General features: G+C 41.9%; 3 protein-coding genes and 1 pseudogene across 4 annotated transcripts; 2 read left to right on the forward strand and 2 right to left on the reverse strand.

Annotated features, from left to right (window-relative positions):
- Positions 1-5,467: 5,467 nt before the first annotated feature.
- LOC311100539 (5-hydroxytryptamine receptor 7-like) lies at positions 5,468-7,229 on the reverse strand (the record flags this gene model as incomplete). Its single annotated transcript, XM_084141450.1, has 2 exons — positions 5,468-6,239; positions 6,748-7,229. The coding sequence occupies 2 exons, from the start codon at positions 7,227-7,229 to the stop codon at positions 5,468-5,470; spliced, it is 1,254 nt and encodes a 417-aa protein (XP_083997576.1).
- Positions 7,230-9,536: 2,307 nt separating this feature from the next.
- Positions 9,537-19,106, forward strand: LOC311100728 (pantothenate kinase 3-like). The gene is made up of 7 exons (XM_084141689.1): positions 9,537-10,100; positions 12,707-13,059; positions 13,378-13,637; positions 14,160-14,336; positions 14,452-14,575; positions 16,846-16,971; positions 17,163-19,106. Exons 1-7 carry the CDS (start codon positions 9,803-9,805, stop codon positions 17,220-17,222), a joined length of 1,398 nt encoding a protein of 465 aa, XP_083997815.1. The 5' UTR covers positions 9,537-9,802; the 3' UTR covers positions 17,223-19,106.
- Positions 19,107-24,678: 5,572 nt separating this feature from the next.
- On the forward strand, positions 24,679-47,594 carry LOC311100540 (monocarboxylate transporter 12-B-like; the record flags this gene model as incomplete). Its single annotated transcript, XM_084141451.1, has 7 exons — positions 24,679-24,725; positions 27,910-28,132; positions 34,296-34,399; positions 44,359-44,502; positions 44,670-45,258; positions 46,290-46,549; positions 47,392-47,594. Exons 2-7 carry the CDS (start codon positions 28,005-28,007, stop codon positions 47,592-47,594), a joined length of 1,428 nt encoding a protein of 475 aa, XP_083997577.1. The 5' UTR covers positions 24,679-24,725; positions 27,910-28,004.
- A 3,981-nt stretch (positions 47,595-51,575) lies between these two features.
- On the reverse strand, positions 51,576-53,380 carry LOC311100541 (interferon-induced protein with tetratricopeptide repeats 5-like; annotated as a pseudogene). Its single transcript has 3 exons — positions 53,373-53,380; positions 53,179-53,272; positions 51,576-52,849 (listed from the first exon to the last, which is right to left on the reverse strand). The product of its transcript is annotated as an interferon-induced protein with tetratricopeptide repeats 5-like (transcript).
- Between the last annotated feature and the right edge of the window lie 11,227 nt (positions 53,381-64,607).

Raw genomic sequence — 64,607 nt, forward strand, 5'->3', positions numbered from 1 at the left:
TCACTCACTGGTCTATGATTCACACCTCAAAACAAATACCACTTTAAAGAACCAGCCAAGCCAATTGCTTTAGAAGCAGTGATCCATCTGGCAGCTGAGTCCCCTGAATTCACCCCCCCCCCAATCTTAGACTCATTATACATCCAGTGGTCAAAAACAAAAATACCTCACCAGGTGAATCCAGGTGAAAGCTATGATCCCTTATTGATGTCACCCACTTCATTTCACTTCATTCAGTGTCGATGAAGGGGAGGAGACAGGTTAAAGAAGGATTTTTAAGCCTTGAGACAACTTAGACATGGATTGTGTGTGTGCGTCATTCAGAGGGTGAATGGGCAAGACAAAAGGTTTAAGTGCCTTTGAACAGGGTATGGTAGGTAGTAGGTGCCAAGCACACCGGTTTGAGTGTGTCAAGAACTGCAATGCTGCTGGGTTTTTCACGCTCATCAGTTTCCTGTGTGTATCAAGAATGGTCCACCACCCAAAGGACATCCAGCCAACTTGACACAACTGTGGGAAGCATTGGAGTCAACATGGGCCAGCATCCCTGTGGAAGGCTTTAGACACATTCTACTGTAGTCCATGCCCCGACGAATTGAGGCTGTTTTGAGGTCAAAAGGGAGTGCAACTTAATATTAGGAAGGTGTTCCAAATGTTTTGTACACTCAGTGTACCATCCCATTGAATTCTGTGACACAACCCTGCCAGGGAAAGTGCCCACGTCTTACTGTTACAGTCAGCACGACCACCGCTTGTTTGATTTACTGGCTGCCATCTGTTGTTTGCAGATGTTTTGCAGTGGCTTGCAAAAGTATTCACCCCCTTGGCATTTTTCCTATTTTGTTGCCTTACAACCTGGAATTAAAATGGATTTTTTGGGGGTTTGTATCATTTGATTTACACAACATGCCTACCACTTTGAAGATGCTAAATATTTTTTCTTGTGAAACAAACAAGAAATAAGACAAAAAAACTGAAAACTTGAGCATGCATAACTACATTACATTACATTTACGTCATTTAGCAGACGCTATTCACCCCCCCAAAGTCAATACTTTGTAGAGCCACCGTTTGCAGCAATTACAGCTGCAAGTCTTGGGGTATGTCTCTATAAACTTAGCACATCTAGCCACTGGGATTTTTTCCCATTCTTCAAGGCAAAACTGCTCCAGCTCCTTCAAGTTGGATGGGTTCTGCTGGTGTACAGCAATCTTTAAGTCATACCACAGATTCTCAATTGGATTGAGGTCTGGGCTTAAACCACTTGAGTGTTGCTGCTGGAAGGTGAACCTCCGTCCCAGTCTCAAATCTCTGGAAGACTGAAACAGGTTTCCCTCAAGAATTTCCCTGTATTTAGCGCCATCCATCATTCCTTCAATTCTGAACAGTTTCCCAGTCCCTGCCGATGGAAAAACATCCCCACAGCATGATGCTGCCACCACCATGCTTCACAATGGGGATGGTGTTCTCGGGGTGATGAGAAGTGTTGGGTTTGCGCCAGACATAACGTTTTCCTTGATGGCCAAAAAGCTCAATTTTAGTCTCATCTGACCAGAGTACCTTCTTCCATATGTTTGGGGAGTCTCCCACATGCCTTTTGGCGAACACCAAACATGTTTGCTTATTTTTTTCTTTAAGCAATGGCTTTTTTTCTGGCCACTCTTCCGTAAAGCCCAGCTCTGTGGAGTGTACGGCTTAAAGTGGTCCTATGGACAGATACTCCAATCTCCGCTGTGGAGCTTTGCAGCTCCTTCAGGGTTATCTTTGGTCTCTTTGTTGCCTCTCTGATTAATACCCTCCTTGCCTGGTCCGTGAGTTTTGGTGGGCGGCCCTGTCTTGGCAGGTTTGTTGTGGTGCCATATTCTTTCGATTTTTTAATAATGGATTTAATGGTGCTCCATGGGATGTTCAAAGTTTCTGATATTTTTTTATAACCCAAACTTGATCTGTACTTCTCCACAACTTTGTCCCTGACCTGTTTGGAGAGCTCCTTGGTCTTCATGGTGCCGCTTGCTTGGTGGTGCCCCTTGCTTAGTGGTGTTGCAGACTCTGGGGTCTTTCAGAACAGGTGTATATATACTGAGATCATGTGACAGATCATGTGACTTCTGAAGGTAATTGGCTGCACCAGATCTTATTTAGGGGCTTCATAGCAAAGGGGGTGAATACATATGCACGCACCACTTTTCCGTTATTTATTTTTTAGAATTTTTTGAAACAAGTTATTTTTTCATTTCACTTCACCAGTTTGGACTATTTTATGTATGTCCATTACATGAAATCCAAATAAAAATCAATTTATATTACATGTTGTAATGCAACAAAATAGGAAAAACGCCAAGGGGATGAATACTTTTGCAAGGCACTGTGCATACTGTGCAACGTGTTCCTTCTTGTTATCACACAAGTCCAAAAAAGCTGATATAAATGAACAAATGAACAAACGTGCATGGTAAATTTAACCAAATGTCCATATCACCAGCTGTCATACTATTCAGATATAAATAGGTTACTAACATAATTGTATTGCATGACTTTCTGATATTGGTCAACATTCTATACATAATAATGACAATTTCACATGGTTTCGAAGATTGTTCCTTGAACACACCATAAAAGGAATAATTTCCCTGTTACTCAATACCCATAACTGGAACCATGACTCAGCATCTGTGACGGATGTTGTTTAACTCTGACATTATTATATAATTTTTTTGCAACCAAGTACATTACTCACACAAACATTATGTATAAAGAATGATTTTCAATTTCAAGTACCAAATACATTGTCATATATAAAACAAAAAAACATGACAGCATCATTTTGTCCTGTCACGGTCAAAGACTATTATTTACTGTGTCATCAAATACAATAGTGTGCTATGTTATCTACAAATGTTATCTGCATTTCAGTTAGGGCCGGGACGATACTAGTATCACAATACTCATTAGTATCATGGCAAGGTAACAAAACACAAACCGGATTAAACTTTTTTAGGAAAACAGCCCTAATGTTGGAAACAAACATCATTATGTTGTCATCCAGAGTCACATTTATTTATTTTCCAAGCTATAGCACACAATATTTTACATAGAGCAGGTTTTTAAAGGACCGAAGAGTTTGATCTGCTTCGTGTTTTCTTTTTTGAATGAGGGACCATTGTGTTCTGAGGGACCATTGTGTTCTGATGCATTGTTCGAGTCTGTCCCTACACAGGCCCGTGTTGATTTTTCAGTGTAACATTTCTACTGTTGATTCAGGAGTTAAAGCTGCAATATGTAACTTGATGGGCGACCCGAACAAATATTTTTATGCTTCCCGTTTCAAGTTTATTTTTTGCGGTTTTTTTGCCACCCGCTATTGCTATGCTTCCCGTTCTTAAGTTTAGTTTTTTGGTTATTGAAAATACATTTCACAGCGGTTTAGATGGTACAATGATTCTCTACAATATACTTGCTTGTTTTGTCACATAAACCGAAATAAGGCGATTTATAATTTTAGCAACCAGGAAAAGGTGGAGCGATTTCTGCATCCTTTAAATTCCCTCTGTTAGAGTGAAATTAACACTCATTGGTGTAATAGAACCCCAGTGTTGGTGTTAATAACCAGAGTTATTGTTTTACACTGTGGAGAGTAAAACAGTCCCATCAAAACCACACCCATCATTATCATATTTCCCAGCATGCTATGCAGGTAGATTTTTTTTAGGATTGTTTTTAATATCTGTGTTCTTGATTGAATCATATTTTTTTATTTTATTTGTATTATTTTTTTTGTACTTTTTACCCCTTTTTTTCTCCCCAATTTCGTGATATCCAATTGGTAGTTACAGTCTTGTCACATCGCTGCAACTCTCGTACGGACTCGGGAGAGGCGAAGGTCGAGAGCCATGCGTCCTCCAAAACACGACCCTGCCAAGCTGCACTACTTATTGAAACACTGCTCGCTTAACCAGGAAGCCAGCCGCACCAATGTGTCGGAGGAAACACCATACAACTGGCGACCGTGTCAGCGGGTATGCGCCCGGCCCGTCACAGGAGCCGCTAGAGCGCGATGGGACAAGGACATCCCGGCCGACCAAACCCTCCCCTAACCCGGACGACGCTGGGCCAATTGTGCGTCGCCTCATAGGTCACCCGGTCGCAGCCGGCTGCGATACAGCCCGGGATCGAACCCGGAGCACTTCGATGCAGTGCCTTAGACCGCTGCACCACTCGGGGGGCCCCTGATTGATTAATCTTATGCTACACAAAGCCTTAAGTAACCATCTGTCTTATGTAACCACACCAAACGTAGCATATCATACTAAATGGAGTGTCACGGATTTACATACAGAATTATACGAAATGCTCTGAGACCAGGTTGCTAACCCTGGTAGTCATTCTGAATGCAGGTTGAGGGTAAATAGAAATTCCAACTGTTGGATATCTTAACTCTGTCTGGATTAAAAAAGGAATTACACATCACTTTGCCAGTCAGCATAATATGATTTGCAGGCCTGATGTGGCCTGTAATTTGTAAACCAGGATTTGTTAGGGTAAAACTAGGCCATCAAAGTAAAGCCTTATGATATATGTAAAGTATTGTCATAAAGTTACATTTTTTATGATAACATTCACCTAGATAGTCATTTGGTGAAAGCCACAGGCCTTTAAAAGGAAAGAATTCAACAACCACATCTTTGTCACTAACAAATACAGTCATGGGTGGTAACTCTACAATTCAATCAGAAAGAAAAGGCACCATGGGAAATATGCAAATTAGGCTTTACACCAAATAGTGTTAAAACAACACCCCAATTCACTTACTGTAACAGTGGCAAGTGTAATGCAGTGTTAATGTTTTACACTATGAAGTGTTACATTAACACTCAAAATGTAACACTATACTTAGAGTACTTTTTACACTCTGTAGAATGGGACTATATGTTATCTGAGGTAGTGTTAAAATTAACTCTTTAAGTGAAATTAATACTGCAAAATGTACTGTGTATAACTTGACAAGATGTGGATATAATGTTATTGTGTGTGCCAGGTGTGAACAATAATGTAAGTTATTCTATACACATTCATATAGCCTTCTCTACTCATGAACTGAATAGGATTCCTCAGTCTAGAGTAGTGTTTGTCAACCCCCGGTCTGTGGACCTGTGGACCATAGATTGTTATCTGCTCCAATTTAGTCATATGTCAAGCCCAAGGTTTCATCTAAACCAGGGGTGTCAAACTCATTTTGCCCCATTTTGCCCCTTGTTTTTGTAATTTTGATGCTCCCTGACTGTTTAGCTTTCGTTTTGATGATTGTTAACAAGATGGACTGAGTGAAGAGACTGTAAAAATGTAGGTCCATTATCATTACATTGAGGAAATTTTTTTACTCAAACCACCCACAGACCGCGGCCGTACGTTTGACACCCCTGATCTAAACCATAGGTTGCCAGTCCCTGTGTAACAGTGTTAGAGAAGTTTAAGAAACACTGTTCTGGATCTCCAGATCTGGTCTCTCAGCCAGTTTGAGGGCCTCGTGCATGCTGGCGGCGGAGAGTTTGCGGTTAATGTTCCTGTACCTGCAGAGCAAGATGTTACGGTAGGTGGTCCTCAGGTCCCTGTTGAAGAAGGCGTAGATGAATGGGTTTATGAGGGAGTTGGCGTAGCCCAGCCAGAGGAGAAACCTCTCCACCCAGAGGGGAACGCAGCTACACTCTACCCCACAGATGAAGGGCCTGGCCGTGGACAGCAGGAAGAATGGCAGCCAGCAGACAGAGAAGGCCCCCACCACGATGCCCAGCGTGGCAGCCGCCTTCTGCTCCCGCTTGAAGATGGAGATGTTTTTCCTGTCGTTCTTCAGTAGATGAGAGAAACGGGCGCACTCCTCCACCTCCTTCTGGAGCTTCAGGGCCGGAGCCACGCTGTCAACACTGTTACGCTCGTCCTCCGCCTTGGGGAAGCCTTGGATGGTGTGCTTGGCGGCACTCACCTTGGCCGCTCGGTAGATGCGGTAGTACATAATCAACATTACCGACATGGGGATGTAGAACGCAACAGCGGTGGAGTAGATGGTGTAGCCCACGTTTTGGGTGATGAGACACACCTTGTCATCGTTGACGTTCTGGGCCCAGCCAAACAATGGGGGAAGGGTGATGGAAGCAGACAGCAGCCACACGGAGATAACTATTTTGCCCATGCATCTCCCACTCTGTCGTACAGGGTAGGTCAAGGGTTTAGTTATGCCTAGGTACCTGTGACAGCAAAGAGATTAGTTTAAAATATTGTGAAGTCGCTGATGGAAGTAATGTGATTGACATAAAGCACCCACAGGATCGTATAGATCAAGGGGTGTCCAACTGTCTTCCTGGAGAGCTGCTGTGCAGGCTTTTGCTACAGCCCTGCTCTAATGCACCTGATTCTGCTAATCAAGATCCTGATGAGCAGCTCATTAGAAGCAGGTGTGTTAGAGCAGGATTAGAGTAAAAACCTGCACAGTAACTCTCGAGGAGGAGGGTTGGCCACCCCTGGTATAGGGTTGATAGGGTTGGGTATAGATATGATAATACATTCTTAATTATTCATCAATGGTATAATAAAACAATTTAAGCAAGTCTGTACTTTGGTGTTAATTGCTGTTGACATATATTTTTTTATAAATTAGACTAACCTGCATAGATAATGGTTTTGGGAAAAAACAAGAACATTTGCAATAATTTAAAGATTTGTTGGTTTATCATTAGGGACTGCATCTTGACTCACCTGTCTATGCTTATTACACACAGGGTCATGATCGAAGCAGTGCAACACATCACGTCCATGGCAATGAAAATGTTGCAGAACACCTGTCCGAAGATCCACTGCCCCCCGATGAGGTCCGTGATGCTGACAAAGGGCATCACCGCCACTGCTATGGACAGGTCCGCCACGGCTAGGGAGACAATTAGATAATTGGAGGGCTGCTTCAGCTTCTTCACAAAGCACACGGATATCACCACAAGTAAGTTCCCGCAAATAGTGAACAAAGTGAGCACAGTGAGAACTCCTCCGATAAGCACCTTCTCCACATTCCCGTGGATAAGAATCTGCTCCCCGCAACTGGTGTCATTTTCCGTGGGGCTCAGAGTTGGCAAAATTGCGATGGTTGTTTGGTGCGCTCTCAGAAGACGCAGATCCATCCCCGCTGTAGTCATGCTGGTCCTGGCAAATTCCTTCATCAGGTCTTTGGTCAAAGATGATCTCATAAGATTAATTTCATTCGAAGCATTCTTCTAATGCCCATTAATCCGTTATTAATAATGCATTGGGTATCCATCAAATCACAATAATAATTTCCTCCCAACTAAATTGATACCTTTGTCTTTTCCACAACTTCCCCAAATTACCAGTCCCGGTAGTCCAGTTATCCATCCACCGGCGCCAAGGTAGCAGGTAAATGGGATAGAGTAGATTAATAGGATTAACAGACTCCGGTTAACAAGCTTGGTTTGTAATACATTGTAAAATGTAATGCGATTCATTGGTGACCATCACGCGAGTGGCTACCGCAGCAAATAACTCACTGAGAGAAAATGTTGTATTGGTGAGAGGGGAATATACCGGGATGACGTCAGAAGAACCCGCACAGATGTAGCATAGCCTGGTTGGACATTATTCTGTCAAAATAAAGTATATTCATAGGTCTAGCACAGAACTTCATGCTTTATTTGTGTTTTATAACGGAGCAACACATTTTTAGCATTAATTTACCATTTATAGCTTGTGTGTGTGTGTTTGTGTGTGAGAGTGAGAGTGAGAGTGAGAGAGAGAGAGAGAGAGAGAGAGAGAGAGAGAGAGAGAGAGAGAGAGAGAGAGAGAGAGAGAGAGAGAGAGAGAGAGAGAGAGAGAGAGAGAGAGAGAGAGAGAGAGAGAGAGAGAGAGAGAGAGAGAGAGAGAGAGAGAGAGAGAGAGAGAGAGAGAGAGAGAGAGAGAGAGAGAGAGAGAGAGAGAGAGAGAGAGAGAGAGAGAGAGTACAGAAGCAGGATTGATGCACTTTGAAACATATCCTTTGGCGCCATCCTGTGGCTTTATTCTAGATATATGTAACAATATCCACATTTTTTCACATAGACTAATATAGGGCCTAGCCTATTTAGGATTAATCTATTTGAATGGCAAGGGACAACTTGGGTAGGCTAAATCTATAAATGTAGGCCTAATCAAATGTAGGCTAGCTATTTTTTCTATTTATATTTTTGAAAAATATACTGGACACACATTTTGTTCTAGCAATACTGGATTCTTATTAGGCCTACTTGTAGGTGTAATGTAGGTGTAATGAGGCTTGTTACATTGTTCCTAAGTAGACCTAATGTGTAACAATGTAAAATAATTAGCCCAATTATTGATAGGCTACACTACAAGAATAATTACACAGTAATACGCTGTTCATTTAGCCTAGTCAGTTCATCAAATCAAATTGTATTGGCTGGGTACACAAATTTGCAGATGTTATCGCAGGTGCAGCGAAATGCTTGCGTTTCTAGCTCCAACAGTGCAGTACGCCTAATACCTAGCAATAATAATTTAAAAAAGCAATACACACATAATCCCGAAAAATTAAGAAAGATCAGAACGAGCAATGTCAGAGACCGTGTGTAACAATATAACAGTAACTGATTTGGGCAAGGGAGATAGCAATAAGAGTCGTTTAGAAATGTAATAATTTCTCCCCAGGGGAAATTGGGTGGGATGTACGAAACCAACCTGGTCTCAGAGCATTTCGTATTATTCTGTACATAAATCCGAGACACTCCATTTTGTATGATATGTTACGTTTCATATGGTATGCATTAATTTGTGGATGTCCATCACCTATTTCGTACGATATGAATTACAATTCTTATTATATGTTATGAATTTGCAAATCGTACAATATCTTACGAATTTGCGAAACTTATAATACATTACAAATTTGCAAAATGTATGATATTTTACAAATGTGCATAACATATGATATGTTACAAATTCTAGCTAGGTGGCTAACGTTAGCTAGGCTAGGGGTTAGGGTTAATGTGAAGTTTAAGAGTTAGGTTAAAGGGTGGGGTTAGTGTTAGCTAAAAGGGTTAAGGTTAAGGTTAGGTGAAGGGTTAAGGTTAGGGTTAGGGGAAGAGTTAGCTAACATGCTAAGTAGTTTGCAAAGTAGCTAAAAAGTAGTACTAGTTGAAAAGTTGCTAATTAGGTAAAATGCTAAAGTTAGATTTGAACTCTCAACCTTTGGGTTGCTAGACGTTGGTGTTATATGGCCACCCCATCCACCCTAAAATTATGTAACTATACCAAATGTAACATATCATACGAAATGTAGTGTCTCGGATTTATGTACAGAATAATACAAAATGCTCCAAGACCAGGCTGACGAAACAGCCTGTACAATGACATAGGCTTACGGCTGTTTTAACTCGGAAGCTGTCGCAAGAGGAGCACGATAAAGCAATGTAATAATTTACCCCCAGGGGAAATTGGGGGGCTGTAAGAAACAGCCTGCATACAATGACGTAGGCTGCCGGCTGTTTTAACTCGGAAGCTGCCGCAAGAGGAGCATGATGAAGCAAGATGACCGACAGTGACCCATAGATTGTATAAAGGCAGTGACTTCAGCCAAACGTCCTAGCAGTTGTTCCATTATCTACTTCGACCCAACATCATTATTTTTTGTCGTCGTAATAGATCTTTACCAAATAGCTTGACATTCTTTTGAAGAATCATCGCCGAGGAAAGCGGACTCATTTCGCCTTTCTGAGACTGCCCGCTAGTGCTTTCCCTGCGCAAAAAAAAAATGGATAATGGCAAGGCATCGGATCAGAAAAGAACAGGCGCTTGCCAAGAGAATGGTTTGATAAATGGATTCAATCCTACACAAACTGAAAACGGGAGCTGCAATACTTTAGGTTTTAACGGAACCAGTAGCAGTGGTAGTGGAGGGTGTAGTAGTAATAGTAGTAGTGGTGGTGGTTGTAGCCATAATGGAATTGAAAATGTCCACCATCTTCACGAGGATGTCTATAATAATGGGTCGCCTCCAAAGCGGTGCAGACTCAGGAGAAGAATGGATTCTGGCAAAAAGAACCGACCGCGTAAGTAGGATACAATATTGATAGGCCCACACTGTTTCAGTTTCGATGCTGTCAATCATGTCGGCTGTCTAAAATCGGCTACTTGTGTGCATTATGCAAATTATATGACATTGAAACTACACATTCGGTGAAATCTGCCCTACACAATTTCTAAGCATCCTCTCAGGAATTAAAGTCGCCTAGATTTTCTATGGTGCCATCTCTAGGCTATTTGCATGACACAATGAACCAGTTTGACTTTCTGCTGCAGAATAGAATATCGCTTTGTTGCGAGGCTTTTCCAAGAATATCAATAAGGAAGGCTATCCGCCCAATTCTCCCATTGATACTGCTTCTGTAATGAATAATGGGCCTGTACGCCTATGTGGAGAAATACTTTATATTCCTGTATCCTACTACATTCCATAAGGTATTAATGTCTATGAGAAATGCACAATTTTGCAACCAATAAGAATCAAGCACCATATTCTGTATTGTTTATACATGTTTTAATCATACTATGCAATTCTAATTGTTCTTTTACACGAATGTAACCCTCCTGGTAATAGAGATGTAGCCTCTATTTCTCTCCTCCCCTTTGTTATTGTGAGATCTTTGATGTTGTCTGTCGAGCCATTTTTTCATTGGTCGTTCCAAAGTCATGAGGTGTGCTGAAATCGCTGCTGATATGAGAGCCAGGTAATTTCGACCAATCAGCCGTCAGTACTTGCCTAAGGAGGTTGGCTGAAGAAACTGACAGAGTAGCCAGCCCCATGAACAGAACAGATCTTTCTCTGTCTCCAATATAACACTGTAAAACAAATTAATGTCACTATGTCAGGGAAGTGTAGTCTGCCTTATTGCTGTGATGACATCATGCCACAATTCAATAGGACTGAGTGATACTACTTATAAGTCTTGGAGTGAAGAGTATTTGACCATAAGCACCTTGACCTGAGGATCACAATTAAGTTTGTTGTTAAAAAGCCAGGTACGAGTTTCTACTCTACTGTATTTTAAATGGCTGAAATATACTTATTTGCTTACTTTAATTTATTCGTTTATTTAAATCTCCTGCTACCTCGGCAGAATCAAATCTAAGCAAACAAACAGCAATTTGACTAATTTCTTGAATACTGCATTGCTCTACACTTTGGCATCTGGAACTATTTGGCTGGTGTAGTAAGAAGCGGTCTTTATCTGTCTTGTATGCATGCAACCCAGCCATTTGAAATTTGCTCTCTGGGCCTTGTGGTGGGGGAATAAACAAACCTTTCACCTATAAATGCTGCCAGTCATAGTCCCCTGGCTTCCAGGTTACAGCACAGGTTCTTACTACACTTCAGCAGCCATTAGACCACCAGTCCTGAGCATGTATGGACCTGCTGGCTGCTCCTCGATTGACATGTCAGGCCTCTGTTTGGGCTGTCTGTTTGTTTGTTTTCCTACCACACTCCTCGCTTAGTCTACTGAGGATGGGCTCGGACATCACCTGAGAAGGAGTGGAAGTGTGGTATTAACAGAAACATAAGCGCTACATTGAAATGATAGGAAAAGCAATATAGCTCAGCCATTACTTGAGAATGAGTGGCGGAAAATCAAACATTCAGTCCTCTGTAAAATTACTGTGAAATCATTGCAAAGCAGGATTTGTCTGTAGCACCACTGACTGAAGATATTGAAAGCAGGTGATTAAGTCAGTGAAGATTCCAGAGTAGACACTCACACATTTGCTGAGATCAATATATTAATGTTATGTCAAGTTCCTCTATGATAAATTGATTGTCCAACCCAGATTACACCACCAGTACACCTCTGATATCTTGGATTAACCATATATCAGAGGTGTAATGGTGTTGTAATCTGGGTATCATTGCAAGCCAGAACCAAATCAACAATTACATCTCAAATTTGACTATTGTAAGCAACTCAAGCATGTCTTTTGGTTACTGCTTTTCTGTAGCTTCACACAGAGTTGAATGTAACCAGGCTGGTTTGTGGAATGAGCCATTAGGGACTATACACCCCACTGTCAAATGAAGTGCCGTTAATTCAAAAGCCAGGAGGAAGGAACCAGTTTGCCTGCCGATGTATTGACTACATATTCATTGTACTGTACACTCAAGAGTTCATTGAGAGTTAGGCAGGATATCCAGGCAATCTTTTCTCCATGCTGGTATTTCCATGGCAACAAAGCCCTCATCTTTTGTTGCAGAACAAACACACTGTTGTGAATTTAAGACAACCCTCTTCCTCTCCCTTCTTCCCTCTCTCCAGAAAAGAGAGAAAAATGTCACAATGATCTACTAATATGAAGACATGATGTGTGCATAATATGCCATAATGCTTTTGTCTTCAGTGAAATCAAGTTAGAAAATGCAACATAGGTTTGAGTAAGTTTCAGTTAGCACAGTTAATTGGTAGGCTTATATAGAGCAATAGCTTAGTTGTGACATAGACAGAACACTAGAGTCCTCTGTTTTGAGAGCTTGTGTATCCATTTCTCCAAAGAGAATTTAGCACAATTTCAAAAGAGCTTAACAGTGCTTTTCTACGGGCAACGGTGACCAAGCTCTTCCTGAAACCTCTAACTCATCTCTCAAAACACCTTTTGTTTTCTGTTCCAGCCTTCCCCTGGTTTGGGATGGACATCGGCGGCACCCTGGTGAAGCTGGTCTACTTTGAGCCCAAGGACATCACGGCAGAGGAGGAGCAGGAGGAGGTGGAGAGCCTGAAGAGTATCCGTCGCTACCTGACCTCCAATGTGGCCTACAGCGACACGGGCATCCGCGATGTCCACCTAGAGCTGAAGAACCTGACCATGTGCGGCCGGAAGGGCAACCTGCACTTCATCCGCTTCCCCACCCAGGACATGCTGGGCTTCATCCAGATGGGCAGAGACAAGAACTTCTCCAGCCTGCACACCACACTCTGCGCCACCGGCGGAGGGGCCTACAAGTTTGAGGAGGACTTTAGGACAGTGCGTGGTGGTTGCTAGAACGATTGGGTGTTGTCAGCCAGGGAGAATGACTGAAAGTGACAAACGATGTGAATTAATGTCGTATTGCATGTTATTACATGTCATTAGTCAGTTAAATATATTGTGGCATGATCATTACAGGCAACATGGTTTCTCATGTGATTAGATGGGAGTAGATGTGGATGGTTCAGGCTTGCCTGGTCTAGGTGTGTTATAGACAGTTCATGCTCTTGGAGGAGTTACCATTGCATATCAAAACCACTCCAGTTTCTCTTTCTCTCCTATTGTCTTATAGATATTCTGTTTTCCATCTCCCAGATCGCCAACCTAGAGCTACAGAAGCTAGATGAACTGGACTGTCTTATCCAGGGGCTTCTCTATGTGGACTCAGTGGGGTTCAATGGCCATCCAGAGTGCTACTTTTTCGAGAACCCCTCTGACCCCGAGAGTGAGAACTGTGTCAAGAGAACGTGTTGCCTTGACAACCCCTTCCCCATGTTGTTGGTAAACATTGGCTCAGGGGTCAGCATCCTGGCAGTCTATTCGAAGGACAACTACAAACGGGTCACAGGCACCAGGTAAATAAATGTAATCTGTTGCTGTTTTAGTGTAGGCAAACAGAGATAATCCTGTGTCACTCCACGTCATGATAGCTGTATTTATTTGATCTGTCATTGGCAACACAGTTCTGTCATTGCTCGCATCCATCTGTATTCGATGTAGTCTTGTTTTGAGACTAGATAATAGTTATCATGGTAACTAATTAATAACTTCTTAGTCAAATACAACTTTCTCACTGGGCAAAAACAGGTTTTATCAATGTTGTTTCCACATAATTTCAACAAACAAAAAATACAATGTGATAAAAGAAAAAAGTCATCAACGTAAGGGAATTTCGTATTTTTTTCACCAAACGTATAACCTAAATCCAATGACATGGTGACATTTTTTGTTGAATTCACGTTAGTTGACAACTCGATCAAATGTAAACCAAAACTAGACGTTGAAATTATGTCTGTGCCCAGTGGGTTGTTTCCTGCAAGCTAAACAGTGGTACAACCCATAGAGTAGTAGGTCACATAATTGCCTGTCCTCCACAGTTTGGGAGGTGGTACTTTCCTAGGCCTGTGCTGCTTGCTGACTGGCTGCGAGACGTTCGAGGAGGCCCTGGAAATGGCAGCGAAGGGGGACAGCAGCAACGTGGACAAACTGGTGAAGGACATCTACGGAGGAGACTATGAACGCTTCGGTCTCCAGGGGTCTGCAGTTGCATCTAGGTGAGGTCTAAGTTAGCTGATACATGACACATGTTGTAACCTCAAGACTTCCAGTAACAGTATGCTTTGAATACTGAGTATTATGGAAACTAACCCAGTGAATAATTAATTGCAGTTTTGGTCATATGATGAGCAAGGAGAAGCGTGACAGCATCAGTAAGGAGGACCTAGCCCGAGCCACTCTCGTCACCATCACCAACAACATTGGTTCTATTGCTCGTATGTGTGCGGTGAATGAGGTACAAAGTAGATGTATTTACTTCTGTTTCAGTGGAAGTCTTACTTTGATGAGACATTCTAACCTGTGTTAATTTCGTCAACAATAACTCTGACTAAAAATACTGGTCGACAACCTATTTTTCCTGACTAAAACTATGACGATAATGAGATGCCCTGAAAAAACCCAGATAAATATTACAAATTGCTTTTCATTTTAGTCTACGGAAATGTGATGAGATGAGAATTCCACATGAGACTAATTAACATTTAATTTGACATGAAGCATACATGCACGCAGAGTATTTCATGCTATCCTCTCATTGGGCTCCCGAGTGGCGCAGCGGTCTAAGGCACTGCATCTCAGTGCTTGAGGCGTCACTACAGACCCCCTGGTTTGATTCCAGGCTGTATCACAACCAGCCGTGATTGGGAGTCCCATAGGGCGGCACACAATTGGCCCAGGGTCGTCCGGGTTTGGCCGGTGTAGGCCGTCATTGTAAATAAGATTTTTTTCTTAACTGACTTGCCTAGTTAAATAAAGGTAAAATAAAAGAAAAAAATGGCAGAATTAACATCTTTCAGTTGCACGGTCTGATTGAGCTGATCTGCCCGGCTTTCCCACACAGTTCCCACAGTCACTCGTCTTTTGAACTGATGCTAAGCCAGGACACTTGACATGTAACTAACCTCAACTAGAAACAATAATGTTTACTCTCTCTCGTACTTTCATGTAGGCTATTTTTGGTTTGATCACATCAGAAGCTCTATTTTCCCATGTGCGCAGTTATTCATTAATCTGTGCTGCCGCTCTCACGCTGCGGTGTGCGAGTTGCGGTTGCTTTTACCCTATGGGAAAAACAAATGCTATTTGTTGGATATTAGGAGTAAGGTAATACTGCTAGCATTTTTGGAAAGTTCAAATTCTCCTATTTTCAAGGAAACCACTGTTATTTACCCCCCTTGACGATTATGATGGCGAGAAAATTAGAGCTCTAAATTGATTAAGCTGTATCCAAGGCTTTATAGCCTACATGGTTAATTATGGCTGGCATTGGTTACAATCTGCCACAATATCAATGTAGCCAGCTAAGGTATACATGGGGATAGTAGGCCTAGTTGGACAAGCCTATCTGAATGGGACATGATGGAAGTTAGAGGGAGGCTAAATATTTATTATTTAATAGTCTAGTTTTAGTCGACTGATAATAACTAAAACTAACGAAGGATGAAATGACTAAAATGTGACTAAGACTAAAAGGTATTTTAAGACTAAAGCTAAGACTAAAACTAAATCTAAAATAGCTGCCAAATTTAACACTGATTCTAACAGTGAGCATATACCACACTGTGTTGTGACTGTAACATAAGGGTAAACCTTCTCAAAGTTATTTTCTTTCACCATAAAACAAAGGAGTGAAGTGGATTCAGTAGCCAATATGATGGATGATGGGAATGGACTCTGTGTGCTTTCAGCTTCTTTACAGTGTTGCCTTGTGGCATGGAGATCAAGCAGCATTGTACAGGGCTATCAAAGCACATAGAACAACAACAGGATGCTTTCTATACAAATATCAAGTGGGCAAATTATCTTCCCCTTGAGTAACCCCATTTTAATGTTTTGAGCACGAGGTACACAAATGTACATTTGATTCAGCTTTCTAGCTACCAATGCATGTAGAGTACAGTGTATGAATTGGGTGAAGTCTTAAAACGTCCCTGCAAAATGGCCCGCTTTTTTTTACTTAGAATGAGTGGTCTTGTTACTCTGTTAGCCCCGCAACTATGTCATTCACAGGAGTTGAGCTGTTCATTGCTTGTCTATTGCACAATCTTTTTCTCCCTTGCTGCTGAGTCACTGAAGCGTGAGACAGCTCCTCCCACTGCTGTAATGTCAGGTTCTCTCCCCTAGATGGCAGCCAGACATCCATCTATGCCACGTGTCAAACTCATTCCACGGAGGGTCGAGTGTCTGCGGGTTTTCGCTCCTCCCTTGTACTTGATTGATGAATTAAGGTTACTGATTAGTAAGGAACTCCCCTCACCTTGTTGCCTAGGTCTTAATTGAAAGGAAAAACTAAAGCAACAGACACTAGGTCCTCCATGGAATGAGTTTGACACCCCTTATCTATGCTATTAGTCTGCGGGAGCCGGCCTAAGGTCTTTAAACAAATCTTTTTTTAAAAATATATCTTACTTTTAAAATATCTAATTCTGTCTTGCTTTGTGAAACAGTCATTCTTGCAAGCTCTAAGAATTTCTGGTTTACCAATGGTTCAATGTTGTCTTTCAGAAAATTGAAAGAGTGGTGTTTGTTGGGAATTTCCTGAGAATCAATACAGTGTCAACGAAGCTGCTTGCGTATGCCATGGACTTTTGGTCCAAAGGACAATTAAAAGCTCTCTTCTTAGAGCATGAGGTATGTGTTATATGAGGAACGTTTCTATGCTCCGCACACTTGTTGTTTTAGTCTAATTGTACAATAAAAAGGGTAAACAACAGATCATCTGCATTATTTGGGTAGGTTACAATTGGGCGCCGAGTAGGAATATCAAGGTTGCTGATGATAACCTGGTCAGATAAAACCCGAGCCCCCTCTGTGTTTTTCAGGGTTATTTCGGGGCCGTCGGTGCCTTCCTGGAGCTACTGAGGATAACGGATGACCTTTGAGAGAGACAGATGCAGACGAAACCCTAACTCTGACAGTGCTGCTCTACAGTTTCGGAAAAGCTACTGACTGGACGAAATTCATTTGAATAATTTAACTGTTTTAAGAGGTTCTACTAATTACCCTCCTCGTCTGCTGATGTTTTAGAAAATTGATTTTTAATATTATGAATGCAGGCTGGAGGAGATGAGGTTGGTATTTTATTTGCCACTGGAAAGAAAACCTTGGTACTTATTGTTTATAAAAACCCTAACTGTATATTGAATGTGTGATTAAGCCAAATACTACTGATCCCCGATCCTGTGCGTGTTTTTGCTTTTGTTTACTTATTTGTGATCTGAGACCCCCCAAAAAATAACTTATTGGTTCCTTATTTGTTCTAATTTGTTTATTTTGTATTATGAAGTACTTACAAGATGTAAGTAGATACATTGATCTTTAACTTATAGCATTAGCTTACAACTAGCTTTTGCACTTTTTTCTAATCAATCATCCTAGCCCAATGTTCTGTGATATGATTTGCGATATAATCAAATGTATTATCCTACTGTACACGTGAATCGTTACTCTTATCAACCCATTCTGTCAACCCGTCATCTATGGTTTTGACAATTTGTGGAATATGGAGCATTAAGCAATAGCTAAATTTGGCTGAAAATGTTGCAGGTTGATTTTGCGTAATGATATGCTGCAATACCTTAGAACATTTTACATAATGGATCTATTTTATCAGTAGCAGTAGAATGACCAGTACCCAAAATCCTCCCTCTGTATTCACTTGAATCCAGTATTATGTCTAGCCTTTCCTGTCCCATGCCTTATAATTCCATTGCTGTTTTACTGAAACAGTTAACTTTGGAACCAAGCCTTCGGTACTAAATTATCCTTAGAAACCTCACAAAATAGACCCTGTCCGTGACTCCACTCTCTGGGGGACTTGGGATATGCAAAAAACACATTTTCAATTCACACACGCGTATTAATACATGTGTGAAATAGGACAAATATAAACACCCACCTAATAATAATAATAATAATAATTATTATTATTATTAAGTAGATGTTCCTCAGCAAAGCCAAATCACTGACTCACTAAGCAGTGCTACGTAAAGTGTCCATTGTGAGTCATTAGATTCCAAACCTCTATGTGAAGAGACTTTAAGAGTTTTACTTACTACAGTTATGTTTTCATTGTCATCAAAGATGGGGACCATTTCTGCCTGCCTTCCTACCTGTAATAATCAGTATGTGCTTCATGATAGTAATTTAATATTTGTTTTGGATGTACTGTATTGAGTACTCTAGTCGAAAGGAGATTTGACTCTCCTACTGTATTTCTTGGTTAAATTTCATGACATTTCATGATGGAATTTGGTTTCAAGTGAAACTGCATGCTGGCCTGTGAACCGCTGTGAGCTGCATAACCCTTCTGCCTTCCTGCCCTCTTCAGAGGGTCCCACGACCAATCTCCTCAACCAAACCATACACCAATGCTGCGTCTGAAATGGCACACTATTCCCTTTAGTGCAATACTTTGGAACAGATCACGCTTTCCCCTATATAGTGCACTATTTTGACCAGGGCCCATGATTTTGGTCAAAGGTAGTGCACTATGTAAGGAATATAAGGTGCCATCTTGGACTCATCCCCACACTGACTTCGCTAACATCATACGTTTATTTTTTATCCCAATTTAACCTGGGGGAGTTTTCAGCTATACATTGACAGATTTTCAAATGTGCTTTATGAATTGAACTACTGAATAGGACATGTCATGGCGAATAAAATATGTAACTCTGAACCTGATTCAACTGGATTACGGAGCTGGGTCTTGCTATAGATTCAGCCTTGCTTCAATGTCATCATTAAAACTTATCTGAGCTGTGTTTTGTCTAACCTGATGATATGTTGAGTTTGTTGCATTCACTTTCTGATGTACTGCCTTGTCCTGTTGTGTGTGTCTATAAGACTTGCCTAGTGAAGACTTGGTACAAAACATTAAGAACAACTGCTTTTTCCATGCCATAGACTGACCAGGTGAATCCAGGTGAAAGCTATGAGCCCTTATTGATGTCACTTGTTAAATCTACTTAAATCAGTGTAGATGAAGGGGAGGAGACAGGTTAACCTCTTAAGGATTATAACCTTTTTTCCAGTTTTCGCCTAAAATGACATACCAAAATCTAACTGCCTGTAGCTCAGGACCTGAAGCAAGGATATGCATATTCTTGATACCATTTGAAAGGAAACACTTTGAAGTTTGTGGAAATGTGAAATTAATGTAGGAGAATATAACACATTCGATCTGGTAAAAGATAATACAAACAAAAAAACATGCGTATTCTTAATTCTTAAGGTCTTCTTAATATTTTGTACACAGTGCCTAGTTAGTCTACACACACCTGCACAGTTTTCACATTTTGCTGCCTTAAATTTCAATCTAAAAAGGGGTTACATTGGGATTTCCTCCCACTGATCTACACAACCTACTCCACATTTTCAGTGTTTTTTTAATGTTCTGAAATGATTTTTTAATTTTTTTATGTATTAGTCTTGATTGCAAAGGTCCTCACTACCCTTGCTGTGGCACATCAAAAATACGTTTAAGATACGTAACGTAGTGCTTCTCATGATTCAAGAATAACTCCCCCTGTCTGTGTAAGGTCCTTCAGTTGGATAGTGAATTTAAAAAAATGATTTAACCTCAGAGCCACCAATGAGATTCATGAGAATGACTGGGATACATGTTTAGGCAGTGATAGATCAGGGGAGGTTAAGAAATAATTCCAAGACACTGAATGTCCCTTTCAGTATGGTCAAGTATGGTAATTAATCTATGGATGGTGTATCATATCACCCAGACACTGCAAATATCTGGCCATCCTAACTGAGCAGCGGGAGAGAATGTAAACTGCTTAGGGATATCACTATGAGGTTTAAGATTATTTTAAAGCTGACATAATTTATTGGCGGAGCTGAGAGAACTGCATGGATCAACAACACTGCATTCACTCAACATTAATGGCCTGTATGACAAAGTGAAAAGAAGGAAGCCTGTGTTTAAAAATATATAGATTCCAAATCATCCAATACTAAAAGACAACATTGCAAATAAATTAACTTTTTTTGCCTAAATAAACATTTCAGGTATGGGTCAAATCACATTAGAGTGAAACCCTCTGTATTTTCAAACATTGTGGTGGCAGCCATAGAATTAGGAAGTAGAACATTTCATTTAATGGGATATCTATGGTGGCAGCATCTTGTTATGGGTATGCTTGTCACAGACAGGGACTGGGGAGTTTGTCAGGATCAAAATAAATATAAAAGGAGCAAAGTCCAGGGAAAAACATAGAGGAAAATCTGCTTCAGTCTTCTGAAGACCTAACCCTGGGTTAGAGTTTTATTTTTCAGCCGGACAATTACAAAAATTCTAAGGCCAAAGACACACTAGAATGGCTTTCCAAGAGGTGTTGAAGGTTCTTGAGTGTTCCAGTCTCAGTGCTGACTTAAATCTGCTTGAAAATCAGAGACAAGATTTGAATATTGCTGTCCATCAATGATTCCCAACAAAATTGACTGAGCTTGAGCAATTTTGACAAAATGATTCACAGCTTTAATTGCTGCTGAAGGTGCTTCCACCACAAATGAACTCTGGGGTGTGAAGACCTACGCAATCAAGACATCCTTGTTTTTCATAAAAAATCAAATGTAATCCTTTTAAATATTTATATTTAAATAAGGCAGAAAAATGTGTGTATCCTTTCACTACACACGGTAGATTGCTACATATAGCGCACGGGTCTCCAACAGGTAGATTGCTACATATAGCGCACGGGTCTCCAACAGGTAGATTGCTACATATAGCGCACGGGTCTCCAACAGGTAGATTGCTACATATAGCGCACGGGTCTCCAACAGGTAGATTGCTACATATAGCGCACGGGTCTCCAACAGGTAGATTGCTACATATAGCGCACGGGTCTCCAACAGGTAGATTGCTACATATAGCGCACGGGTCTCCAACAGGTAGATTGCTACATATAGCGCACGGGTCTCCAACAGGTAGATTGTGAGCTACACACTCTAAACATAAATGGTTCCTGGAGTATCCTTCAGGGGTTCTTCAAATTGAAACTGTGAGGGAACCCCTATAAGTTCTTCAAAGAACCCCTTTTAATAGATCCTTGAAGAATCTTTTAACTACCCCTCCCTCATATTATTATAATACTTATTATTCATAATAATAATAATACTATGAATAACAATAACACAATATTTTAGTTGTCAGTGTTTATTATGATTTTAGTGGCAAAGCAGAATAAAAAAATCTAAATATGAGGTAAACTCCCAGCAGAGCCCCAAGTCCAATGGGTATATCCTCTGGCGTGTTGATGTTAATGTATTGATGTTCTCTGTATCCATAGCCAGAATGATTTTGCAGTGCATGGTAATCAAACAGGTATCCTGTTATATTCATCAGAGGTGTAGGGAGGGTGAAGTCTGTGAATAAAAAAATAAATAGTAATTATACCGTTTTTTTATTTTTTATGCACAGGCCAGTATTCATACCTTGGTTTTTGTAGTAAATGTGAACTGTTTTGATAATGGTTTTCATACACATACCTTGTCCATAATGTAGAGGCCAATGGAATTTTCATTGAAGAGGTAAGGGAGGAGGATGGTACATGTGATCTGCATAACATATACCTGCGGACACAGACACAAAACTGAGCAGTTCAGTCATCTGTGCCCAATACAGCTAGCTTTCAACATATTCTTATAGCCTACATATTCTTACCTCTTTGTTGATTGATATCCATTGAATTTTGTCAATTTTCTGTTTTAGAAAGATTTGCACAAATATGAAAAGATAGATGGTATCATCATAAAATAATATCAATTTAGATCATACAAGGGACAAACCTTACCTTAAATTGAGGAGATCTTTAAAGGTTTCATTTAAGTGCTTGCACCTGCTGTCCTTTCAAATCCAAATGTTTCAGTTGGGGAGTTAGGTTCCTGCTAGAAGCACCACCAACTAAGGACATTCCTCGATGAACCCAACCTCCTATGTGGTTCTTGGAAGAACCTTTTGGGGGCAATTTTCAGTGCCAAGAACCCTAAGGTTCTTTGAAGAACTTTGAGGATCTTAGAAGAACCCTTGTTGAACCCCACATTTTTAGAGTGCAGTAGCCACACCCGTCGCTATGGGCGGGCCATAGGGGGCCGGGCCCGCCCCCAAATATGCTTGTTCGTATTTACAGATGGCATACATGTTTGTTATTAAGGCACATGAAAGTTCACTCCCAGAAGGCTTTTCACCAAAAAAACGCATGATTGATAAAAAAAAAAAGGTTTACTTTCAAATGCCTCTCCTGTGAAGTAGTGATGCGCAATATACGCCTAGTTTCCTGAAACTAGTCACATATGTTATGTTTAGTATAGTTACAGTGAGGGAAAAAAGTATTTGATCTCCTGCTGATTTTGTACGTTTGCCCACTGACAAAGAAATGATCAGTCTATTATTTTAATGGTAGGTTTATTTGAACAGTGAGACAGAATAACAACAAAAAAATCCAGAAAAACGCATGTCAAAAATGTTATAAATTGATTTGCATTTTAATGAGGGAAATAAGTATTTGACCCCCTCTCAATCAGAAAGATTTCTGGCTCCCAGGTGTCTTTTATTCAGGTAACGAGCTGAGATTAGGAGCACACTCTTAAAGGGAGTGCTCCTATTCTCACCTTGTTACCTGTATAAAAGACACCTGTCCACAGAAGCAATCAATCAATCAGATTCAAAACTCTCCACAATGGCCAAGACCAAAGAGCTCTCCAAAGATGTCAAGGACAAGATTGTAGACCTACACAAGGCTGGAATGGGCTACAAGACCATCGCCAAGCAGCTTGGTGAGAAGGTGACAACAGTTGGTGCGATTATTCGCAAATGGAAGAAACACAAAATAACTGTCAATCTCCCTCGGCCTGGGGCACCATGCAAGATCTCATCTCGGGAGTTGCAATGATCATGAGAACGGTGAGGAATCAGCCCAGAACTACACGGGAGGATCTTGTCAATGATCTCAAGGGAGCTGGGACCATAGTCACCAAGAAAACAATTGGTAACACACTACGCCGTGAAGGACTGAAATCCTGCAGCGCCCGCAAGGTCCCCCTGCTCAAGAAAGCACATATACAGGCCCATCTGATGTTTGCCAATGAACATCTGAATGATTCAGAGGAGAACTGGGTGGAAGTGTTGTGGTCAGATGAGACCAAAATCGAGCTCTTTGGCATCAACTCAACTCGCCGTGTTTGGAGGAGGAGGAATGCTGCCTATGACCCCAAGAACACCATCCTCACCGTCAAACATGGAGGTGGAAACATTATGTTTTGGATGGGTATTCCAGCATGACAATGACCCAAAACACTCGGCCAAGGCAACAAAGGAGTGGCTCAAGAAGAAGGTCCTGGAGTGGCCTAGCCAGTCTCCAGACCTTAATCCCATAGAAAATCTGTGGAGGGAGCTGAAGGTTCGAGTTGCCAAACGTCAGCCTCGAAACCTTAATGACTTGGAGAAGATCTGCAAAGAGGAGTGGGACAAAATCCCTCCTGAGATGTGTGCAAACCTGGTGGCCAACTACAAGAAACGTCTGACCTCTGTGATAGCCAACAAGGGTTTTTCCACCAAGTACTACGTCATGTTTTGCAGAGGGGTCAAATACTTATTTCCCTCATTAAAATGCAAATCAATTTAGACTGATCATGTCTTTGTCAGTGGGCAAACGTACAAAATCAGCAGGGGATCAAATACTTTTTTCCCTCATTGTACATAAGACAGAAGGTTACTTAAGGCAAAAATGAATGGAGGGTGGTTGGTCGGGTGTATAATGCGGACATCTAGCAACCCAAAGGTTGTGTGTTCGAATCTCATCACGGCCAACTTCAGCATTTGAGCTAATTAGCAACTTTTCAACTACTTACTACTTTTTAACTACTTAGCATGTTAGCTAACCCTTCCCCTAATCCTTTTAGCTAACCCTTCCTCTAGCCCTTTATCCTAACTCCTAACCTTAACCCTAACCACTAGCCTAGCTAACGTTAACCAGCTAGCTAACATTAGCATTATCAACCCAGCCACCTAGCCAATGTTAGCCACAACAAATTGGAATTCGTAATATATCATTATTTTTACAAATTCGTAACATATTGTATGATTTGAAAATTAGTTAGATTTTGTACGTTATGAAAATTCGTAACATATAGTACGTTTTACAAATTTGTTACATATCATACGAATTGTAATTTGTAACATATCAAACGAAATGGCTGATGGACATCAACAAATGAATACATACCATACGAAACGTAACATATCAGGCCAAATGCAGTGTCTCGGATTTTCCTAACGAATAATACGAAATGCTATGAGACAAGGTTGGCTGCAAATTACTTGACTGAGCTATGCAATTCGACAGCAGCTGCTGTGTGTGTCTGGAAAGGTAAGAACCTTATTGCTCCATCTTAGAAACTGTGAGGAAAATAATGTTTATTGGAAATATTTTCAAATGTTTTTACTCTGTGTATTAATTCCAATTGATTGTTTAAAAAAAAATTTGTAGCCTACGAAGCCAGCAGCCTTTGATGTTCTAGTGGCGCTTTGACGGATACTGATTAGAAGAACAGAACATTACAAAGTCACCTAAATTGTTTATTCTGATGAACCGTCGCTTTCTGATTCACATGTTTTGTTTGATATAAACTGAAAATTCTTGCACGCTAAGATAACAAAAAGAGAAAGGAAGTTCTGAAAAAGTTTTACTCAGTATACTTTACACGTTTCACCCCTGCACGTTTTTGAGATATTTCCATTTCCTGAGGAGGAAATATGGTGAACATGTCTACTGTTCCAAATTTGAGATATTTCATTACAGACCCAGTTCACATTGTCGATAGTTCAGCCGCGTGAACCCACCATACAATGTCCGCGTTCTGTGATGTATCAATTGGACACATACTGTGTAGACTATAAATTGTGCGAGATGCGCTTGCGTTGTCTTATATTTTCTGCAGGCTAAATTATATGGGTCTCAAACATATTATTGGATGATCCCATGTTTTCACGTGGTACATTTCAAGTGCAATATTGAATCTCCTAAACTTCAGAATCAAAACTTTGCCGACTGTGGCAAATGCCCGACTGTGGCAAATGTCTAAGCTCCTAGGTTAACAAAACAATGATAAACAGCAGCTGGACCTATGGAGTCAGACAGGTTTTAACCAACTAGAAATGCAGGAAATTATGCAACTTCAGAAAGTATTCACACCCCTTGACTATTTCCACATTTGTTGTTTTACAGCCTTAACATTTATTAAATCGAGAGATTTTCACTGGCCTAAATACAATACCCCATAATGTCAAAGTGGCATTATGTTTGTACACATTTTTACAAATTCATAAAAAATGAAAAGCTGAAATGTCTTGAGTCAATAAGTATTCAACCCCTTTGTTATAGCAAGCCTAAATTAAGTTTAGGAGTAAAAATGTGCTTCACAAGTCACATAATACGTTGCATGGACTCAATCTGTGTGCAATTGTAGTGTTTAACATGATTTTTGATGGACTACCTCATCTCTGTACCCCACACATACAATTATCTGTAAGGTCCCTCAGTTGAGCAGTGAATTTTAAACACCGATTCAACCACAAAGACATTGGAGGTTTTCCAATGTCTCGCAAAGAAGGGCACATATTGGTAGATAGGTAAAAAAAAACCAGACATTGAATATCCCTTTGAGCATGGTGAAGTTATTAATTACACATACACCCAGTCACTACAAAGATACATGGGTCCATGGGTATGAAAAAATTATATAAATGTATGCACTCACTAACTGTAAGTTGCTCTGGATAAGAGCATCTGCTAAATGACTAAAATGTAAAATGTAAATGTCCTTCTTAACTCAGTTGCCAGAGAAGAAGGAAACCGATCAGGGATTTCACCATGAAGCCAATGGTGACTAAAACAGTTACAGAGTTTAATGTCTGTGATAGGAGAAAACTGAGGATGGATCAACAACATTGTAGTTATACTCCACAATACTAAACTAATTGACAAGAGTGAAAAGGAAGCCTGCACAGAATCAAAATATTCCAAAACATGTATCCTGTTTGCAACAAGGCACTAAAGTAATACTGCAAAAATGTGGTAAAGCAATTCACTTTATGTCCTGAATGCAAAGTGTTATGTTTGGGGCAAATCCAATACAACACATTACTGAGTACCACTCTCCACATTTTCAAGCATAGTGGTGGCTGCATCGTGTTATGGGTGTGCTTGTAATCGTTAAGGACTGGTACGCTTTTCATGATAAAAATGAAATGGAATGGAGCAGGCAAAATCCTAGAAGAAAACCTGGTTCAGTCTACTTTCCACCAGACACGGGAGATTAATTCACCTTTCAGCAGGACAGTAACCTAAAACACAAGGCCAAATCTACACCGGAAGAAGATAGTGAATGTTCCTCAATGGCCGAGTTACAGTTTTGACTTAAATCTATGGCAAGACTTGAAAATGGTTGTGTAGCAATGATCAACAACCAGTTTGACAGAGCTTTAAGAATTTGTTTAACAATAATGGGCAAATGTTGCACAATCCAGGTGTGGGAAGCTCTTAGAGACTTACCCAGAAAGACTTTCAGCTTTAATTACTGCCAAAAGTGCTTCTACAAAGTATTGTCTCAGGGGTGTGAATGCTTATGTAAATTAGATATTTCTGTATTTCATTTTCAATAAATCTTCAAAGATTTCTAAAAACATGTTTTCACTTTGTCATTATGTGGTATAGTGTGTAGATTGATGAGAAAACAAAATCAATTTAATCAATTTTGAATTCAGTCTGTAACACAACAAAATGTGGAAAAAATCAAGGGGTTTGAATTCTTTCTGAAGGCACTCTATATCCTCCACATTCTTATTTTAAAATGTGAATTCTTTATTTAGTTTCCATATAAAGATATCATAGAGCTAGTGCGTTTGGATTACTGATTTAAATCACACTGGATTACTGATTAAGATTACTGATTTAAGTACTGACATTAACTGACATTCATCAGTCAAAGCCTTTTTTGCTGCATGCAGGAGTACATTTAAGGGAAATAGAGGGTAGCTAAGTCAAGTGGCCAATGGCCATCTGAGGAACCAAAGCTTCAGAGATGTTTTTCCATGGAAGGTGTTTTAGGGTAGCACGCCACAGCTTTTCAACAGGGTCAGAGGTCATGCCAGCAGACTGCAGCTAGTGTCTGAAGTTAATATTGTACCACCCCGAGTTAGCCCTGACACCCTTCCAGTAAACGCCTCCTCTCATGGACTCCTATGTCATTACCCTGTCGCCTCACTGTGCTGCTTGGGCCGGGGGAGTAAAGTATTTCAACATGCACATCAGCAGTGACTAGCCTTGTTTGTAGGCCAGCTCCTCAACAAATGCTGAATGGGCTGGACATGTTTTAGACCCAGAGAAGATGTCAGAGTTTTTTTGGTTTATGGTTAATGCATTCCAATTGATGCCTGTTAATGATTCCGAGCCTCCTTTTGACTTATTCATAGAGTCTTAGCTAGTATCTTTGCTTCTCCCTGTGTTCTACAACAGTGTAACTGAAGTGAACTGAACAAGGATCCCATTCTAGGTGTGACTGTGTGAGGCTGTCTGTCTGCGAGGTGTACCTGGGGTTTCTTGGCTGAGAACAGGAGGAAACCGAGTGAACAGAAAAAGGATCTGAGCATGGTTCATGCTGCGGCTATGGCTCAAGGGAAGAAGAGACCAGCGGTCCCCCCTCCTGATGGGGGCTGGGGCTGGGTGATCGTGGCCGGCTGCTTTGTGGTCACTGTCTGCACACGTGCCGTCACTAGGTAAGTCTGGCAGCTGGAGAGGGTCACTGCAGTTCCCCTGGGACCTGACCCAACTCTGGGAACTGTGGAGTGATAAGCCTGTGTGTTTATTTTACAGTATAAGTGGGCATCCTAACAAATCAGTCTATTAGCAATTTTATTACACGTTTGTGTACAGTTAAGTTTGTGGGACAAATTATGATTTCAAACAAAACTCAACAATAATTTTAACCAAACTTGATGCAGATTATCAATCCATTCTATAATGGTGGGCTATGTACTTAATAAAGTGTGTGAGTTGAAAGGTATTCAAAAATTATTACACAGAAACATTGTATGTCCTTTAAAATACATCCGAAAATTATTTTCAAACAATAACACGGTTATGGTATGATTAAATGTTTATGATATATGTAATATAGGTCCAGGTCAACTCTATATATACCGCAACTTGGACTGAGTATGACTTGAGAACAAGACTCCGGTTTACTAAAGTGGCAAGAGGTATCTTGTGTTGCTGCCATCACACTTACCAGTTCAGGTTACACTGGGTGCCTGGTAAACAGCCTGCAGGTCAGGAGCAGGCCTTCAGTATCGAACTACAGTGAAGCGCCATACACCCTGACTGAGGATGGTTGTGTTTTAACATCTACCCTTACCGGAAAAAAACAGGCTTAGTTCTGGCAAACAGTTGTGACAAATCTTTGACCAATTTGCCGCAAATTTGCAGCAAGCTCATATTTTCACATGCAAATTAGTTTTGTGGCAAACTGTTGCGGCAAATTTGCGGCGACTTGTGAACTTCTGGCAAACAATTCTGGGAAACATGTATGCAAATTATATCAGGTTTTTGGATACTTTGTGTATTAACAACATTGCTCCACCCACATCCATTCAATGCATCGAATGGGGTTAGAGTCGAGGGAAAATAAGCAAGTATTACCAAATATAACAATGTGCTTTTCATAAGTATTCTAATAATGTGTGTACATAATGCATTAAACAAGTCTGTAAAACCACAATGAGGACATTGACCTATCAAGTAAGTTTTCATAACTGATTGGGTACAGTTCAAGACAAAACATCAGAGTAATCTGAAGTGGTGGCATTAATTCATATTCACATTTACCACATAAAATGCATGGGCATTTCATCATTAAGACCTTTTGGGAATTTCCCTTGACTCCAGCCCCATTCGATGCATTGAACGGATGTGGGTGGAGCAACGTCTACATAAGGGTGCAAATTATAAACACTCACAAAAGCTCTGACAGAGGCCTTGAGGCCGATATGTAAAGCTTAATAAAGAGCAGTGATACTAGCAAGAGCAGTGTGCAGGTTTCTTTTTTAACATACGCTAAGTTGACTGTGCCTTTAGACAGCTTGGAAAATTCCAGAAAATGATGTCATGGCTTTAGAAGCTTCTGATGGGTTAATTGATATAATTTGAGTTAATTGGAGGTGTACCTGTGGATGTATTTCAAGGCCTACCTTCAAACTCAGTGCCTCTTTGCTTGACATCATGGGGAAATCAAAATAAATCAGCCAAGACCTCAAAAGAAAATGTGTAGACTTCCACAAGTCTGGTTCATCCTTTGGAGCAATTTCCAAACGCCTGAAGGTACCACGTTCATCTGTACAAACAATTGCACGCAAGTATAAACACCATGGGACCACGCAGCCGTCATACTGCTCAGGAAGGAGACGCGTTCTGTCTCCTAGAGATTAACGTACTTTGGTGCGAAAAGTGCAAATCAATCCCAGAACAACAGCAAAGGACCTTGTGAAGATGCTGGAGGAAACGGGTACAAAAGTATCTATATCCACAGTAAAACGAGTCCTATATCGACATAACCTGAAAGGCCGCTCAGCAAGGAAGAAGCCACTGCTCCAAAACCGCCATAAAAAAGCCAGACTTCAATTTGCAACTGCACATGAGGACAAAGATTGTACTTTTTGGAGAAATGTCCTCTGGTCTGATGAAACAAAAATAGAACTGTTTGGCCATAATGACCATCATTATGTTTGGAGGAAAAGGGGGTAGGCTTGCAAGCCGAAGAACACCATCCCAACCGTGAAGCACGGGGGTGGCAGCATCATGCTGTGGGGGTGCTTTGCTGCAGGAGGGACTGGTGCACTTCACAAAATAGATGGCATCATGAGGAAGGAAAATTATGTGGATATATTGAAGGAACATCTCAAGACATCAGTCAGGAAGTTAAAGCTTGGTTGCAAATGGGTCTTCCAAATGGACAATGACCCCAAGCATACTTCAAAACTTGTGGCAAAATGGCTTAAGGACAACAAAGTCAAGGTATTGGTGTGGCCATCACAAAGCCCTGACCTCAATCCTATAGAAAATGTGTGGGCAGAACTGAAAAAGCGTGTGCGAGCAAGGAGGCCTACAAACCTGACTCAGTTACACCAGCTCTGTCAGGAGGAATGGGCCAAAATTCACCGAACTTATTGTGGGAAGGTTGTGGAAGGCTACCCGAAACGTTTGACCCAAGTTAAACAATTTAAAGGCAATGCTACCAAATACCACTTTTTCCACATTTTGTTACATTACAGCCTTATTCTAAAATGGATTAGGAAAAATAAAATCCTCAGCAATCTACACACAATACCCCATAATGACGAAGCGAAAACAGTTTTTAAAGAAATTTTAGCAAATGTATATAAAAAATAAATAACAGATTTACATAAGTAACTTATTTACATAAGTATTCAGACCCTTTGCTATGAGACTCGTAATTGAGCTTAATTTCATCCTGTTTCCATTGATCATCCTTAAGATGTTTCTACAACTTGATTGGAGTCCACCTGTGGTAAAATCTATTGATTTGACATGATTTGGAAAGGCACACACCTGTCTATAGAAAGTCCCACAGTTGACAGTGCATGTCACAGCGAAAACCAAGCCATGAGGTCGAAGGAATTGTCCGTAGAGCACCCCCGAGACAGGATTGTGTCGAGGCACAGATCTGAGAAAGGGTACCAAAAAATGTCTGCAGTACACAGTGGCCTCCATCATTCTTAAATGGAAGAAGTTTGGAACCACCAAGACTCTTCCTAGAGCTGGCCGCCGACCAAACTGAGCAATCAGGGGAGAAGGGCCGTGGTCAGGGAGGTGACCAAGAACCCGATGGTCACTCTGACAGAGCTCTCAAGTTCCTCTGTGGAGATGGGAGAACCTTCCAGAAGGACAACCATCTCTGCAGCACACCACCAATCAGGCCTTTATGGTAGATTGGCCAGACGGAAGCCACTGCTCAGTAAAAGGCACATGACAGCCCGCTTGGAGTTTGCCAAAAGGCACCTAAAGACTCTCAGACCATGGCAAACAAGATTATCTGGTCTGATGAAGCCAAGATTGAACCCTTTGGCCTGAATGCCAAGTGTCACGTCTGGAGAAAACCTTCTCCAGAGCACTCAGGACCTCAGACTGGGGCGAAGGTTCACCTTCCAACAGGACAACGACCCTAAGCACACAGCCAAGACAATGCAGGAGTGGCTTCGGAACAAGTCTCTGAATGTCCTTGAGTGGCCCAGCAAGAGCAAGGACTTGAACCCGATCTAACCTGAAAATAGCTGTGCATCAACGCAGAGAAGAATGGGAGAAACTCCCCAAATACAGGTGTGCCAAGCTTGTAGCATCATACCTAAGAGGATTCCATGCTGTAATCGCTGCCAAAGGTACTTCAACAAAGTACTGAGTAAACGGTCTGAATACTTATGTAAATTTGATATTTCCGTTTTTTATTTGTAATACATTTGTACAAATTTATAAAACCCTGTTTTTGCTTTGTCATTATGGGGTATTGTGTGTAGATTGATGAGGGGGAAAAAACAATTTAACAATTTCAGAATAAGGCTGTAATGGAACAAAATGTGGACAAAGTAAAGTGGTCTGAACATTTTCAGAAGGCACTGTACATGCATTGGACAAACGTGTAGTGTAGGGTGCGACATGCGACTGAAATTTTGCGGGTGAGGAGAGGACTGGGCATGAAGCGCTGGGCATGTTGTTGTTGTGACATGCATTATCTGAAGTAGGCCCAAATAATTATACCTACGGAGGAGCGGCTTCTATGAAGGAACTTTGAACTTCAGGGAGTTGGCTAAAACAAAGTTGGACCAGAGCTAGCCCTTGATCAATACATTACAGATAATGCCGCCTAGAGTTTTCGAGAGCTAAACCAGCATTGAAAAAGTTAATCCATTATTCTCTAATAAAAAATCGCTCTCCCTAATTTCTGAATCACGCCTGTAAAATCAGTAGCTACAGTAGACTATGCATGCTTCGGAGGGAGGGGGAGGGGCAAGTAGACCGAACACACACACTGGCAAAGATTTTCAGCTGGCAGGCACTGGAATACGTTTCTGAGTGAAAGTGAGGGCTTTGCATAGGCACTTTGTTGCGTTTTTTTGTGGGACTGAAAAAAAATGCACGGAACATCAAATAATGCTATTAACCGGTTCCCATGCTTTTAAAATAATGGTTCTGTTCCGGAACAGTATAGATCACTTTATTTCTCGGTTCTGGTTCTGTTCCTTGAAAAATTGTCCTTATTTTCCGGTTTCTGGTTCCAACCCCTGCTCACCAGACAACTTTGGTAGGTAGCTAGATAGATAGCTTGGTTTCCACTTTCAAACTGATTTTTATTTTTCCCCCTGATTGGTCGCCAACGGTTACTGGTCTTGGAACTCATGTGTTCACCGGAAACGGCTTCTGGTAAACTGTTTGTCACTCGTGTCAATAAATATTGTTGCCACAGGTTTGCCACAGATTCAAAAAGAATCGTGAGAGAATTGCTTGCCAGAAAAAAACCTCTGGCGAACTGTTTGCCAGTGCCACTGTGCCACTATATTAGTATTGCCAGAGGTTTGACCGCAGATTCACCACTGGCAAACATTTGCAAACTTCTGTCAACATTTTGTGGCAGACTATTTAGTTTCCAGCAAATTTGCCACAAACTTGCAGGAAAGTTGCATGCAACAAATATTTTTTTTAGGTATCCTCTAAAATGTTGTTTTTCAAGGTTTCACAATGTTTCATGCTTTGTTACGCAGTTAAAGGGGGTTTAATGAATTGCGTTACTGAAAAAAAAGAGTTCAGTCAGGTGAAAACCTGTTGGGTGAGGGATAAAGAAGGAGATTATAGTCTCACATTTCCATCGGGCAATCCTTTGTGTAGATTAGAATTGGAAAATAATCAAACAAGGACTAGCATGTTGGAATGTCCCTCCAACATTATTCAATCATTTTCAACCAGCAACCTGGTCACTGATGGTTGTAAACTGATAATGCCTGCCCAGATCGTCACCTTGAACCTTTACCCTATTGCACATTGCGACTCTGCCAGAGATAATCTAAAGTAGTATTAGGTCAGAATTGGAAGGAATGGGGGACATTTTACCAAGGGTTTGAGAGTAACCAAAGGTAATAAGTCTAGGCAGTGAACTCCTGATCCTCTACTTTCTCGATATGCATCAGTGATTCCAAGGTCCTTTGAGGTCTAGTGAGTGAGTTTAAACCCTTAAACCAGCTGTAGCGGACAGCGTGTGTATACACGTTTTTGTGTGTGTGTGTGAGGAAACAGCAGGCTGACGGAGGCCTGCCCTATGATAGGTCACCCCATCTGCGTTCTCTGGCCAGTGCTGGAGAGGACATGAGGATCAGATGGCCGTCACATTCACACAGTGATCTGGGCCTTATCGCCTGCCTGGTGCTATTCCTCTGTTTGTACAGGTGCAGCCTCGCTACAGACTCGAACGTAGGAGCTTGTAGTTCATTACCCCCCAAGCAGGCGTTCTTCCCACACGCCCCAGGCTTTTTACAGCTCTCCCCTCAGCTTCATGATTACACAATTCATTACAGTTGCATCACTCCCTCTGACCGCTCAGGTCATCACCATGTCTAGCTGGAGAAGAGTAATTACATAATTGAAGGAACCTCAGTGTGTTCCGAGAACATGTGCTGTATACACAACAAATGGTGTGTTTGTGTGTGTGTGTGTGTGCGTGTAAGACTGTGTGTGTGTGTGTGTGTGTGTGTGTGCGTGTATGCGACAGATACACTAGGAAAACATATATTTTTTAAATTCTGAGCCATTTTGCAATATGCAAGATAATCCTTATTTGTCATGATTTCTCTTCATCTTGACCTTTTTCTTCTGTTCCAGATGCATCTCTATTTTCTTTGTGGAGTTCCAGATGCACTTTGGTGGGGACTATTCAGGGACAGCCTGGATCCACAGTCTGGTGGACTGCACCACTATGCTGTGTGGTAAGTCATCATGTTAAATACTGTTGAAGTAATATGGCTACAGGTTCATCTGCCTCACCTAAAGCCCATTCTTGTGGGAAGCTGCTATTGACCACCAAGTGCTAACAGCCAGTATCTGGATAGCATGTGTGAAATGCTTGATCATGTATGTGATATCAACAGAGAGGTATATTTTCTGGGTGATTTAAAAGCTTCAAACTCTAACTAGTGCCTGCAACCTGGTTGAGGTTATCAGTCAACCTACAAGGGTAGTTACAAACAGCACAGGAATGAAATCATCAACATTGTCATGACTCTCCTGACAGTGGATCAAAGGACTCAGATCAGCTAGGCAAATGGCTGATAACAAACAGACCCTCTCACCCACAGAAGAGGGGAGGGGGGTCTGGGCTGGGTTTTGACATCTTAACACTCTGCCGTAAATTAGGGAGGAGGGTGGAGCGGATTACTCTGGCTCCGGAGTGGAGCAGCTGACCGGTGCAGGACCAGGCACCGGTGGAACAGTCCAGCTCCGGAACGGGCCGGACCGGGCTGACGACGCGCACCACAGGCTTGGTGCGGGGGACAGGAACAGGCCGGACCGGGCTGGCGACGCGCACCACAGGCTTGGTGCGGGGGACAGGAACAGGCCGGACCGGGCTGGCGACGCGCACCACAGGCTTGGTGCGGGGAGCAGGAACGGGCCGGATCGGGCTGACGACGCGCACCACAGGCTTGGTGCGGGGAGCTGGAACGGGCCGGACCGGACTGGCGACACACACCACTTGCTTGGTGCGAGGAGCAGGACTGGGTTTCCTTATGAACCTCCGCTCCTTCTGCTGCCTAACCAGCTCCTCTCGCCGTGCCTCTACACTCTCCTTCTGCTCCCTCTGCACCAATGACCCCCTTAATCTGGCGGCCTCCTCTGCTAACCGGCTGAACCGCTCTATTGCGGCCTCCTGCTGCCTCGTCGTCCACGGCGTGAGCCCCCCCCTAAAAAATTATTGGGCTTGTCTCTCCCCCGTGATCATAGCCTCCATCCCTCTCGCCAGACTCTCTCTCCTCTCCTCCCAAGTCCATCCTCTCTCCTTGTCACGCTGCTTGATCCAGTCATGGTGGGATCTTCTGTCACGATCGTTATGAGATGAAGCGGACCAAGGCGCAGCGTGATAAGCGTACATATTTTATTGAGTGTACACAACACGAACCAAAACAACAAACGATACGTGAAGTCCTAGGTTAATAACACAAACCTTTCGGATCAAGATCCCACAAAACTAAAATGCCAAAAGGCTGCCTAAGTATGGTCCCCAATCAGAGACAACGAGCAACAGCTGTCTCTGATTGGGAACCACCCTGGCCAACATAGAAACTAAACGATCTAGAAACTAAAACATAGAAAATTAAACAATAAAACCTACACACCCTGGCTCAACATTAAAGGGTCCCCAGAGCCAGGGCATGACAGAAAGCAGTATCCAGATCCATTGGATGTAGTGATCACAATATAGTAGCCATATCTTGGAAAACCAAAGTTCCAAAGGCTGGGCCTAATATATTGTATAAGAGATCATACAATAAGTTTTGTAGTAATTCTTATGTTGTTGATGTAAATAATATTTGTTGGTCCGTGGTGTGTAATGAGGAGCAAACAGACGCTGCACTTGACACATTTATGAAATTGCTTATCCCAGTTACTAATAAGCATGATCCCATCAGGAAAATGACTGTAAAAACTGTTAAATCCCCGTGGATTGATGATTGGCAAACGTACCTCAAATTGAGAAATCATGTGACTAAAATGAATAAAAAGAAGAAGAAACTACACTATGAAACAAAGATAAATGACATAAAGAATAATAGTAAAAAGCTTTGGAGCACCTTCAATGACATTTTTGGGGAAAAAGCAAACTCAGCTCCATCATTCATTGAATCGGATGGCTCATTCATCACAAAACCGACTGATATTGCCAACTACTTTAATTATTTTTTTCATTGGCAAGATTAGCAAACTTAGACATGACATGCCAGCAACAAACACTGACACTATACATCCAAGTATATCTGACCAAATTATGAAAGACAAGCATTGTAATTTTGAATTCCGTAAAGTGAGTGTGGAAGAGGTGAAAAAAATTATTGTTGTCTATCAACAATGACAAGCCACCGGGGTCTGACAACTTGGATGGAAAATTACTGAGTATAATAGCGGAAGATATTGCCACTATTTGCCATATCTTCAATTTAAGCCTACTAGAATGTGTGTGCCCTCAGGCCTGGAGGGAAGCAAAAGTCATTCCACTACCTAAGAATAGTAAAGCCCCCTTTACTGGCTCAAATAGCCGACCAATCAGCCTGTTAACAACCCTTTGTAAAGTTTTGGAAATAATTGCATTTGACCAGATACAATGCTGTTTTACAGTAAACAAATTGAAAACAGACTTTCAGCACGCTTATAGGGAAGGACATTCAACAAGCACAGCACTTACACAAATGACTGATTATTGGCTGAGAGAAATTGATGATAAAAATATTGTGGGGGCTGTTTTGTTAGACAGTGCGGCTTTTGACATTATCAATCATGATCTGCTGCTGGAAAAACCTAGGTGTTATGGCTTTACATCCCCTGCTATATTGTGGATAAAGACTTACCTGTCTAACAGAACACATAGGGTGTTCTTTAATGGAAGCCTCTCCAACATAATCCAGGTAGAATCAGGAATTCCCCAGGGCAGCTGTCTAGGCCCCTTACTTTTTTCAATCTTTACTAATGACATGCCCTTTGAGTAAAGCCAGTGTGTCTATGTATGCGGATGACTCAACACTATACACGTCAGCTACTACAGCGACTGAAATGACTGCAACACTTAACAAAGAGCTGCAGTTAGTTTCAGAATGGGTGGCAAGGAATAAGTTATTCCTAAATATTTCAAAAACTAAAAGCATTGTATTTGGGACAAATCATTCACTAAACCCTAAACCTCAACTAAATCTTGTAATAAATAATGTGGAAATAGAGCAAGTTGAGGTGACTAAACTGCTTGGAGTAACCCTGGATTGTAAACTGTCGTGGTCAAAACATGTTGATCCAACAGTAGCTAAGATGGGGAGAAGTCTGTCCATAATAAAGCGCTGCTCTACCTTCTTAACAGCACTATCAACAAGGCAGGTCCTACAAGCTCTAGTTTTGTCGCACCTGGACTACTGTTCAGTCGTGTGGTCAGTTGCCACAAAGAAGGACTTCAGGGCGCCCCAGAAAGTCCAGCAAGCGCCAGGACCGTCTCCTAAAGTTGATTCAGCTGCGGGATCGGGGCACCACCAGTGCAGAGCTTGCTCAGGAATGGCAGAAGGCAAGTGTGAGTGCATCTGCACGCACAGTGAGGCAAAGACCTTTGGAGAATGGCCTCGTGTCAAGAAGGGCAGCAAAGAAGCCACTTCTCTCCAGGAAAAACATCAGGGACAGACTGATATTCTGCAAAAGGTACAGGGATTGGACTGCTGAGGACTGGGGTAAAGTCATTTTCTCTGATGAATCCCCTTTCCGATTGTTTGGGGCATCCGGAAAACACCTTGTCCGGAGAAGACAAGGTGAGCGCTACCATCAGTCCTGTGTCATGCCAACAGTAAAGCATCCTGAGACCATTCATGTGTGGGGTTGCTTCTCAGCCAAGGGAGTGGGCTCACTCACAATTTTGCCTAAGAACACAGCCATGAATAAAGAATGGTACCAACACATCCTCTGAGAGCAACTTCTCCCAACCATCTAAGAACAGTTTGGTGACGACCAATGCCTTTTCCAGCATGATGGAGCACCTTGCCATAAGGCAAAAGTGATAACTAAGTGGCTCGGGGAACAAAACATCGACATTTTGGGTCCATGGCCAGGAAACTCCCCAGACCTTAATCCCATTGAGAACTTCTGGTCGATCCTCAAGAGGCAGGTGGACAAACAAAAACCCACAAATTCTGATAAACTCCAAGCATTGATTATGCACGAATGGGTTGCCATCAGTCAGGATGTGGGCCAGAAGTTAATTGACAGCATGCCAGGGCGGAATGCAGAGGTCTTGAAAAAGAAGGGTCAACACTGCAAATATTGACTCTTTGCATAAACTTTATGTAATTGTCAATAAAAGCCTTTGACACTTATGGAATGCTTGTAATTATACTTCAGTATACCATAGTAACATCTGACAAAAATATCTCATATCACTGAAGCAGCAAACTTTGTGAAGACCAATACTTGTGTCATTCTCAAAACTTTTGACCACGACTGTACATAGATCCATGACTACATGGAACGCTATTCCACATCAGGTAACTGATGCAAGCAGTAGAATCAGATTGAAAAAACTGATAAAAATACACCTTATGGAACAGCGGGAACTGTGAAGCAACACAAACATAGGCACAGACACGTGTATACACAAACACGATAACATACGCACTATACACACACGTACACATGGATTTTGTGTTGTAGATATGTGGTAATGGAGTAGGGGCCTGAGGTTGTGAAATATTTTATGAATGTATTGTAATTTTTTTTAAATTGTATAACTGCCTTACTTTTGCTGGACCCCAGGAAGAGTAGCTGATGCCTTGGCAGCAGCTAATGGGGATCCATAATAAATACAAATACAAATGGCCATCAGTCAAGTGCTGCTTCAGCAACAGTGATCTGGCTTCACACTCGGCCTGGTACTGGCTTGCAATGTGTGGTCTAGACAGGTTGTTCAATGCCAAGGGTAGTCATTAAATGGATTTGGTTAATTGGATGTAAACATATAAGCTGTTAAAAGACAGTTAAGTAGAAGTTAAGTCAGTTGACAACTAAGACAACTAGGTTTGATATTTGGTGAATCATTTCGCTTCCAATTAGGACACATAATGAAGACAATGTGCTTTTTACAATCACACAGTGAAGTTACAGTATGCTTAAGTTGATAAAGTCACAGGCCGCTGACTGGCAATGTGTCCTTGCAACTCAGCCAACCCATTGGTCAGTTTTTGCTGCTTCTCTTAGATTGGGATGTGCCCTGTTTGACCCCCTTACATAGAACAAAAGTGATGTTTTAGTGTTTTTTAAGTGCGTGTCCCACCTAACCCTCCAGCACATCATGAGACTAGTTTATCTGATTTTCAGACTGGCTGAACAAGTGGATCTTCTATGGATCTTTTGGACATGGTGATTGCTCTTCAAAAACCTTTTTGGTTGAATCATAGGATTGTATTTTATTAGTAGGTACACATTAGCGCAGTAGCATTTAAGAACAAAGCACTGACAACCCCATGTCTGACTAAAGCAGACATCAGACAGAGGAGTTTGCTTCTTTTCCTGTTGATTTAGCTCTTGAGAGAACAAAGTCAGCCACTCACAGAGAACATCTTGAAATACCAAAACAGTGTCACAACATTATGACCCAACATAGAGGGAGTTTATTTATTTCACTTGCGCTCCGTGAAATTTGACACCATGATAGAGACTGTTTTGAAAAAGCATGTAAAAATAGACCCATAAGCTGACTCATAGCAGACTCTATCAAGGCTGACTTAGGTAACATGTTCAGGCAGGTGTATGCCAAGGCTAGTCAGCACGGGTCACAGAGGACTGCTGCGGATCACAAACCCCTCTCAAAGGTTCACATTTTGCAACACTTGGTATTGTGTTAACTCACAGTATCAATGGTCCAAAGTGACAAAAAAAAAGTGGCAAAAGAGAAACATTTACTTGCAACTATTTATACGTGTTTAAACTAGCAGTGAGGTACACTATATATATAGAAAAGGTATGTGGACCCCCCTTCAAATGAGTAGATTTGGCTATTTCAGCCACACCCGTAGAATGGCCTTACTGAAGAGCTCAGTGACTTTCAACGTGGCACCGTCATAGGATGCCACCATTCCAACAAGTCAATTTGTCAAATTTCTGCCCTGCTAGAGCTGCCCCGGTCAACTGAAAGTGCTGTTATTGTGATGTGGAAACGTCTAGGAGCAACAACGGCTCAGCCGCGAAGTGGTAGGCCACACAAGCTCACAGAACGGGACCGCATAGTGCTGAAGCGCCTAGCACATAAAGAATGGTCTGTCCTTTGTTGCAACACTCACTACGGAGTTCCAAACTGCCTCTGGAAGCAACGTCAGCACAATAACTGTTCGTCGGGAGCTTCATAAAATGGGTTTCCATGGCCGAGCAGTCGCACACAAGCCTAAGATCACCATGCACAATGCCAAGCGTCGGCTGGAGTGGTGTAAAGCTTTCCGCCATTGGACTCTGGAGCAGTGGAAACGCGTTCTCTGGAGTGATGAATCACGCTTCAATACCTGGCAGTCCGACAGACGAATCTGGGTTTGGCGCATGCCAGGAGAACGCTACCTGCCCCAATGCATAGTGGCAACTGTAAAGTTTGGTGGAGGAGGAATAATGGTCTGGGGCTGTTTTTCATGGTTCCAGTGAAGGGAATTCTTAACACTACAGCATACAATGACATTCTAGACGATTCTATGCTTCCAACTTTGTGGCAACAGTTTGGGGAAGGCCCTTTCCTGTTTCAGCATGACAATGCCCCCGTGCACAAAGTGAGGTCCATACACAAATGGTTTGTCGAGATCGGTGTGGAAGAACTTGACTGGCCTGCACAGAGCCCTGACCTCAACCCCATCGAACACCTTTTGGATAAATTGGAACGCTGACTGCGAGCTAGGCCTAAACACACAACATCAGTGCCCGACCTCACTAATGCTCTTGTGGCTGAATGGAAGCAAGTCCCTGCAGCAATGTTCCAACATCTAGTGAAAGCTTTCCCAGAAGAGTGGAGGCTGTTATAGCAGCAAAGGGGGGACCAACTCCATATTAATGCCCATGATTTTGGAATGAGATGTTCGACAGGCAGTTGTCCACATACTTTTGGGAATGTAGTGTATCTTATCGGAGTTTAACTTTATGCTGAATTGGTGTTTCACCCTTTTTTCCTGTATCTACATGTGTTTTATCATGTCAAGGTGTGAGAGGTGTGAGAAAATTAAATAACTGGTAGCCCATATTCCCCCTGGCCTACAAATCATTCATACGCTGTGGTGAATTATTATTAATGAACTGTAAAGTTTAATGGACTATGAGGTAGAACTGGGTTAATCAAGAGCATAAAGTTAGAATTCTTTGTTACTGGGCCAGGAATTTTATTGGGTCATTTTAATTTCACTGTGTGGGTGAGTAGAGAGGGGATCTGCCCTAGGGTCAGATTGCTTGCTCTTACTTAGATCCATGGTTGTCTTATCATTTGTTTTTGTCTTCAAACACAGTGAAAAGAGCCAGGGTTGAACAGAGTTTAAACTAAACATGAGTGTTTTTGCAAGATAAGGATTGATTGATTGTAGTACTCTGAACTTATTGAAAGTTGAGTTTAGCCGCTCTGAAGAGGACTATATAAGATGGAGGGAGACCAAAAGGGGGTGTGCCACTTTAATAAAGTCATTTCTTGATGCAACAAAAATTCTGTGAGACCTTATTTGTAATAAAGTATAGTGGTTATTTTCCACAACAACGCCTGTCTTTTGGCAGCAGTTTGCCAGACATTTGCTAGGGTAAAAACAAGTAAGACACACTGTACTGCTTTAGTGCAGTACACGATCCCAAGGGCGTTTACTATCATTACGTGTTTTACTTTTCTATTATTTCTCTATTTTCTTTCTCTATACATTGTTGGGAAGGGCCCGTAAGCAAAATTCCCTCAAAAAAATTTCAGGACTGAGTAAATTTCAGGTCTGCTGAGCACAAACTTGAACATTGTGATATTTCTGTGCAACTTAAGGCGCGCGTTTACTATGAACACTGAGGCTGTACCCGCTTTAAGTTATAGTTTTAGCAGTGGCCAAGTAGGCTACTGTGGCTATTTGATCATAATGTAGGCCTACCTGAGTGGCCTAACATAAAAGACAATGAGAAAAAATGCATCCCATAACATTTTAACATGGAAATAGCTGTTCTATCATTCAGCCTACAGTAGCAGCAAATGTGGTGTTCAATGTAGGCCTACATTCCATGAGACTTTTGAAAATAACATGCAGGGCTTGACATTAACCTGTTTATCCACTTGTCCTTCAGACAAGGTGACTGAAAATGTTGTGTTGTTTGATGCAAGAAACCACTTGCTTTTCAAAGATGTCTAGAAATGCACACATTTTGTGCTCTTGTAGGAAGCAACCACTCCTCCATTGTTGACTAGAAGTTAGCTATAACTGGGCTAATAACTAACTAACTAGCAAAGAATATGAACAAATGTACACAGATGGTTACATGCAGCTCTCGCTTTGATCTCAAAACAAGCACATCTACTCGTGACCGCTCATGCTGTCCAGTTCAAAGGAATGGCACAGATCCATATATGGCAATGGCTATTTGCATATAGGCCTACTGCAGCCTGAGTCGCACGCATGTCAATGCAATAGAATCCTACTCTAATGCGCTCTGCCTACAAGAAAATCTCTTGCACAGTTAGTTTTGCATAGTTCATTTTGTTTTGGTATGTTACATTGAAAGTGTCTCATATTGTGTTGATTCGAGCACTATTCCCACAGTAGAGCGAAACGTTTATAGTGTTAACTAAATGGGAAAACTCTAGAAAGTTAAGTGAAATTCAATCTCATGATTGTGTGGCAGCCTGAGGCGTAGCTCAGTTTAGAGGGAAAATTGCCTCTAAGTAAGCATTTCATTGTTAGTCCAAACCTGTTATGAAGCATGTGACGAATATAATTTGATTTGATTTTGATTTACAGGACTCTGCACTCCCCAAAAATGATCTTAAGCCCTGCACTTTTCTCCTCTTTGATGTTGGCACCTCCATTAAGGGCGTTAGCTACTTTTTCTGTTGGGTGAACACTGACTCACTAAGTGCTGCTCATCTCAAACTGCAATTCAAAAGGAAAAGATCCACATACTGTGCTTTGGTGCAAACTTAGGTAGCTAGCTAACGTTAGCCTAGCAAAAATACCCAACCTAACATTACATGCATCAGTATCACTCGGTATAACACTCTTTTTACACAATGTTATCTCATCACCAATAGTTCGCTAGTTACTGTCAGTGTTTGAAGTGGATGTGGTGTTGGAGTCAGGCGCAGGACACAGAAGCTTAGTCCAACAGACTTTACTAGTCAAAAATATGACAATAAAAAAGAACGGGCCTCAAACAACGGAGGCGAGCGATACGCAAACAGTGCGTAAAACACAAAATATAAGCGATGCGCAAACAGTGCGTCAATACACTTAAATACACCAGAGCAAAATCCAAAACCCCAACGGACAGGCGGACAACAACACACAACTACAAACAAAACCAAAGGAAACTTATAGGTGACATAATCAATAAGTGATAAGACACAGGTGCACCAAACAGACAAAACCAAACAAACATAGAGAACATCAAACGGTAGCAGCTAGTACTCCGGGGACGACGAACGCCGAAGCCTGCCCGAACAAGGAGGAGGAGCAGTCTCGGCGGAATTCGTGACAGTTACACAACAACATAGGAATAAATGTATGAAATCTTAATGAACTTTTACTCGTTTTAAACTTTCAAAACATGTAGCTACCTCGCCTCAGCAAACACCACAAAGAGAAAGATAGAGAGGGGTAGTGTGTGCTGCTGAACTGTTACTGTAGACCAAAGCAATACATGCAGAAGAAATTGCGCCTTTCGCCGTTATCCTTGCTCAGCTCTTTTTCCCTGTGTTTTTCCTTTTACTGTGAACGGGTTGGACGCCGCTGGAGACTGGGTGCAACCAAAACTAATTTGGCGGCAGGGGGAGCCAATCATGAAATGAGGAACTGAGTCACTGTGGTGCAAACCACATAAAGCTTTACAGTAGGGATTTTTTCCCCAATCAATAAAACTCATCATGGTATATACCACCACCCCCCCAGCTCAAGCGACGCGCCTGCACAGCCCCATACTAACTTGTGTACTGTGTTGTGATTGAAAGCTCCTCTAGGCAGCTTCATTGGGAACCGTCTCTCGTGCCGCATCGCTGTGATCCTTGGGGGCTTCCTGTCCTCCATCGGCCTGGTCCTCAGCTCTTTCGCTACCAGCCTGGAGTACCTGTACATCACCCTGGGGGTCCTCACAGGTGGGTCCCACCTGACATCCTCCTGACCCACTGCAGTATCATTAGGAACCCCTATAAATCACACATCATATAATTTAGGGATACTGGGTAGACATACTGTACCAAAAACATGCCCTAGAATGGATCATAGCATACCAACAACAACCTTTTCCTCTTTTGATTTGCAGGTATTGGATTTTCCCTCTGTTATACCCCTGCCATTGCCATGGTGGGGTCTTATTTCTGTGAGAGGAAAGCCCTGGCGTACGGGATCGCCATGTCAGGCAGTGGCATCGGGACCTTCATCCTGGCCCCTGTGGTCCAGCTGCTCATAGAGCACTACTCATGGCACGGGGCCCTACTCATCCTGGGGGGCGTTGTCTCCAATCTGTGTGTCTGTGGGGCCTTACTGCGCCCTATCACTCTGAAAGAAGAAGAGGATGCCCATGGTCCGGTTCCGTTGGACCCCGAGTGTGGATATGGGGTGAAAGCTCAGGTGGTGAGCACGTTAGAGGAACCACTGGCAATCAACAACAGCAAAGACAGCCGCTGCTTCCAGTCTATGCAGGAGTACCGCTTCCTGCTCATGCCTGACTTCCTGATGCTGGCGGTGAGCTTCTTGTTCCTAGCAAGCGGCTGCAGCCTGCCCTTCGTCTACCTTGTGCCCTACGCACTGGATGTGGGCGTAAGCCACCACAAGGCCGCCTTTCTCATGTCTATCCTGGGGGTCATAGACATCGTGGGGAACATCACCTTCGGCTGGCTCGTAGACAGGAGGTAGGCCTGAGTTTTTAAAATTGTGTTCCATTGAACATGCCACCACAACAAAGGTATTTTAATTCTATGAAGAGTGCCTCTGTCCTGCCTTGCTCTTTGATAGGCAAGCATTCCTTTATTTGGACTGGAAGACAGGTCCAAAACATACCTGTATTTGTTGCATTGTATCTTTCTGTAGGTCTTCCTCTACAACATTCCACTTGGAGTTTGTGTGAAATCAGAAGCAATGCTTTAACATAAATATGGATCCAGCCTTTTCTTATTCAGTTTTCACTCGTTTTTTGCAGTATCACTATTTACTGAGCTGTTACCTAGTTTTTGTAGTCTCACCTTTCAGTGAACTGTCTGTCACCCAGTTTTACTCTAAAGCAGGGATCTCCAACCCTGTTCCTGGAGAGCTATCATCCTGTAGGTTTTCGCTCCAATGCTAATCTAGTGCACCTGATTCTAACAATTAGCTGGTTGATAAGCTGAATCAGGTTAGTTACAACTGGGTTTGGATTGAAAACCTACAGGAAGGTAGCTCTCCAGGAACAGGGTTGGAGAGCCCTGCTCTAAGAAATGGAGCTGTTACCCAATTTTATCTTGAAGGTGAAAAACAGCTGGTTTCATCTTACAAGCCACCCTTATGGAAAAACCACATGAATTTCACGCGATCACATGTGAATTGTTCCAAAAACACATGTTTTCATGTGATCAATTGTGATCTTATGTTAAGTTAATGTGATAACGTGACAACATGTAAAGCAACATGTGATAACGTGACAACATGTAAAGCAACATGTGATAACGTGATATTCCACCTGAAATCATGTGGTTTTTCTGTAAGGGCATTAACAATTGAGCTACAGATCATTCAGATGGTCAATATGGGAAATATCCCACTGGGCACAGATGTCAAGTCAACGTCTATTCCACGTTGGTTCAATGTAATTTCATTGAAATGATGTGGAAACAACGTTGATTCAACCAGTGTGCCCAGTGGGATGTGTTTTTAGACTGATTGTATGCACTATTATTCTTCCCCCCAGGTGCCTGAAGAAGTATCGTAATGTGTGCTACATGATTGCAGTGGGCATGGAGGGACTGTGCTGCCTCTTCATCCCTCTCCTGCGGACGTTCGCCCTGCTGGTGCCTTTCTCTGTGCTTTATGGGTACTTCGATGGCGCCTACGTGGCCCTCATACCTGTGGTGACCTCAGACATTGTGGGGACAGCTAACCTCTCCTCCGCTCTGGGGATTGTGTACTTCCTACATGCCATTCCTTACCTGCTCAGCCCTCCAATAGGAGGTGAGTGTCCTTGTGTTGAAAGGGGAGGAATTAAGTACTAACCAATCACAGCACAGGAGGTGGACAAAAGAGATGGCATGAAATGTCCACACGTTGTTTGCTGATCGCAAAAGTGGTCTTTATGAAAGCATTTAGTGGTACAAAAGCCATGTTTGGGCCATTGTTATTGCTTCACTAAAAGCTTTGCCAAATACCACATTTGCGAGCAGGAAACAATGAGCAGACATTTACCTCCCACTGGGCACAGACGTCAATTCAACGTATATTCCACGTTGGTTCAACGTCATTTCATTGAAATGACGTGGAAACAAAGTTGATTCAACCAGTGTGTGTCCAGTGGGCTTCTTTCCAGACCGCTCATATACTCCCTCTCATCAGGTAGAGCAAGCCTGCTGTTCTCTTTAAGAAAATGCAACAGCAAACAATCTCACTTACAGTAACCTTATGTCATTCTAAAGTGACCCACTTATTCAGTCCTGATTCGGAAATGATTTGTAGTTGAGTTATTAAAGAACGCTTGTGTCATGAATGGCTGGTTTCCTGGGAACAGACTAAACCTAGTCCGGGAAACTGGCCCGAATAGTACACCATGGATGTTTCATTAGTCAATTAATTACAAATGTTAGATGTTCACGTTACTTAAAAAAATATTTTGTCATGGATGCAAAAATTTTGCATTAAGTGCAGCAATAGCTTGTTAAATTACCCACCAGTGTACTTTTACTGATTTAAAAATGATTTATTTTGTATTTATTAACACATGCATTATAGTCAGCATGTCTTCCATCCATCAAGTTAAAGCCTAAGTGAATGTTCATATCTCCTTCCTCCTCCCTCCGCAGGCTGGCTAGTTGACACCACAGGCACCTACACGGCCACTTTCTTCCTCAGTGGCTTTGCCCTCATTTCCAGCTCCCTGGTTATCAGCACAGTGACTGGGATACGCCACTGTCGTAGGACCCAAAAGCACAGAAAAAACAATAAAGACACAGACCCCAAACAGGAGCCTTGTCCAGGCAGCCGATCAGACTTCTACATACAGTGAGGGAATTAAGTATTTGATCCCCTGCTGATTTTGTACGTTTGCCAACTGACAAAGAAATGATCAGTCTATAATTTTAATGGTAGGTTTATTTGAACAGTGAGAGACAGAATAACAACAACAAAAATTCAGAAAATCGTATGTCACAAATGTTATAAATTGATTTGCATTTTAATGAGGGAAATAAGTATTGGACCCCTCTCAATCAGAAAGATTTCTGGCTCCCAGGTGTCTTTTATACAGGTAACGAGCTGAGATTAGGAGCACACTCTTAAAGGGAGTGTATAACCTGTATAAAAGACACCTGTCCACAGAAGCAATCAATCAATCAATCAGATTCCAAACTCTCCACCATGGCCAAGACCAAAGAGCTCTCCAAGGATGTCAGGGACAAGATTGTAGACCTACACAAGGCTGGGCTACAAGACCATCGCCAAGCAGCTTGGTGAGAAGGTGACAACAGTTGGTGCGATTATTTGCAAATGGAAGAAACACAAAATAATTGTCAATCTCCCTCTGCCCGGGGCTCCACGCAAGATCGCACCTTGTGGAGTTGCAATGATCATGAGAACGGTGAGGAATCAGCCCAGAACTACACGGGAGGATCTTGTCAATGATCTCAAGGCAGCTGGGACCATAGTCACCAAGAAAACAATTGGTAACACATTACGCCGTGAAGGACTGAAATCCTGCAGCGCCCGCAAGGTCCCCCTGCTCAAGAAAGCACATATACAGGCCCATCTGTTTGCCAATGAACATCTGAATGATTATGAGGAGAACTGGGTGAAAGTGTTGTGGTCAGATGAGACCAAAATTGAGCTCTTTGGCATCAACTCAACTCGCCGTGTTTGGAGGAGGAGGAATGCTGCCTATGACCCCAAGAACACCATCCCCACCGTCAAACATGGAGGTGGAAACATTATGCTTTGGGGGTGTTTTTCTGCTAAGGGGACAGGACAACTTCACCGCATCAAAGGGACGATGGACGGGCCATGTACCGTCAAATCTTGGGTGAGAACCTCCTTCCCTCAGCCAGGGCATTGAAAATGGGTCGTGGATGGGTATTCCAGCATGACAATGATCCAAAACACACGGCCAAGGCAACAAAGGAGTGGCTCAAGAAGAAGCACATTAAGGTCCTGGAGTGGCCTAGCCAGTCTCCAGACCTTAATCCCATAGAAAATCTGTGGAGGGAGCTGAAGGTTTGAGTTGCCAAACGTCAGCCTCGAAACCTTAATGACTTGGAGAAGATCTGCAAAGAGGAGTGGGACAAAATCCCTCCTGAGATGTGTGTAAACCTGGTGGCCAACTACAAGAAACGTCTGACCTCTGTGATTGCCAACAAGGGTTTTGCCACCAAGTACTAAATCATGTTTTGCAGAGGGGTCAAATACTTATTTCCCTCATTAAAATGCAAATCAATTTATAACATTTTTGACATGCGTTTTTCAGGATTTTTGTTGTTGTTATTCTGTCTCTCACTGTTCAAATAAACCTACCATTAAAATTATAGACTGATCATGTCTTTGTCAGTGGGCAAACCTACAGAATCAGCAGGGGATCAAATACTTAATTCCCTCACTGTAGCCTCAAGTAAAGATGTGAACCCTTCAATCAACACAGCACATTTTTAACATTGGACGCTTTTGCATAGTTTTGCATTTGTTTTGTTGGAATACCAAAGTATATTGAAGATTATGAGAAACGATGATCAATTGGTACACCTAATCTAGTGTGATAGTTCAGGACTGGGAATGACTTTCCTCAGAAAGAGCCATTATAAACTGACACAAAATGGAATGTAAATAATTCTGCCGGAACCAGAAACGCTTCAGCCAAAATATGGACTTTTCTTTATCATCTCTCTATCATAACTGTGATATTATTGCACATTTTATGTGCCTTTCTCTTTCAGGGTTGTCATGTCTGTCAATCAAAATGTAACTGAAGAAGTTGATTAATTTCAATATCACTGAAGATTCAGACAGGGTGTTTGTAATAGATTATTTCTGAAGACGACAGTCTTCCGGTTGTTTCGTAATACTTTATATTGACATGAGGGAAGTCCTAGTCGTTCACTCCTTTGTGAATTAGTCATTATTAATTTATAAAGGTATATTCATTTTCATACCAATTTCATATACAATAATTGATGATATTAAAAGACAGGATGATTTGCTTTATATGTGTACACCAAATGTATAGTTTTGTAAAAATATACAAAATGTATTATTACATGGCCACTTGATGCAGCATGTTACTTTGTAGTTACAACAGAGGGCTAGGAGGACAATTCTCTTGTTCTATATTAGAACAACCCTTGTCGGACCTTTCTGAGCTTAACGTAAAAGCTATAGGCCTACTCAGCCATATGACATCATCATACACATTGGACCCACTTCGAAAAAAAGGTGAAAAAGGTGGAAAATACAGATAAACGCAACATGTAAAGTGTTGGTCCCATGTTTCATGAGCTGAAATAAAACATCCCAGAAATTTTCCATACACACAAAAAGCTTATTTCTCTCAACTTTTGTCCACAAATTTGTTTACATCCCTGCTAGTGAGCATTTCTCCTTTGCCAAGATAATCCATTCACCTGACCGGTGTGGCATATCAAGAAAGGAAAGGCAAAGGGGGATACCTAGTCAGTTGTATAACTGAATGCATTCAACTGAAATGTGACTTCCGCATTTAACCCAACCCCTCAAGAAGCTGATTAAACAGCGTGATCCTTACACAGGTGCACCTTGTGCTGGGGACAATAAAAGGCCACTCTAAAATGTGCAATTTTGTCACACAACACAATGCCACGATGTCTTAAGTTTTGCGGGAGCATGCAATTGGCATGCTGACTGCAGGAATGTCCACCATAGCTGTTGCCAGATAATATAATTTTTATTTCACTACCATAAGCCGCCTCCAACGTCGTTTTAGAGAATTTGGCAGTATGTCCAACCGGCCTCACAACCGCAGACCACGTGTAACCACGCCAGCCCAGGACCTCCACATCCAGCTTCTTCACCTGCGGGATCGTCTGAGACCAGCCACCCGGACAGCTGATGAAACTGTGGGTTTACACAACCAAAGAATTTCTGCACAAACTGTCAGAAACTGTCTCAGGGAAGCTCATCTGCGTGCTCGTTGTCCTCACCAGGGTCTTGAACTTACTGCAGTTCGGCATCGTAACTGAATTCAGTGGGCAAATGCTCACCTTCGATGACCACTGGCACACTGGAGAAGTGTACTTTTCACAGATAAATTCCGGTTTCAACTGTACCGGGCAGATGGCGTCGTGTGGGCGAGCGGTTTGCTGATGTCAACGTTGTGAACAGAGTACCCCATGGTGGTGGTGGGGTCATGGTATGGGCAGGCATAAGCTATGGACAACAAACACAATTCAGTTTTATCGATGGCAATTTGAAGATACTGTAGCCTATGTATCATAAACACAGTAGAGCTGCATTTATTGAGGAATACTAACCATTTAATAACAATTTATTATAATATAAAAAGGATGTTGGCCATAATACAAAAGTTGTCATCAGATGATTATAGTCAGCATACCATTTGTAATGTCACTGTCACAGAGCCTTATTTTCCCTGTCTGATTGCGTCACACTCTACAATAGTTCATATCTGTAATAAAATATATTGAAAGTAGTCAAGGAATACACAAGCAATGTTGACTTTTGGAAACAAGTAGAAGGAATGTTAACCAGCTCAAAGATCATCCAGATTTTGGTTATATGTTTTATTATCTCTTCACAATGTTACTGTCAGTTACAAGAGCAACAACAGTTGAATGGTCATATCGTTCAACCTGAAATTGGACACATCCAAGGACATTCTAATTATATTTAAATCTAACTTAAGAATTGTACACAGTACTTAGTTACAGTTACACAAAAACATGCAAATGCATACAGCAGTATTTCTATGTAAGCCATGCGTTGTGTTACAGTAAGGTTTATCATGTACATTTCATTCCTTTGCTGAAAGCATCTGTAAGGCCATTTGTGTTTGCGGAGTGTACTCCTCAGCCTTCCTCTCGTCTTTGTCCTCAGTGGCGAGGAACGCCAAAATCTCCAAGGCTTCGCAGACTCTCTTCTTGTTAGCCTGACACCTGTCTGCGATCTGCTTCAGCTTCTTCCCAGCCTCCTTCCTGTCCCAACTCTCAATTTGAATCTGGTAGGCGTTTTTTAACTGTGTCACAGCACCATCCTCGTCTTTCTTCTTATAGAAAAGAAACAGGCCAAAGCCGGTGTAGCAGCGCTGCTTGACTGATTCACTGAGGGACTCGTCTTTCAGCAGGTTGATGAAAATCTTAATAGCCTCCTCCAGCTGGTAGTTGTTCCCGTAGGCGTCAGCCAGGTTCACCCTTGCGTGGATGTTGGAGGGCTTCAGCTCCACAGCTCTGGAGAAGTGACGGATGCAGACCTCCACCTTGGCTTTTATCTGGCCCCCATTGACCTTTCCCCCTTTCCTCTTCTGCTCGAACATCTGACTGAGCTGCTGTTTGTGACAAAGGCCGATTTGGTGATGGAGGAAATGGGAGTTTGGAGACAGCTCCAGAGCTTTCCCCAAAATGTGTAGGGACTTATTGATGGAGCCCTCATATCTGAAATACTTGGCAACACAATGCATGACATGAGGCACGTCATGAGACAGTCTGAGGGCCTCTTTGATGAGTTTAATGGACTCTTGTTTATTTTTGTTTTGAAGTTTCAGAGCTAGGAGGACCATAAGTTCAGAGTTATCAGGCTCCAAGGATAAGGCCTTCCTTAGCTGGTTGGCACCTGCAGTCATCACTGACCTCACTCTCTTATCCCTGACCATGCCCTCCAACCTGTACAGGACCATGGCATAGCCCACATTAAAGGATGCATTGTCTGGTTCCCCCTCAAGAGCTTTCTGGAAGCTCTCTTTTACCCACTTATAAAATAATCCCCCAAGCCTAATAAGGCTCCAACCCTTCTCACCATGTATCGAAGGTAAGCTGTTTTATTGATGTTTTCCAGTTTATCAAGGTAAGCATTCACATGATCAATGTTCCCTGAGTGATAGTGAACCCATGCAAAGTTAGCATAGGTCACCAGTAACTCTGTATCATTCTGTCTGTCCTTCAATGCACTCTCAGCCTTGTGGAGATACTCAAGAGCACTAACATTATTTTCATCTAGGTGGCTCAGTAAGTTGAAATATGTGGCATGGTATTTCGGAGTGGTAAACCTCATAATGCGATCCAGGAGTTTTTCAGGGTGTCACGCCTGCTCCCGCTCCCCCTCCCTGGCGCTCGAGGGCTGGCGCTCTAGGGCGCCGGTCTGCCCATCATTGCGCACGCCTGTCGCCATCGTTGCACGCATTTGCGCTCATTGGACTCACCTGGACTCCTTCACTTTGTTGATTGCCCCTTCTATATCTGTCTGCTCCCCAGTTTGATCCCCATGTCTGCAGTGTTTGTTTGTTGTTTCGTTTCCCCTGTCCAGACGCTGTCTGTGTTCCGTTCCATGTCTTTTATTTATTAAATCATCACCCTGTACTTGCTTCCCGTCTCCCAACGTCTGTCGAACCGAGATCGTCACACAGGGAGGCTGTCCCGGTCCTTAATGTCAGCCTTCCTTATGCCCCATGTAAAGTGTGCTTTCAGCTTGACTTCCATATCTACTTTGACAGAGGTACTGTGAGAAAACAGAAAAATACCAATTGTTATTATTATTAGGCCATCATTGTTGTTGTGATCAGTCATCATCCTCATTATCAACAAAACCATCATCTCACAACAGCATTGTTTATTATTGTGTTATATTAAGTCGTTCAGCAAGATAGATGATCTGCATGTAATTCAGTTATGTAGCAATTTCTGTAAAATTGTTACCTAATTTTGCAGTCGATAGCAGAGAAGATGGGGCTACAGTATTGAGCTAATAAAAATCAGAGACTAGTACAGACACTACCCACAAAGTTGTTTATTTGGCAGAAACGAAAACGAAACTGTTATGCTTGCCGCAAGTTTCCAATCTGCCAACGAGCCGTGACTGAAAAACAGTACCATCAACAACTGAATCGAAATTTACCTAGAATGTGCATGCACCATCCTAATTGCATGCATCTTTTTCATGACACGTTTTAACCACCTGATGGCGCTTTGCACTAGCTAGAGGGGCAAAGGAGATGCTGTAAAAACAGAATTGGGCTTCATCCATTGCAAGTGTCCAGTCAAAATAGACCAGAAAACACAGCAGCATTCTACTTCTGATATTACAATGCTGAAGTGGCGATCTGCAGTTGCTACATACATCTTTGGACTTATATATTAATTATATGTACTCATTGAAAGTCGCTCTGGATAAGAGCGTCTGCTAAATGATGTAAATGTAAATGTAATTTAATATTGAAGAATATAACTTATAAATGCCTCATGAGCTTAGTTCAACTGTCGTACACCATCAGAACCCCAAATATTATCTTGTTTTACTCCAATGTTTGTAAACAAGTAAATGTAAACAAACACTATATATCCTCAAAACATGGTTAAAACTATAATGTTGATATCATGGATGGCTAGTCCTTGCATCCATAGCTCAGTCTATGAATTTCAGAGTGGTTACATTTCTTCAGCCCCATCGCTCAGCTTTTTACTAAAACAGCGGTGGGGGGAAATGCTTTGTTCTTGTTCCAACAGCTATGACAAGAGACTGATTGGTGATGTCTCACTTTGACTTTAATTCTGATGCAAGCTTTATTTTATTCATGGCTTTTGAAGAATTCCCAGGGAAGTTGCATCCTACATACAATATCCAAGTAGGGACATTTTCAGCCAGTTGGCTATACGCATATCCCATCAGTTTGTTTACACGCAAATCTTAAATTAGGCTGGTCAATGCCTTTTATTTTCATTTAATGATGTTGGCCATGATAATATCTGTCTTCAGATGGTGATAGTCAGCACTACAATTTCACTGTCACAAGATACATAACCTACCCCCTTATATGTAACCAACTCACTACACTTGTTAATATCTGTAATGAAATGTGTTTTATTTCGTTAAGAAATATATCTTTAAAAGTGAACAACTTCAACATATTTTTGTTTCTTATTGTTCCTTTTCGACTAAGTGGAAGGTAAACTCGCTGCCAAACGTTGAGGGAGTCCCTCCAAACGTCTGTCAAAGTGCAGTATCTGGAACAATAAGAAATGTAAATATTTGGCGTTTATGTTGGTTTTTGGTACAAAGTAGAAAGAAACAAGTTAACCAGCTCAAAGATCATCAACATTTTTGTTGTATGTATTGTTATCTTGTCACAAGGTTCATGTCAGTTCAACCTGGTCTCAGAGCATTTCGTATTATTATTAATATAAATCTGAGACATTTCATATATTATGATATGTTATGTTTCGTATGGTGTGTATTAATCTGTGGATGTCCATCATCCATTTCATATGATATGTTATGAATTACAATTCGTATGATACAGTGGGGAGAACAAGTATTTGATACACTGCCGATTTTGCAGGTTTTCCTACTTACAAAGCATGTAGAGGTCTGTAATTTTTATCATCGGTACACTTCAACTGTGAGAGATGGAATCTAAAACAAAAATCCAGAAAATCACATTGTATGATTTTTAAGTAATTAATTTGCATTTTATTGCATGACAGAAGTATTTGATACATTAGAAAAGCAGAACTTAATATTTTTTGTGTTTTAAAATCTCAATATCAAATCATTTCTGGGTAACAATTAAGTACCCTACTGTGATTGTTTAAAATTAAAATGGTCAAAAAGAAACAAAAATAGCAAAGAGCAATTTCTAAAAAAAGATGGCCAAAACTCCATCCTACCAAAACAGGCAGAAATGTCAGGCAGTCTTTTCAAACAGCTCTTACATTAAAAGGGCATTATGATCATTTTCACAGTTTCACAGTATTATTCCAACATCATAGTGTGGAATTATAAACTGGGTGGTTCGAGCCCTGAATGCTGATTGGCTGACAGCCGTGGTATATCAGACCGTATACCATAGGTATGACAATTACTTATTACGTTGGTAAGCAGTTTATAATAGCAATAAGGCACCTCGGGGGTTCGTGATATATGGCCAATATACCACGTCTAAGGGCTGTGTCCAGGCACTCCGCATAGCGTCGTGCGTAAGAACAGCCCTTAGCCGTGGTATATTGTCATATACCACACCTCCTCGGGCCTTATTGCTTAAATATACACTCACTGGCCAGTTTATTAGGTACACCCATGTACCGTATGTACTGGCCCAGACAATATTACAGTAAATGAGATATGGGTAAACTAAGCTATAGTATAGAGTTAAGAAGCAAGCCAGATGACCCAAACCACTAATGTTTCTGATGATATCAACAGATTTCATCACTTTGCTACAGACAAATTGAATATGATCTTTCCAGGATAACTTTTCATCAATTAGAACTCAGAGGAATCTAGTGGATGTGACTTGTTCCATTTCATTCCCACCAATTGAGATTCTGGCTCTTTTTTTAAAATTAGTTTTTACAGTATTTCTTATTCTTACTAGTGAATACAATAGAGTTGATTTTTTAACATTTAAAGATAATTTGTTTCTCTTGAAACATTCAGAAAATGTGGCCATACCTGAGTTGGCTTCCTTAATTAGTGAATCAAAATGATTGTGTGATAAAATGTAATTGGTATCATCAGCAAAGAGGCTGGGAAGTACGATAGAAGACACAGCAGCAATATCATTTCTACACATTGCATTAGGAAAGTATTCAGAACCCTTGACTTTTTCCCCATTTTGTTACATTACAGCCTTATTCTAAAATTGATTCAATCAATGTTTTTCCTCATCAATCTACACAAAATACCCCATAATGACAAAGCGAACAGGTTTTTAGAAATCTTTGCAAAAAAAAATAATCCTATTTACGTAAGTATTCAGACCCTTTGCTAAGAGATTCGAAATGTAGCTCAGGTGCATACTGTTTCCATTAATTTTCCTTGAGATGTTTCTACAACTTGATCGGAGTCCACCTGTGGTAAATTCAATTGATTGGACGTGATTTGGAAAGGCACACACCTGTCTATATAAGGTCCCACAGTTGACAGTGCATGTCAGAGCAAAAACCAAGACATGAGGTCGAAGGAATTGTCCGTAGAGCTCCAAAACAGGATTGTGTCGAGGCACAGATCTGGGGAAGGGTACCAAAACATTTCTGTAGCATTGAAGGTCCCCAAGAACACAGTGGCCTCCATCATTCTTAAATAGAAGAAGTTTGGAACCACCAAGACTCTTCCTAGATCTGGCCAAACTGAGCAATCGGGGGAGAAGGGCCTTGCCAGGGAGGTGACCAAGAACCCGATGGTCACTCTGACAGAGCTCCAGAGTTCCTCTGTGGAGATGGGAGAACCTTACAGAAGGACAACCATCTCTGCAGCACTCCACCAATCAGGCCTTTATGGTAGAGTGGCCAGACGGAAGCCACTCCTCCATAAAAGGCACATGACAGCCCGCTTGGAGTTTGCCAAAAGGCACCTAAAGACTATCAGACCATGAGAAACAAGATTCTCTGGTCTGATGAAACGAAGATTGAACTCTTTGGCCTGAATGCCAAGCGTCACGTCTGGAGGAAACCTGGCAACATCCCTACGGTGAAGCATGGTGGTGGCAGCATCATGCTGTGGGGATGTTTTTCAGCAGCAGAGACTGGGAGACTAGTCAGGGTCGAGGATAAGATGAATGGAGCAAAGTACAGAGAGATCCTTCATTAAAACCAGCTCCAGAGCGCTTAGGACCTCAGACTGGAGCTAAGGTTCACCTTCCAACAGGACAACGACCCTAAGCACACAGCCAAGACAACGCAGGAGTGGCTTCGGGACAAGTCTCTGAATGTCCTTGAGTGGCCCAGCCAGAGCCTGGACTTTAACCCGATCTAACATCTCTGGAGAGACCTGAAAATAGCTGTGCAGCGACACTCCCCATCCAACCTGACAGAGCTTGAGAGGATCTGCAGAAAATAATGGGAGAAACTCCCCAAATATAGGTGTTCCAAGCTTGTAGCATCATACCCAAGAAGACTCGAGGCTGTAATCGCTGCCAAATGTGCTTCAACAAGTACTGAGTAAAGGGTCTGAATACTTATGTAAATGTAATATTTCAGTTTTTAATCTTTTATACATTTGCTAAAAATTCAAAAAATCGGTTCTTGCTTTGTCATTATGGGGTATTGTGTGTAGATTGATGAGGGGGAAAAAAACAATTCATTCATTCATCCATTTTAGAATAAGGCTGTAACGTAACAAAATGTGGAAAAAGTCAAGGGGTCTGAATACTTTCTGAATGATTAAAAGTCAAGACAAAATTACAGACAACTATAAATACATTCATTTATATTGGCATCCTAAAAAGTGGCACTATTCACTGCACTTTTCCCTAACCTTAAAAATCAACCATAATAATTTCACATTAAAACATCTATTCATTGCACATCATACCTATCATTCAAGTAAATACACCTGACCAGCACTAGGGGGCACAAGGGGCAGTGGAGTGGTTTCTCTTACTTAGACAACCTTGTCCAAATGAAAACCTTTGCCTGCTTTTTAAAGCTATTTCTACTTTTGATCTCCAAGGGGAGGCTATTCCATAGACAAATGCCTGTATAGAAAAACGTGCTCCTCGCAGTACTGTTAACTCTTGGGATTTTACAAGATATAACACTAGCTCTGGTATTGTAACTGTGTTGGTTATAGACCATATCAATGTGGTTTTTCATATAACCTGGGGCACAATCATTTAATGATGTGTCAAACATATGTCAAACATATGATTAAGTTTAAGTTTGTCCACTCCCGGAACTCCTGTACCCCTATATGGGTCCTAGGGGGGAAATTAAGCATATTTATTTATTTATTTATTTATTTATTTCACCTTTATTTAACCAGGTAAGCCAGTTGAGAACAAGTTCTCATTTACAACTGCGACCTGGCCAAGATAAAGCAAAGCAGTGCGATAAAAACAACAACACAGAGTTACATATGGGGTAAACAAAACATACAGTCAATAACACAATAGAAAATATATATACAGTGTGTGCAAATGTAGTAAGTTATGGAGGTAAGGCAGTAAATAGGCCATAGTGCAAAATAATTACAATTTAGTATTAACACTGGAATGATAGATGTGCAGAAGATGATGTGCAAATAGAGATACTGGGGTGCAAATGAGCAAAATAAATAACAATATGGGGATGGGTGGGCTAATTACAGATGGGCTGTGTACAGTTCCAGTGATAGGTATGCTGCTCTGACAACTGATGCTTCAGAGATTTTTGCAGTTCGTTCCAGTCATTGGCAGCAGAGAACTGGAAGGAATGGCGGCCAAAGGAGGTGTTGGCTTTGGGGATGACCAGTGAGATATACCTGCTGGAGCACATACTACGGGTGGGTGTTGTTATGGTGAACAATGAGCTAAGGTAAGGCAGGGATTTGCCTAGCAGTGATTTATAGATGACCTGGAGCCAGTGGGTTTGGCGACGAATATGTAGTGAGGGCCAGCCAACGAGAGCGTACAGGTCACAGTGGTGGGTAGTATATGGGGCTTTGGTAACAAAACGGATGGCACTGTGATGGACTACATCCAATTTGTTGGAGGCTATTTTGTAAATGACATGGCCGAAGTCAAGGATCGGTAGGATAGTCAGTTTTACGAGGGCATGTTTGGCAGCATGAGTGAAGGAGGCTTTGTTGCGAAATAGGAAGCCTATTCTAGATGTAACTTTGGATTGGAGATGCTTAATGTGAGTCTGGAAGGAGAGTTTACGGTCTAACCAGACACCTAGGTATTTGTAGTTGTCCACATATTCTAAGTCAGACCCGCCGAGAGTAGTGATTCTAGTCCGGCAGGCGGGTGCATATACCTGATAACATTATTTTGCATGACCTGCATTCTCTTTTTCAGCTTTTTTGATAGCCCACTACACCAAGCAGAGCAGGCATAATCAAAATGACACTGAATCAAGGTTGAGACCAGCAGTTTCTTAACATTGATGTTAAAATATCTAGTGTTAGAATATAAAAATGTCAATTTGTTCGCCATTTTAGAAATAATTTTAGTGGCAATCAGGTCTACAGAAAGGGATTGATCTAGGGACACACCAAGATAAGTTACACTTGTTTTAGATTTAATCTCATTGCCTGCACAGTTTACCTTTATTTTTGTCAGCCATAAGCAATCTACATTTTGTTCCAAACAAAATCGATTCAGTGTTTCCCAAATGAAGCGACAATTTGTTGTCAGTCAACCAATCTCTAACAAAATGCAATTCTTTACTCAGGGTCTCCTCTATGTAAACTGTATCCTTCCCTGATACCAGTATGGCTGAGTCAGCAGCATGAAGCAGGAGTTTGCACTTTATTGTATCTGGCATATCATTAACATATATAATAAATAAGAGAGGCCCTAAAATGTATCTCTGTGGTTCTCCACGGGATATTTATTTGGCCTCTGACAGAACATCACCAACATGACATACTTGTGTTCTGTTGGTCAGATAAGACCTAAACCAATTCACTGCTACATCATTTAGACCCATGCATTTCAGTTTCATCAGGAGAATATCACGGTCCACAGTGTCAAAAGCTTTCTGCAAGTCTAACATGACCATACCTGTATAGTTCCCCTTCTCACTTTCCTGCTGGATGTGGTCAAAAAGGTGGATAAGGCAAGTATCAGTGGAATGACCTGTTCTAAAGCCAGATTGGTACAAGTTCTTAATGAAAGACTGGCCATAGTGTCCAGAGCAGGTCGGTAAAGTTTTAACCAGAGATGAGGCTATAGTGGTAAAAAAATGTGTTAAAATAATTTGCAACCTTTGCCTGGTCATTGCATAAAACATCATTAATATCCAGGCCAATACTACAAGATTTTACCTTATGGGGAGTTTTTGAGCCAATGTCCTTTAACATTTTCCACAGTTTATGAGGCTGATGTAAATTGTCATTAACAGCATCTATGTAATGTTGGGATTTGGCCTTATCCATTTTGTATCTTGCCTGGTTTCTACAGTTGAAACCATACCAAACATAACATATCATAATAAATGGAGGGTCTCTTTAGCACATAATAACCATATTATTATAAGTATCAGGACCTGGAAAAGGTTGTGCCACAGATTATTTTCAGAAGGAGGAACTGTGGTTACAGTCATAGGTAGAGATGGGTGGGTTGTGTGTGTATGCAGGTATGTGTGTGGGCGCTAAAAGTAGAGTCAAAACAAACAAATGGCCATCAATCTAATGATCTAATACACTCGTTCAAACAGGCGTCACTGGCACTCCCGTTTATCAATCTAATGATCGAATGACTCGCAGACTCGCACACACACACACACACACACACACACACACACACACCATGTTTCCCCCTGGTAATTTCAGACTATAGGCATAAACTCTTCTAACGGCCACGGTGCATTATGAGCACAAACAAAACACTTTTTTGGCACTGTCACTGAATGCGAAGTGAACTGGGGTTGAGTCCTAGTCAGTCTGCCCTTCGAATTCGCTATACAACGTTGTGCTTCGTCGCCTAGGCGAACACCTTGCTAAAAATCTGTGCATAATGGGAACTATTAACGACCTTATTCATGGTGCTTTACTAACGGTAGTATTTCCCCCTTTCTTCAAATAATATTAATGTAAATATGCCTATTAGATAATGATGGTAGGCCATAAAGAAATAATCACTAATCTGGCATGATTTGGTTGGTAGCCTAGCGTAATATCTCATTTCACTATCCATCTATCGATCTTCAAGGATGGGAGGAATGAAAGATGCATAGGTTATCCCAAAACAGTGGCATCTTCTCCGTTATATAGGCTATTTGTCACAGTTATATCGCTTAGGCTACCACCTGTTCACCTTATAGAGGCTAGTGGCTAGACCTGTTGGCTGTTAGATTATAATAGTGGAATGTAAAATTACTGTCTCAGACGGGGCTTTACCCAAACACTTGCAACCTTGCTCCGTGGCAAGGTCCATGAAAGGGTTTAGGGGGCAGCGCTTGGGTCCGACAGGACGCACAATCCTTCTCCACGCAATCTGTAACCTACACTCAAAAGATAATACCATAGGCCTATGAGGTTACTTCATTGGAAGTGTAGCGTACATAAAACACCATGCCATTACGTACAAACGTGTTAGTTAACCTTTCGTTTCAACATATAGGCTGCTGGCCTGTTACTCTCTAAAATGTACAATGCACGGTGTTGGCATATGCAGGGGATTGAGGATAAATAACATTGTTGCGAATTCGAAGGGCACCATGTCTCCACGCAACTCCATGTTTCTTCGCAGACTGACAACGCACCATGGCCGTTAGAAGGGTATTGCTTTGGGGATACCGTGTGTATGTGTGTGTGTGTGTGTGTGTGTGTGTGTGTGTGTGTGACACCTGCATACACACACAACCTACCTGTCTCTACCTACAATATGTATGTAACCACACGGACTTGGATTAAATACCTCATCCAATTCCGTGTGGTTCCTCCTTCTAAACATAATCGGTGGCACAACCTCTTCCAGGTCCTAAAAGGCCTACTTATAATAATATGGTTATTATGTGCTAAAATATCAAATATTTCCTTGTTACTGAAGCCAATTCTAAAGTATAGTTTCACCAGGTCACCAGGTGCGCAGTGACGCCTGTTTGAACGAGTTATTAGATCATTAGATTGATAAGCGTGAGTATGCAGTGACGCCTCCTTGATCCCGTGTATTAGATCATTAGATTGATGGCCATTTGATTGTTTTGCCCCTACTTTTTACCGCCCACAAACACACACTGCATACCCACACAACCCACCCGTCTCTACCTATTTATGTAACCACACGGACTTGGATGATATACCTCTACCAAATCCGTGTGGTTCCTCCTTCTGGAAAGACCCAATCTGTGGCACAACCACTCACAGGTCCTTATACTTATAATAATATGGACATTTGGAATATAAACTCAGCAAAAAAAGAAACATCCTCTCACTGTCAACTGTGTTTATTTTCAGCAAATTTAACATGTGTAAATATTTGTATGAACATAACAAGATTCAACAACTGAGACATAAACTGAACAAGTTCCACAGACATGTGACTAACAGAAATTGAATAATGTGTCCCTGAACAAAGGGGGGGGGGTCAAAATCAAAAGTAACAGTCAGTATCTGGTGTGGCCACCAGCTGCATTAAGTACTGCAGTGCATCTCCTCCTCATGGACTGCCCCAGATTTGCCAGTTCTTGCTGTGAGATGTTACCCCACTCTTCCACCAAGGCACCTGCAAGTTCCCTGACATTTCTGGGGGGAATGGCCCTAGCCCTCACCCTCTGATCCAACAGGTCCCAGACGTGCTCAATGGGATTGAGATCCGGGCTCTTCGCTGGCCATGGCAGAACATTGACATTCCTGTCTTGCAGGAAATCACGCACAGAATGAGCAGTATGGCTGGTGGCATTGTCATGCTGGAGGGTCATGTCAGGATGAGCCTGCAGGAAGGGTACCACATGAGGGAGGAGGATGTCTTCCCTGTAACGCACAGCGTTGAGAATGCTGATGCTGTGACACACCGCCCCAGACCATGACGGACCCTCCACGTCCAAATCAATCCCGCTCCAGAGTACAGGCCTCGGTGTAACGTTCATTCCTTCGACGATAAACACGAATCCGACCATCACCCCTGGTGAGACAAAACCGCGACTCGTCAGTGAAGAGCACTTTTTGCCAGTCCTGTCTGGACCAGCGAAGGTGGGTTTGTGCCCATAGGCAACGTTGTTGCCGGTGATGTCTGGTGAGGACCTGCCTTACAACAGGCCTACAAGCCCTCAGTCCAGCCTCTCTCAGCCTATTGTGGACAGTCTAAGCACTGATGGAGGGATTGTGCGTTCCTGGTGTAACTCGGGCAGTTGTTGTTGCCATCCTGTACCTGTCCCGCAGGTGTGATGTTCGGATGTACCGATCCTGTGCAGGTGTTGTTACACATGGTCTGCCACTGCGAGGACGATCAGCCGTCCGTCCTGTCTCCCTGTAGCGCTGTCATAGGCGTCTCACAGTACGGACATTGCAATTTATTGCCCTGGCCACATCTGCAGTCCTCATGTCTCCTTTCAGCATGCCTAAGGCACGTTCACGCAGATGAGCAGGGACCCTGGGCATCTTTCTTTTGATGTTTTTCAGAGTCAGTAAAAAGGCCTCTTTAGTGTCCTAAGTTTTCATAACTGTGACCTTAATTGCCTACCATCTGTAAGCTGTTAGTGTCTTAACGACCATTCCACAGGTGCATGTTCATTAATTGTTTATGGTTCATTGAACAAGCATGGAAAACAGTGTGTAAACCCTTTACAATGAAGATCTGTGAAGTTATTTGGATTTTTACAAATTATCTTTGAAAGACAGGGTCCTGAAAAAGGGACGTTTCTTTTTTTGCTGAGTTTATAACATTCTATTGGGTGCAAGAATGTTATATACAAATGTATTATTATTTAACCCCCTTTTTCGATCTTGTCTCATCACTGCAACAGGCTCGGGAGAGGCAACGGTCGAGTCATGCGTCCTCCGAAACATGACCCGCGCTTCTTAACACTCACCCGCTTAACCCAGAAGCCAGCTGCACCAATGTGACAGAGGAAACACTGTTCAAGAGACAACCGAAGTCAGCCTGCAGGCGCCTGGCCCGCCACAAGAGCACGATGAGCCAAGTAAAGCCCCCACGGCCAAACCCTCCCCTAACCAGGACGAGGCTGGGCCAATTGTGCGCCGCCCTATGGGACGCCCGGCACGGCCAGTTGTGACACAGCCTGGGATCGAACCCAGGTCTGTGGTGACGCTTCAAGCACTGCGATGGAGTGCCTTAGACCCCTGCTCCACTCAGGAAGCGATACATTTTTTAATTCGGTGTTGTTTATTTACATTTACATTTTAGTCATTTAGCAGACGCTCTTATCCAGAGCGACTTACAGTTAGTGAGTGC

Source organism: Coregonus lavaretus (assembly GCF_964263955.1).
Source record: "Coregonus lavaretus genome assembly, chromosome: 25".
Taxonomy (NCBI): Eukaryota; Metazoa; Chordata; class Actinopteri; order Salmoniformes; family Salmonidae; genus Coregonus; species Coregonus lavaretus.

What these genes read in the sequence shown, in the direction of transcription:
- LOC311100728 (XM_084141689.1), top strand. Translation starts at nt 9,803, where the DNA reads ATGGATAATGGCAAGGCATCGGATCAGAAAAGAACAGGCGCTTGCCAA. An exon ending in TGGCAAAAAGAACCGACCGC is followed by an intron (nt 10,101 to 12,706) that starts GTAAGTAGGATA and finishes TTTCTGTTCCAG; the next exon opens with CCTTCCCCTGGTTTGGGATG. An exon ending in GGGTCTGCAGTTGCATCTAG is followed by an intron (nt 14,337 to 14,451) that starts GTGAGGTCTAAG and finishes AATTAATTGCAG; the next exon opens with TTTTGGTCATATGATGAGCA.